The following is a 72,089-nucleotide window of genomic DNA, read 5'->3' as shown; positions in this document are numbered from 1 at the left end:
AAATAAGCTTATTTAGTAAATGAGCCCGAGCCCGAGCTTCACTTATCTAGCTCACGAGCCTAAAAAGTCTATTATTTATATGATTTTTATTTAATATATTAATTAATAGATAATAAACGTGCCAAGCCCGAGCCGAGCTCGAGCTTGAGAAAATACAAACGAGCTGAGCTCGAGCCCGAGCTCTCATAAGTTAATCGAGCTCGAGTCTGGTAAAGCTCGGGCTCGGCTCGGCTCGTTTGCACCCCTAGCCCTATCTAGCCCTTTTGACGTATTTCAATTTTTAGGTCTTACCTGTCTAAAATAAATCTAATCTAAGCAAATGAGATGTAATACGATAAGATATAACCCCAAGTAAATGCGCTGTTGAGACCGTTTTTAATAGATTTAACCACCATGTGGGTTGTTTCGAACCTCTGTCGAATCTAGATAATTTGGTAGGGCCCCGAGTTCAGACTGACCAAGTCTGGTTATTGCAAAAGATCAATTATTGGTTCGGTGTTGGTCGGTACAGAACCAGTTTTCGGTTATAGTCTGATTCGGTTGTGTACCTCAAAATGACCCATTTGGAATGGGGTAGTGCTAGGTGGGAGCATTGTAATAATAAGGAATGATAATGACATGAGGGTGTAGTAGTGGATTTGCACTTGTAAATGATGGAAGCCTAACCATGTGCATATAAGAGGCCTACATACCTTACTGTGGTCCATCCTATTCCATTCCATTCCTCATGGGTTGTGGGCCTTTCTTTATGACCGAAATTTACGGTAACTAGACATTACGACTTACATGACATCATGCTTCTCATTATCCACATATTTCCTTCAATTACTCCCTCTTTTAATATACCAACTCATCAAGAATCAAATACTTAAGGCTGGTGGGTGTGGCATGGCGCCACCCCGCCACCTCATGCTCCATAGCGTCCCGGGGGCGCCATCGGCCACACCGACATTCAAAGGGGGACGCAATAGTTTGTTCACCAACGTGATAGCGGAGGTTAAAGGTGTGTGCAGGTGGGGGCCACATCTTTTCAACCAATATTTTTTAAAAAATTTTGTTTAATAGGAAGCTTTATACCATACAATGTAAGTTAAAGGGAGGGGCTTTAAAGCCCCCATATGACGTGGCGTTGACGTGGATCTGACGTGGCATGATAAAGCCCACCACACCCTCCAACATTAGGATAACAGAACCTATGTCACTAACTGAGTCGTGGCTGTTGTGTCTCATTAAGTCATGAATCGTCTCTGCTCCTCATGGTCTCGAGCAGTGTTGTAAAAATCGCGACTAGTCGACGGTTAATCGCTAGTCGGCTTGTAACTGAGTAATTTTTCATTAATCAGTAGCTGGCTCTAGTCGGACCTAATTGGCCCTAGTCGGGCGGCCAAAAATCGACGATTCCGACCAAAAAACATGTAAATTCCGGTCATTTTCCAACCAAAACATGTGAATTCCAGCAATTAATCTTATATACTGAAAAAAAATGAGTTGAGGAAGGATTAAAACATGTCTATTTAAAATATGTACCTATAAAAATGTGTATATGTATACATAAAGCCGAAAAATACATATAAAATCCCAATCCGATTAATCCCGATTAATTGTTAGTCGGCATCTCACAGGCCGACTAGCGCCTAGTGCTATATATAACCTTGGTCTCGAGCACTAAAATGTCGCGTGGTCTCTGTCCCTTAAATCAAATTACGTTGCTTATAGTTTAGTTTTCTTCTTAGCTCAAAATCTGAAAATCAAATTAACTTCAGCGGCCGAACTCTAATATGTTTTTCTAAGAGGAATTCAAATTATTAACCCAAAAATAAATTAACCCTCCCTATATTCTATTTGTGAGATTTATTGAGTACGGTAGTTTTGTTGTAAAACTAATTCAAATTCACGATATAGATTTCAAATGCAGGAACCGATTCGATTGAAGAACCTTAACTCATGGAAAAAACAAACAGCAACTTAGTGAACACTTCTGGTCTTTTTGTTTCCATAAAAAAACGCAGCTAATGATATCCTCGTGACTTTAATCAATTTTTAACACCAATTTTTAACTTACACAAGATTCAACATTTGAGTAAAGTAAGGTTTCAAGTGAATTTATATACTATACACAAAATAACCTTTCCAAAGTTTTATATATAAAGTGATGGTTTAAATACATATAGTCACCTAAAAGTAGGAAATTACAGAAAGGGTGTCAAATGGAATTCTATTGAATTCGTTCTAGCGGTATTGAAACCCTCTGGTTGAACTCTACGATCTTAAATTTTAGGTTTTCGCTTTTGGATTCTTAATTTCTAGATTTTAAAATTTTTGGTTAGATTATTGTGTCTTTTCATTTGGTTTCTTTTTTTTTTTGTGATTCATCTTTTTTTTTTCTCGACATTGTGTTATTTTTGCGATCCATTGTGTTATATTTTACGATTTATTGTATTTTTGTATCATTTCTAGATTTTTGAGACTTTATAAAATAACTACCTTGTGTAAAAATATACTTGTAAAATGAGACTGAAGGGTATGGGGCATGATTGCCCATTCACCTCAACAAAATCTCCCCTCTTTCATACCATGAGTGCTATTAGGGGGCGCTATTGAATGCTAGCCATCCCAATAGCGAGCAACAATGGATGAATTGTCCCCCACTTTAATTTTAAACCTTTAAAGAATTAAATAGAGGGGAGGGAGGCTTCATTGCTTATGTGGCACTAGTGTGCTTACGTGGAGCTAAGGTCTCTTGACATGACGTAAGAGAGCCCTTAGACTATGGGGTGTGAAGGAGCCCCATCCTCAAATGATGGTCCTCCACGTCACCACATGTCACACTCCAACCGATGGCGGAATCATCGGGGCGTGGCACTGAGCGAAACAGATTGTTCAGAAGTTTCCATAACAACTATTTATATAATCCAGTTAAAGATACGTCCCATACCGTATCCCGAATAAACAAATATATTATTACAGATACATCCAAACAAGAAATACTGTTCCGACAACTCAGATTTAATCGAAAAGAAATAAATATTGTTCAATGCTCCTAAAGACCCAGCCTGACAAGATCTACAGACAACTATGCTCTAGTTGATCTTTCCTGACAGACAACTATTTGTTGGGGGCCTCTAGAGCTTTATTCTAGCCTCGCTTTCCTAGCAAGCAATTGATCACATACGTTAAAATAAAGTCAATACATATAATGTAAAGGTGAGCATACAAGTTTGATAATAGCATATAGAGTTCGAATAGTTTACGCATAACCAGCACGTACACAGAGGAAAACGAAGCATGTTAATTATCGACATGGACCTATCGATACCAATGACTGCGGGTTGACCGTCCGAGACGGTTCGCAATACATGATTACCACCGTAATCCATGCAAGTAATTATCCTTAACAACCCCCGTGTGAACGGGTGCTGAGTCCAAACTATAGTACTACGTCGTTAAGGCAGGCAGACAGCATTCCACGTGTAAACACAATCAACAAGCATTCATTTAGTCACGTAATACATGCATATTGGTTAGCGTTCAAATAATTGAGTAGTGTGATCAATTTGTGATTTTGATAAGTAACGTATGTAACACCCAAAAGTGCTAAAAGCAAAAAGGGATCGAGTATACTCACAACGGTTGATTGATGGATTGAAGGGAGCGCTTGAGAGTAGGGTTAGCCTGAACAGTTCGATAGCATAACGATGAATAACGCGAATAATGAAACAAGTGTAAGTGGGTCGGACAGCCTGGTCGATCGAACGGCAGGTTCGATCGAGTGGGTTGTTCGTTCGGACAGCCTGCTCGATCGGACGGTAGGCTCGATCGGCTGGACTGTTCGAGTGGATTGTTTCTTCCTTTGAGTAGGATGTGTTTGTGTATGATGGTTTGAACTTTTGAAGTTTGCTTTGTAGCATTTGAGAACACTGAAGTGTACTTACCTTTCAGGTCGATCGATCGAACGGTCTGTTCGATCGGTCGGCTTAACCGATCGGTTAGGAACTTCAGCGGTAGTCCTCAGCAGGGTGTCACTCGATCGAGCAGCCTATTCGTTCTGATAGCATGTTCGATCGGGTGGCACTCCAATGCGTCGAACGAGTTGAAAATCGATTAAGTGCTGAAGCATAGTATCTCATGATCCGAAGAGTAATGTTTACCAATCGAATAACATGTTTGATCGGGCATCACTTCGTTCAATACCATACCTCATGAAGTTGTGAGATGTGGGACCCTGTGCTAGCCGATCGGCTGGCCCGGTCGACCGGCTGGCATGTCCGTTCGGCTGGGTTGTTCGTTCGAACAGCCTAGCCGTTCGGCCAGCATTCTGACCTGGTCGACCTTTCGTCTAACACTTTGTTGTTTTGATTATTTGACGTTATATTGAGGTAGTTTGACAACGAGTTGAACTATGACACTTTCGTTCTTACTTGTTTCTCCTGCTCGGACAGGAATCACCCAAGTCCGGCCGGTGAATGGTTCGGAACGTCAGTTTAATGTTTAACCCGAGGTCGGTGAACCTCGTAGATAGAACCCGAATCTTGATTCACACAACCATTGGAATGATTAGTGAGTTAGCTCAAGCCCCGTTTCTACCGGTTTGAAGGCATTGAGTGTAAAAGAGTTGAAAGAAAGTTGGATCCTCCTTTCAATCCTTTACATCATGTAAATGTTTAGATCTCTGATAGATCTTGACTTGTTTATGTGGAAATCGGTTAGATCCGAGCTATTCATGGTGGATTGAGGTCAAGACATGATGTTCTTGAAGAACACCATGATGACATCATCCTAGAATGCTTAGATCTTGATGATTTCACGGTTAGAAATCAAGATTTGAAAGATATAAAGGTGTAGGAGCATGTTTTAATCAAGAACGTACAAGATTTAGAGTGAATACTTACCGGAGTTGAGAGAAATCTGAGAAAAGGTGAAGAACAGGAGCTGGTCGGTCAGAGCTTTCCAAAAGTGGTAAAGATGACAATGACAACCCTATTTATAGGCTCCAAAAGAGGAAAGTGTTAACCGATTGGACAGACATCCTGATCGGCTGGCCTGCTCGATCGAACAGCTGGTTCGATCGGCTGGCCTGTTCGATCAGTGTCTCCTGTTCGATCGGTGACCCCCTTTTGAGTGTTTTGCGATAGTTTTTGATATTCCGATTTCGATTGAAGACGATACGAGTACGATAGAGTTTCCTATTCAAATTACTTTCAGTCCCAACTACTATATCTAACATACAATCATCTATTATTCATCTTGTCCTAATTTTACCATTCGTCGTAGTTCGATTTCGATCGTATTTGATTTGAGTTTCGAGTTTCGATTGATTACCACACAAAACGTAAAGTGAACACGCACAGGTAACACATAAGGCACACACACACGTAATACAACAACCAAGGTTCGCATAATTCGAGATTCGAGTTCGATGATAGTTAGATCGGTTTGATTACTGATTAGTTAACTTTATCGCATTGTTACTTCCTACTATTCACAGTCGTAAATCGGTTCGCGTCGATTAAACATTCGATTGCTTCGATCCTTTCTGATTACAACACTTACTCCACATAATACAAATAAAACATAAAATAGACTATTTATAGTCAAAGAAAGTCAAGGTTGACTTGGACTTTGACTTTGACATTCAAAAACACGGGGTGTTACAGCCTCCCCTTGTTTAGGGAATTTCGTCCCGAAATTAGGCTCGAAGCTGCACAGCACCTTGAATTACCAATTTGATGCTTCAGATCTTCATTTAAATAACTGCGGGTACTTGGCCTTCATGTCGCTTTCGAGTTCCCAAGTGAACTCCGTGCCTCGTTTGCCTTCCCATCGGACTTTCACGATAGGGATGCGCGAGCGTCTGTGTAACACCCTAACACGCTTTAACTGAAAAGACGCAGCGGAAATACGTACCACAAAATTCTTTCATTACAAACGTTTTGACTTACTTGAAGGTTCATTCTAAAATAACACTTTTACAATATATGCATAACTTATGTCTATCAATTTACATACACAAGCATTCCCGCACAATCCATCTAGTAACTCGGTCTTTGATCGCTACTCCTTGTGATGAAAATCTGTGATCCGTACTACCTGCACCCACCACATACCATTGAAACATTAGCATACATTATATACAAACAAGATTCTTAATCGTGTAGTCTCGATATGTTCTATCCACATATTCTTTCCATCCCGTTGTCTTTCTAGATTTAGTCCTTCCATCCGGGTGTCTAATCCTTAGCGAAACCTCGATGGAGTACCTGCACTACATTTCATTCTCGAGGCACACTGTTAATAACGTCAATACTTAGGTGCGTTGAAACCACGTATGCATTACATACATAACCACGTACATACATACCTACACACATTCATACATACATTACTTCATACAAACATATCTGCTCACATACTTACATTCATACATACATTACTTCATACAAACATATCTGCTCACATACTTACGTTCATACATACATTACGGCGTACGAACATACCTACTTACATGCTTACATACATACATACTTTACGGCGTACAAACATACCTACTTACATGCTTACATACATACATACATACATACATACATACATACATACATACATACATACATACATACATACATACATACATACATACATACATACATACATACATACATACATACATACATACATACATACATACATACATACATACATACATACATACATACATACATACATACATACATACATACATACATACATACGTACGTACGTACGTACGTACGTACGTACGTACGTACGTACGTACGTACGTACGTACGTACGTACATACATACATACATACATACATACATACATACACATACATACATACATACATACATACATACATACATACATACATACATACATTACTACATACAAACATACCTACTCATATACTTACATACATACATACCTTACGGCGTACAAACATACCTACTTACATGCTTACATACATACATACATACATTACTACATACAAACATACCTACTCGCATACTTACATACATACATACCTTACGGCGTACAAACATTCCTACTTGCATGCTTACATACATACATACATACATACATACATACATACATACATACATACATACATACATACATACATACATACATACATACATACATACATACATACATACATACATACATACATACATACATACATACATACATACATACATACATACATACATACATACATACATACATACATACATACATACATACATACATACATACATACATACATACATACATACATACATACATACATACATACATACATACATACATACATACATACATACATACATACATACATACATACATACATACATACATACATACATACATACATACATACATACATACATACATACATACATACATACATACATACATACATACATACATACATACATACATACATACATACATACATACATACATACATACATACATACATACATACATACATACATACATACATACATACATACATACATACATACATACATACATACATACATACATACATACATACATACATACATACATACATACATACATACATACATACATACATACATACATACATACATACATACATACATACATACATACATACATACATACATACATACATACATACATACATACATACATACATTAATACATACAAATATACCTACTCACACACTTAATTCATACCCCGCGTACTCGCTCACACATCCCGAACTTAATCTCATGTCATAAACACTTTTAAAATATCCTTCGGATATGTTTCGGATCTTAAGAATGAGTTCCGAACTCACCCGTAACTTACCAAGCCTTTCAGTAGGGTTGAGGAACCTTATAAGGACTTAACGAGGCTTGGGATGTATCCACAGGGTCCGAATTCGAAGGAAAACAAAGAAATCCACAAACTTTACAATTACATCAGACCTCCACCGTAAGCTACGGTGGCTACCGTAGCTTACGGTGGCCCCAAAAGCTTTACGGTAGTTCTAGACTGCCTTACGGCAGAAAAGGAAACCCAGCTCCCACCGTAGCTTACGGTGGCACCGTAAGCTACGGTGATGCCCAGTTCAGCTTACCAATTTAATTCTAAAACTCGCATAACTTGTTCGTTTTGCATCCGTTTCACTTGAAACTTGTTCCTAAACATCCGTAAAACAATTCCTTACATATTAGCCTAAGAACCCTTGCCCGGATCCTTAATCTTTACGTATTTTATTACCAATTCCTCACTTATACTTATTTATTCGACGCGTTTGGTCCCACAAACTATCTTCGACTATCTAGATTAATACTTATCTTAATACCTTCAATCATTCCATACCATACATGACTTCCCTTCATTTATAACAAGAAGGTTCTTATGTATACTAAGAAGTGAGTTGGATGTCACTTACCTTGTGCGTCCAAGTTCAAGCATAGGTTCCATGCTTCCTTTTGACTCGTTAGCCTCCATACTTGAGCCCGTAGACATGCTATCCATCCTTACATAACCATACATTGATACCCTTGTTAGTAAAGAAGGCCACACATAGCATCAATCACGATAAATCTATGCTCAATAATTGACTTTCATTAGTGGATTTCTTGCAACTCATAGCATAGATTAACAATGAGATCCTTTTTACTCGCATAATATAAACATGCCATTACATATCTCGCTATGAATATACCGTGCATCACTTTGACTTCCTAAACCGTACATTTATGATAAGAGATCCACCTTACAACATTCCTACTATTGTTGACTTTCCATAAAGTCAACCATCAAGCATTTCAATTTTCCAACTTAGACACACATTCATTCACAAATTAACATGTTAGACCATAGTCATTATGCCATCTACGCTTCATACTCATTTTGTAGGACCTATTTGGTCGCATAATCAAATAGTTACATATACACATATACATACCATTCCGTTCATAACAACATCTTCATAGTTAACGTCAATATCATTTAAGTTTACTCTTTTCTAGGATTCTCATTCGTTCCATAACTATTCTTAAGTCGAAACTAATATAATCAAACAATCCATATATATTCATCACATCATTCAAGCGTATAGTACGGATTTCACATATTATTGTCGTTTAGGCATTTCATTAAACACCTTGTGTGCGTACTAACATCTAAGCTTAATGTACAACTAATTCATGCATATCCTTCTAACCTCATACATAATTCACCAAAATCCCTCCTCCTAATCATCATGAATCATTTCTACATAATCATTAAACATACTAGTATCACATTTCTTTCAATTCCTCTAACAAGAATCTATCATGCATGCCAAAATACATCAATATTAAGCAAGAATTGGACATGGGTGATCATTCAAGTTGTCATCATCACCATAACCAAATGGGTTTCACATATAAACATCAAATTAACCCAAACCATGCCTAATTCATGTTCCAAATGAGGATTCTAACACATACTCATACTCAATTTCATACAATTTCGAAATTTACAACATAACCCACTTCGGGCATGATCATAAATCTAACTTTCAAGACATACCTCGCGATCCCCTTGTGAAGGTGATCAATAATCCGTGCTCGGTTAAGAGTTTAAGCTTCATTTAACCTTTCAATTTGATGATTTCTTGATTAGGGTTCTTGAGCTCTCATGGAGTTTCCTGGCTCATTCCAGAACACACGTACGTGTGTGTGTTTGTGTGTATGTTTCATATGTATAACCTCAACTTTCATTTTACCTCCCTTTAGTCCCTCATGTTTGATAATTAAACATAATTGGCACCATTTTCATATTTCCTTAGCTTTTTACCTTTCCCTTAACTAGGTTAATTAGCCTCGTTACTTATTTCATAATATATCCTAAAGGTACATACAACAATATAAACATTCGGGTTTTGGGGCGTTACAAATCTACCCCCCTTAAATGAGGTTTCGTCCCCGAAACCTTTCTCATTTCCATCATACACTTATTATCCTTTTTCCCTACATTAACAACACGACCACTAGCCCACCTCAGCGACAGTCTTCTATTTTTCAAAACTCGTCCCGGAGTTCTTAGTAGTGTTGCTTTCACTAATACCGCTAGCTTCTAACGTACTTCTTAGTTAATGGTTTATTCATCATTCCTATACTCATATATCATGTGCATTATATATCTTTTTGTTCATCTCAACATTCTTATTATTTTCGTCAACTATACAACCTTATTTCGTAATTTATACACACACATATATGTCTAACTTTGACTGGTTCCTCATCATGATAGGTAACTATCTGTCCTTGATTCATAAATCATTCACATAACTGACTTATTCCCAATAAGCTCTTACTATCCATATCATACTTTCACATAACATTCTCATTTCCTTGACCCGTTTGCAACAGGTCAATATTCGTACTTATTCGAACTTGTAATAACACTTTCATTCATATGATCCGTTTATAACGGGTCTAATACCTTCATCTCATCTCTTAAAATTACATTCTATACGTATATCATATAACATTAATTCTTGTTTTGTTATCGCAACAAAACTATTAATTCATAGTCACCTATACATGCTTTAACTACAAGGTTGACATCATTCTATGTTTCTATAGTTACTTATACCACACGTACCTTTACGTTACCTTCAAATTATCTCATTCATCATACGTTACAACTATTCTTAATTCCTGCATTACTTAACCTACTTAAGTAAACATGTCGTGCAATTTCATCATACGAAAATGTGATAAATACTCAAAATTTCCCACTCAGACTTTTGAAATTTACTTTTTATTGACATACTTTCTTCTTATGTCAATTGTTAAAATTTAAACTTTCCATACCATACCATACATACCCTATCAGTCATTTCGTAGGTCTTTCTCAACCTACCAATTCATACCTATCCAACATGAATTACACATTTTACTAACCTCAATTTCGTTGCATAATTCAATGGTCCGCAAACCAGATCTATCCGCTTCTTCACGAGTACTAGCCACACCGGCTAGATTTTCCTTCATCCGTGTAGTGTGCTTCCGCTCGTGCACATCCTTCCACCAATTCAATTGGTTTCTAAGAATTCTAACATCACCACCTATAAAATTTGTGGTTAGCATATCTCATTCAAATACTGAGTCTACTAGGTGATTAGTCACCTATAATTCTTTTACATATTTCCCGCGTACATGCTATAACATATCTTACATTCCATTTCTTACACGCAATTCTTTCCTTTTTAGTTACTTATTTTGTCAACCTTTGCAATTTGACCCTTTCAAGGTTAAACTGAATTTTTCTTACTTATCATAGATGCATTGAGGTACACATTCGTGCTTCCTTCCATTCGTGCTTACTTATAAAGACATCCATTACATCATTTTGGTATTCTTAGCAAACTTGCCATTCTTGTTCATACTTAAACAATTGTCTGGGTCATAGCCCGTCATTTATTCTGACTCCTAAGAGTCGATTTCTATCACATCTAACACATAACGGGTTTAATACTTCTTTCTTTCATTTTAAAACTTAGGTTTGTGTGTAACCATTACAATCATTCTTTTGTTCATTTACTTTGCATTTACTCATAGAACTCGTTTGACATGACTACGGTCAATTATTGACACAATTTTGATGTGGGTAAATTTTATCTTTTATATGTTTTAAATCCGTCTTGGAATTTCAAGCATATCATTCCTGCATTTCATTCCTTGAATCCGTCTTGCGGATTCAAACATTCCATTCATATCTTTCATTCCTTACACGTGTTGAATCCGTCCCGCGGATTCAAACAGGTCATTCACACTTCATTCCTTTCATGCTTCGAATCCGTCTCGCGGATTCTACGCATCATTCATACTTTCATTTCTGAAAGTCTTACATTTCTCTTCACCCCCACGTTCACCTACAACCTAATTCTAACGGACATACCTGTAACAATTATCACGGTCTCACGAACGTCATACGTTTCTTGTGTACTGGCCAGGTACACAATCCACATACTAATTTCGTGTCTTCGCGAAATCGCCACCTTATGTCCGCATAATTAAGTTTCGGCACGTGTAACATTTCCAAAATTTCCTTACCATATCATTATTATATTTCATTTAAAATTTTCTTTCTTTTGCTTAATTCTTCCATTTCATGCACCCATAAGCTAATTCTACGTACCTCGGTCAATATGTCATATTACATACCTTGGTGCCGGCGCTAGACCGCATTTACAATTCATCCTTTCCAAGCAATCATGCTGACCTTACACATAACATACTGTTAGTTATCTTCAAATACATACTTAAGCACATACTTACCTTGGCTTCTGCCCTTAGATCTTGATCGAGTCTTAGATTGTGCGGGTCCTTGGTCACGAGAGCACACCGGTTTGAGTTCAAGTATTTACCTCCTTCTACTTGATTCTCTCAAACCCAGGCTCTGATACCAACTTGTAACACGCTTTAACTGAAAAGACGCAGCGGAAATACGTACCACAAAATTCTTTCATTACAAACGTTTTGACTTACTTGAAGGTTCATTCTAAAATAACACTTTTACAATATATGCATAACTTATGTCTATCAATTTACATACACAAGCATTCCCGCACAATCCATCTAGTAACTCGGTCTTTGATCGCTACTCCTTGTGATGAAAATCTGTGATCCGTACTACCTGCACCCACCACATACCATTGAAACATTAGCATACATTATATACAAACAAGATTCTTAATCGTGTAGTCTCGATATGTTCTATCCACATATTCTTTCCATCCCGTTGTCTTTCTAGATTTAGTCCTTCCATCCGGGTGTCTAATCCTTAGCGAAACCTCGATGGAGTACCTGCACTACATTTCATTCTCGAGGCACACTGTTAATAACGTCAATACTTAGGTGCGTTGAAACCACGTATGCATTACATACATAACCACGTACATACATACCTACACACATTCATACATACATTACTTCATACAAACATATCTGCTCACATACTTACATTCATACATACATTACTTCATACAAACATATCTGCTCACATACTTACATTCATACATACATTACGGCGTACGAACATACCTACTTACATGCTTACATACATACATACTTTGCGGCGTACAAACATACCTACTTACATGCTTACATACATACATACATACATACATACATACATACATACATACATACATACATACATACATACATACATACATACATACATACATACATACATACATACATACATACATACATACATACATACATACATACATACATACATACATACATACATACATACATACATACATACATACATACATACATACATACATACATACATACATACATACATACATACATACATACATACATACATACATACATACATACATACATACATACGTACATACCTACGTACGTACGTACGTACGTACGTACATACATACATACATACATACATACATACATACATACATACATACATACATACATACATACATACATACATACATACATACATACATACATACATACATACATACATACATACATACATACATACATACATACATACATACATACATTACTACATACAAACATACCTACTCATATACTTACATACATACATACCTTACGGCGTACAAACATACCTACTTACAATGCTTACATACATACATACATACATTACTACATACAAACATACCTACTCGCATACTTACATACATACATACCTTACGGCGTACAAACATTCCTACTTGCATGCTTACATACATAATACATACATACATACATACATACATACATACATACATACATACATACATACATACATACATACATACATACATTACATACATACATACATACATACATACATACATACATACATACATACATACATACATACATACATACATACATACATACATACATACATACATACATACATACATACATACATACATACATACATACATACATACATACATACATACATACATACATACATACATACATACATACATACATACATACATACATACATACATACATACATACATACATACATACATACATACATACATACATACATACATACATACATACATACATACATACATACATACATACATACATACATACATACATACATACATACATACATACATACATACATACATACATACATACATACATACATACATACATACATACATACATACATACATACATACATACATACATACATACATACATACATACATACATACATACATACATACAAATATACCTACTCACACACTTAATTCATACCCCGCGTACTCGCTCACACATCCCGAACTTAATCTCATGTCATAAACACTTTTAAAATATCCTTCGGATATGTTTCGGATCTTAAGAATGAGTTCCGAACTCACCCGTAACTTACCAAGCCTTTCAGTAGGGTTGAGGAACCTTATAAGGACTTAACGAGGCTTGGGATGCCACAGGGTCCGAATTCGAAGGAAAACAAAGAAATCCACAAACTTTACAATTACATCGGACCTCCACCGTAAGCTACGGTGGCTACCGTAGCTTACGGTGGCCCCAAAAGCTTTACGGTAGTTCTAGACTGCCTTACGGCAGAAAAGGAAACCCAGCTCCCACCGTAGCTTACGGTGGCACCGTAAGCTACGGTGATGCCCAGTTTAGCTTACCAATTTAATTCTAAAACTCGCATAACTTGTTCGTTTTGCATCCGTTTCACTTGAAACTTGTTCCTAAACATCCGTAAAACAATTCCTTACATATTAGCCTAAGAACCCTTGCCCGGATCCTTAATCTTTACGTATTTTATTACCAATTCCTCACTTATACTTATTTATTCGACGCGTTTGGTCCCACAAACTATCTTCGACTATCTAGATTAATACTTATCTTAATACCTTCAATCATTCCATACCATACATGACTTCCCTTCATTTATAACAAGAAGGTTCTTATGTATACTAAGAAGTGAGTTGGATGTCACTTACCTTGTGCGTCCAAGTTCAAGCATAGGTTCCATGCTTCCTTTTGACTCGTTAGCCTCCATACTTGAGCCCGTAGACATGCTATCCATCCTTACATAACCATACATTGATACCCTTGTTAGTAAAGAAGGCCACACATAGCATCAATCACGATAAATCTATGCTCAATAATTGACTTTCATTAGTGGATTTCTTGCAACTCATAGCATAGATTAACAATGAGATCCTTTTTACTCGCATAATATAAACATGCCATTACATATCTCGCTATGAATATACCGTGCATCACTTTGACTTCCTAAACCGTACATTTATGATAAGAGATCCACCTTACAACATTCCTACTATTGTTGACTTTCCATAAAGTCAACCATAAAGCATTTCAATTTTCCAACTTAGACACACATTCATTCACAAATTAACATGTTAGACCATAGTCATTATGCCATCTACGCTTCATACTCATTTTGTAGGACCTATTTGGTCGCATAATCAAATAGTTACATATACACATATACATACCATTCCGTTCATAACAACATCTTCATAGTTAACGTCAATATCATTTAAGTTTACTCTTTTCTAGGATTCTCATTCGTTCCATAACTATTCTTAAGTCGAAACTAATATAATCAAACAATCCATATATATTCATCACATCATTCAAGCGTATAGTACGGATTTCACATATTATTGTCGTTTAGGCATTTCATCAAACACCTTGTGTGCGTACTAACATCTAAGCTTAATGTACAACTAATTCATGCATATCCTTCTAACCTCATACATAATTCACCAAAATCCCTCCTCCTAATCATCATGAATCATTTCTACATAATCATTAAACATACTAGTATCACATTTCTTTCAATTCCTCTAACAAGAATCTATCATGCATGCCAAAATACATCAATATTAAGCAAGAATTGGACATGGGTGATCATTCAAGTTGTCATCATCACCATAACCAAATGGGTTTCACATATAAACATCAAATTAACCCAAACCATGCCTAATTCATGTTCCAAATGAGGATTCTAACACATACTCATACTCAATTTCATACAATTTCGAAATTTACAACATAACCCACTTCGGGCATGATCATAAATCTAACTTTCAAGACATACCTCGCGATCCCCTTGTGAAGGTGATCAATAATCCGTGCTCGGTTAAGAGTTTAAGCTTCATTTAACCTTTCAATTTGATGATTTCTTGATTAGGGTTCTTGAGCTCTCATGGAGCTTCCTGGCTCATTCCAGAACACACGTACGTGTGTGTGTTTGTGTGTATGTTTCATATGTATAACCTCAACTTTCATTTTACCTCCCTTTAGTCCCTCATGTTTGGTAATTAAACATAATTGGCACCATTTTCATATTTCCTTAGCTTTTTACCTTTCCCTTAACTAGGTTAATTAGCCTAGTTACTTATTTCATAATATATCCTAAAGGTACATACAACAATATAAACATTCGGGTTTTGGGGCGTTACAGTCTGAGTTGCTTGGTTTGGCGATCCATGATTTCGACAGGCTTTCCACGAAGTGTAGCCTCCCATTGACCTGAAGATCTTCGAGTGGTACAATCAAATCATGATCAGCTAGGCATTTTCGGAGGTTCGACACATGGAAAGTCGGGTGGACATTACTAAGTTCCTCCGGTAGTTCGAGTTTGTAGGCAACTTTTCCGATCCTCTCCAGAATCTTAAAAGGACCAACGTATCGAGGCGCTAGTTTCCCTTTCTTGCTGAATCTGACTACACCCTTCCAAGGTGATACCTTTCTTGCGTCTTCTATCGGCGTAACTCTTCTATCTATCCTTGGCCTTTGCTAAGTTGTCGCGAATCTGGAGGATTTTGTTAGTCGTTTCTTGTAGTAACTCGGGACCGGTTAATTGCGAATGACCGATCTCGTGCCACACAATAGGCGATCGACATCTTCTTCCATATAAAGCCTCGAATGGTGCCATTTGTATGCTGGCATGATAGCTGCTGTTGTACGAGAATTCAACTAGCGACAGGTATTTGTTCCAACTACCACCTAAATCTATAACACACGCGCGGAGCATGTCTTCAAGAGTACAGATCGTTCTCTCAGTCTGTCCGTCGATTTGAGGGTGGAATGCGGTACTTAGGTTAAGCGACGTACCGAGCGCTGCTTGAAACGTTTCCCACAATCTCGAGGTAAACCGAGCATCACAGTCTGAGATGATGTCGCGAGGCGTACCATGATTACAAATGATCTCGTCGGTGTAGATTTGGGTTAGTCGTTCTACCTTAGAGTCTTCTCGTATTGGCAGAAAGTGGGCTGATTTGGTCAGACGATCTACTATAACCCAAATGTTGTCGTGACCTGATGGCGTGGGTGGAAGTTTAGTTATGAAATCCATAGCTATACTCTCCCACTTCCATATAGGAATCGGCGGTTGTTCGAGTAAGCCAGAGGGTCTTTGATGTTCAGCCTTAACTCTTGCACAAGTCAGGCAACCTCCAACGTAGAGAGCGATATCCCGTTTCATACCCGGCCACCAGTACTTATAATGAAGGTCCTGGTACATTTTGTCAGCACCGGGATGAATAGAGTATCGGGACTTGTGATCTTCGTTCATTATAATCTTTCGCAAATCGGTCCGCTTAGGGATCCAGATTCGGTCCAGATAATAGAAAATCTCATCTACTTTGCTTACAAGCTGAGCACCATCATGATAGATTCTCTCCTTCTTCAAAGTATTCGTTAAAGCAAGCATGTTGGGCTTCGCGGATGAGAGCTTCGAGGTTGTGCTGGGCTTGAGTATTGCCAATACTAAGCAAATAACTCCATCTGCTGAGTGCGTCGGGAACAACATTTGCCTTGCCTGGGTGATAACGAATCTCACAGTCGTAATCGTTAAGAAGTTCCACCCACCGGCGTTGACGCATGTTAAGTTCTTTCTGATTAAAGATGTGTTGTAAACTCCTGTGATCGGTGAAGATCGTACACTTAGTACCATGCAGGTAGTGTCGCCAAATCTTCAATGCAAAAACAACTGCGCCTAGCTCGAGATTGTAGGTTGTATAGTTCTTCTCGTGGATTTTGAGCTGTCGAGATGCGTAAGCTATAACCTTGTCTCGTTGCATGAGAACACAGCCAAGACCAAGGTTAGAAGCATCACAGTAGACAATGAAATCGTCGTTTCCATCCGCCAACGTGAGAACGTGAGCATTGCAGAGCTTGCGCTTAAGGGTTTGAAAAGCAGACTCTTGTTCAGTTCCCCAAACAAAAGACCTGTCCTTGTGGGTAAGAGCGGTAAGCGGCACAGCGATCTTAGAGAATCCTTCGATGAATCGTCGATAATAACCTGCGAGTCCGAGAAAAGAACGAACCTCCGACGGGTTCTTAGGCGTAATCCAACTTTTAACTGCTTCAATCTTCACGGGATCGACGTGTATACCCTGACTATTCACGATGTGACCCAGAAACTGAACCTCCTCCAACCAGAATTCACACTTGGAGAACTTGGCATAGAGTTGATTCCCCTGAAGTAACTCGAGAACCAAACGTAGATGTTGCGCGTGTTCGGCTTTCGACTTGGAATAGATCAAGACGTCGTCGATGAACACGATGACGAAACGGTCAAGATAAGGCTTACACACGCGATTCATCAGATCCATAAAAGCCGCGGGTGCGTTGGTTAAACCAAAAGGCATAACAACAAACTCATAATGGCCATATCGGGTTCGAAAAGCGGTTTTGGGGATGTCTTCCTCTTGAATCCGCAATTGATGATAACCTGAACGCAAATCGATCTTCGAGAAACACTTGGCACCTTGCAGCTGATCAAATAAATCGTCGATTCGAGGCAGAGGGTAACGGTTCTTGATGGTTAGCTTATTCAATTCCCGATAATCGATGCACATCCTGAACGTCCCATCCTTCTTTTTGACGAAAAGGACTGGTACGCCCCAAGGAGAGGTGCTCGGGCGAATAAAGCCTTTTTCAAGTAACTCCTGGAGTTGGTTTGAGAGTTCCCTCATTTCGGATGGCGCGAGTCGGTAAGGGGCTTTGGCAACAGGGTTAGCTCCAGGAATGAGGTCGATACGAAAGTCGATATCACGACTGAGAGGTAGTCCAGGAAGGTCATCAGGGAACACCTGAGGAAATTCACGAACCACTGGAACGTCTCTAATTTCGGCTTTCTTTTTCTTTTCCTTCTCCGCTACTACAATGTTGGCCAAGAAAGCGCTGTACTCCTTGCAGAGATACTTGCTAGCTTGGACGCATGACATAAGTTTAAGACCTTTCAAAGCTGTTTCACCGTACACACACAATAAATCACCATTTGCAAGCGAGAATCGAATCATCTTTTCAAAGCACACAACTTCATCATGGTTTTCGCGAAGAAAGTCCATGCCTACTATGATGTCAAAACTGCCGAGTTGCATCAGAATAAGGTCGATTGGGAAAATGTGATTGTTGATCTCGAGAGTACAATCACGGGGAACAGAGTTAACAGCGACGGTTCTTCCGGTAGCGACTTCGACTTCGAATGACGAGGGAAGATAAGAACGCTTACGACTAAGGAGCTTCTTGAATTCAAACGACACAAAGCAGTTATCGGCTCCAGTATCAAACAAACATGATGCATAAATACCATTCACAAGGAACGTACCATTAACCACGTTGTTGTCAGCCTGGGCTTGACGAGCATTGATGTTAAAGGTTCTGGCACGGGCTGCTTGCTGTTGCTGCTGAGGCTGCTGTTGTTGGTGCTGCTGTTGGGGTTCTTGTTTCACAACCCGGTTCGGGCACATGTTTGCAAAGTGGTTAGGGTCACCACATGCAAAGCAGACTCGAGCATTGACCGCGGGCGCTTGAGCTGCTGGTTGGCCTTGAGGGGCTGGAAGTAGAGCTTGATGAGCGGCGGCTTGAACTGGGGCTTGACGGCATGAACGAAATCGGCAACACAATCGGGTAGAGCTCGAATGTACTTCTTGATGGCCATGTCTGACGTCTTGACCTGATCGGGACAGATGATGCTGAGCTGTTTAAAGCGTGCATGTAACACCTCAAATTTTTGTGTCCAATGATGTGTTAACACGTGTCATTTGTGTACACGTGGCATCTATAATAAATAAAGGACTAATTTTGACAAACCTTGAAAGTATATAAATTCGAGGGTTATAAATGTCAACAAGGGTAAATATACTGTATAGTATCCCTAAATAATGCTTAAACCTTCAAACGAATAAATTATAGATCGTACAAAAAATAAAACGCGGAAGAAAGTGAGAGATTACAAACTACAGGGGTTAACTGTGTCAACATGTTTAATAATACCTCTGAGTGACCCTTTAACGTTCCCAAGACTTTGTAACGGTATTATACCCTCACTAAAATAATATATATGAATTTCGCGAAGTTTCGATATGAAACAAGAAAGTTACGATCGAATTCGTAGAAGAAGGGTTAAAAGCGTCAACAGTGAAAGTTAAGGCTTTCCAATATAACTAATAAATAAACCGGGGACTTAATAATGCGGGTAATTAACACGAGGCCCCTATCGGTAAATAACCGAGGGCCAAACCGCAAAGTTACCCCTTCAAACCCGAAAGGTCAGGTAAATCATTACGAAAGATTTCGTTATTAATGGCCAGATTCTGTAATTATTACAAAAAGATTTAAAAATCCTGAAATCTTAACCTTAGGCGACCCGCGTGAAGGTTAGGGATTAGTTGAGGCGGGCCGCGAGCCTCCTCACTAACTCGCCTGATTTCTTAACCTTTAGGCGACCCGCATTATAATGTATGGGAACTCCCATGCGGGCCGCGTAAAGTGCCCAGATGCAGAATTGTAGTAACTACTTGGCTTTTGGAGCTTTTGAATGATCAACAACCAACAAATGGGCATGGGCACCCTATGCTCGACCCATAACACTTAGGGGACATCTACCCATCACCCCTGACCTGTTGTAGATGTTGTAATGATCATACATCCTTGACATTGGCTATAAATACCAAGGTTATGAGCATATGTTTACCACACCTCAAACAACACCTATCTGATCATTCTAAGTGCTCCCAAGCATTCTCTTCTGCTCCATATTCAAGTTCTAACTTCTGTAAGTTACCTTGATCATCCATTGTTCAGTTTATGCTTAGTTTTTAGCTAAAAACCAAACCGTCGTAACTACGGTTTGACTTTACAATAAATCAGTAATGGTTCAGTCTTATGACGAATCAAAAGTGGTTACGAGTTGGTAATTATGTGGGTAATAAACCTCTGAAATGGTTCCCCCTGATCACCACTCTAACTATGTCAAATGTCGAGTCAAACGTGCGGTTAAAAAGTCAACAGAAAGCTATTTTAGCGATTTATGCATAATCTGTAATGTATATGTTATGGAACCTGTTTTGACAATCATAAAACATGATAATAAGTATAAAAACCTGTTTGCGCTCGTTTGAATCGATCATTTACTATATTGAACCGGTTCGGAGCCGAAAGTCGCAAAAGTTTGACTTTTGCTTTGACTTCAGTTCTGACCCGTTTTAGTGAGGTATAAATATACCTTAAGACTCTCTTAGGACCAGGTCACATGTTGGTATACGCCTCTGTGGTCGGTTCATGAGTTATCCAAGTCTTTTACGTATTTCCGTCATTCGCCTAAAAGTTGACCGTAACGGCCTTTTAAAATTAAAACGAGTAATTCGGACACGTGAACAGACCAAAACCTTGCTTGTTAAATTATAAGCATGTCCTTAAAGTTTCACGTCAATCCGAGGCCTAGAATGAGAGTTATGCTAAAAGGCGCACTTTTAAGAAAGTTTTGTAATTAACGGCGCAATTAGCATAACACCCATCTAACCCAAGTTTTCGTCACCAAAACTTTTACCCACTGTGGTAAAATAATATTTTGGGAATTTTAAAGATTTTTAATAATTTTTACCTTGCTCATAACCTGCGGTTATGGCTGCGGTTCGGTAAATACCGAATATGCCCTTTTTGGCCAAAACGGGAGTTCTACAAGGTCTTTTGACCCGATTCCAGTTACTACTGGTTTTAAATAATAAATAAAGTATTTTAAACTTTATAAACTGTTCGGGAAACTCAGATTTCCTGTAGAACTCGAAAATCCCTTTTAGAGTCTTTAAAATGACCGACAAAGCCCCTACGGGGCATAATATTAACTTAAACTCGTTACGGGCATTACGGAAGGTATCCTACTGATACCAAAATACTTTTAAGGCATATTGACTTAGGAAATAAGCGTAGGACACTTATGGTTAACCGTTTCGCCTATTTGCGCACACGGTACGGCTCATGGAACTAGTTTTCGTGCAATAGCCGATATGGGTCAAATTATATTATTTGAACCCCAAAAATCCAGAGTATGAACAATAAACCCATATAAAACAAGTCTCTGAACTTGTTGGGTCCAAATCATACTCCATTCTCGGTTTTCGCCTTTTCGTGCGAATTAACCATATCCATATATATCGGAATCAACCGGTTTAAGCTACGGCTAATATAAGGACCGTTAGGATTCTAAGAGGTTAATTAAAACCTTCGTTCCAGATTAGGAGCCCCAGTAAAAGCTATCGGTGACTTGATCTAAATTAAGGAATATACTTGCAAAGGTAAATACTTTAACTTATTTCCCCTATATGGGCTTGGGTTACGGTATATTAATACCGCTTGATTGAGCATTATATAATTCCATCGCTTAGGTGGTTAATTGATTAAATATGATCGGCTCATTTAAACAGTTTTGTTGCTTATAAGCCTTTGGGGGGTTTAATGACCGTTGTCCCGGATATCCTTGGCATCATTTTACGAAATGGCCACGACCATCGACATCCCGGTGTAGGCGTACACCCGGTATAAAGTGTCGACATTAAAACTAAAAGACGTAGCCGTTGGTTTTTATACTACGGTTTTACGCAAACGTGGTGTGTCTATAAATCTTTAACCCGACACGACCCGGGCTACTGAACGCATAAAAGAACATGTAAAACGTTCACAAGATCATTATGAATTTTCCCAAGTTATAAAAGAGTTTGTGCCTTGTGCATTCAAATCAATTTTAATAAACATTTTCAAATGTGTCAGTTGAATGTATTTACCAGTGTAAACTGACGTATTTTCCCCAAAAAGATTAAGTGCAGGTACCTAAACGTAATTGGCTGGTATTAGCTCCCTAGCGTCGGGATAAGCCTCGCAAGCTTGATTGCAGTATCTAATGGAACAATACTTTACCTTTATTTACGATCCACTGTGGATATTCAACTTCTGTAATACGTTGATATTATCACCAGAGGTTGAAATATATATATTTATCTTATGCTTCCGCTGTGCATTATATAATTGTGTGGTTGACTATATTGTTGCCAACATCGTCACGGTAATCCCCCACCAGGCCCACCGGTGAGACACGTGGAAATCGGGGTGTGACAGGTTGGTATCAGAGCCAACATTGAGTGAATTAAACACTACCCTATTGTGTTTAATCTCAGTGACACAATTGCACATACTTGAGTCTAGACAAGAACTTAGGACAAATTCGGATTATTACTCCTTTTTGTCTTTATTTTCGATTTGATTTTTAATAAGTTTTGGAGCAGGAAAATGCCACCTGTTATATTCCGAGGAAGAGGAAGGGGACGTAGAGGCCGAGGAGAAATCGTGACACATCACGATCAAGAAGCTGGACCATCTGGTACAAGACATCCTTCGATGACACGAAGCGAAGAGCCACAACGACGAAGAGATCTTTACGAACCAGCGAGGCATTCCACTTCGCACAGCTCGACGCCATCCTACCGGCACTCCTTTGGACCAGATTCAGAAAATAATCCCAACAACCCACAACCTTCCTTCATACCTCTACAACGTTCGGTTTCGCACCGGAATTATGACGACCCTACTCCATACTACGTATCTCAGTTTAATCCGGCTGACTACATACAGGAACCTTCAGGTTTTGTTCCACTAGGACCACAAGACCACTTTTCTGAAGATCCCATGGAGGAAGATGAGGATCCAACTGAACCAGCTCGTGGTACGCCCACGCATCCGATAGAAGTATCTGATGGATCTTCATATCATGGTCCGCAGTATCAAGGCCCAGACAGCTTTATGGCCTTGTTTGACCGACATGAGTGGTACAACACACCATCTCATCAGACATCGCAACCGAGACATCCACAGGATCCCTCTGAGGATTCACGCTTTGAGGCAGTTACGCCACCACCTCCGCCACCGGCACAACCAGTTATACCTGATCCGCCGAGGCGTAGGAGGACAAATGCTCGTATGTCTACACGAGGAGGAGGGGGTATCCACTTCAGCACTCCTCGACATTCTAGTAGTAGCCACTACCCGCCGCTACAAGAAGAAGGACCTTCAAGTCCTATACAGGAGGCGAACTCCGCACCTACTGCACGAAATTCGCCACCATTTGGGTATGACCAACCCATACCAGCTTACACAGGTCCAACGGCTTACAACCCGTTTGAACCGTCACAAGCACAATACAACTACGGCTATGAGCGCGACCCATATGTGGTGTCGGCTAGATATAATGCGCGCTACCCTGACGGAGCACATGGAAACATGGGACCACCAGATTACTCAGCTCATGGGTATCCAATACCTCCCAGACCTCCCGTTTCGCATCAAGCGCCACAACCACGATTTTCTCCTCCTGAACAGGAAGAAATACTCCATCGACTAGATCGTGTGGAGAGAGAGTTCGAGGAAGAGAAGAAAAGCCACCGAGGATTTCTCAAGGGCTTGGCGAACCTACTAAAGGGCAAAAAGAAGAAACGTGACCACTAGCCCTTAATAGTTGTACTACTGTAATTTCTACTTTAAAATAAGTCCCTGTGTGGACAACTTATCATATTACAGTCCCTACGTGGACTTATCTTTCGTCCTTGCATGGACACCTATCTTGTATTAGTCCCTACGTGGACTTGCCACTTATTTTAAAACCTCTCTGGAGGTATGTACTATTTGAAAGACCCGTTTAGGGCAATATGTAACCGTATTTGAGATTTTGGAATGTATGTTATGAGTTTTGTTTTAATATATATAAAAATAAATCAAAACCATTCCTTTTATATTGATCTGCCTAAATAAAGAATCTTAAAAGGTGAAACCTAGCTTGGGGTCTGTTAAGATCTAGTCGAGATGGTACGACCTAACTGAAAAGATTCTGATTCCCTGTTAACCTCTGTACGCATGTTAACATTCATGGCAGATGTGATTCGTTATAATCACGCACGTCATTCTTATACAATAATCCTTTGAGGATTTCAAAACCCAACTAAATGATATATAGATCGTGGGTTAAATCACCAATGAAGGTGATCAATATTATAAAGACATCCATTTAGTGATGCAATGCCTACGGGCCAGTACTATAAAGACATCCATTTAGTGATGCAATGCCTACGGGCCAGTACTATAAAGACATCCATTTAGTGATGCAATGCCAACGGGCCAGTATTATTAAAACATCCATTAGTGATGCAGTGCCTACGGGCCAGAAATATTAAAACATCCATTAGTGATGCAGTGCCCACGGGCCAGAATTACTAAAACATCCATTAGTGATGTAGTGCCTACGGGCCAATATTATTAAAACATCCATTAGTGATGTAGTGCCTACGGGCCAATATTATTAAAACATCCATTAGTGATGTAGTGCCTACGGGCCAACCATATTAAGACATCCACTAGAGGTGTAGTGCCTATGGGCCATAATAATTGTCTTATAAAGACAAAAGGCAGTGGTAGTCTATGACTCTCTGTCAGAAAGAGATAAAAGAACTACGGTTCAACTCTCTATGCCTTTGATTCTATGAAATCTCGGCTAATATTATAAAACATCATCATGATTAGGCTTTATGCCGCCAATATTATCTATATAGCTGAAATAGGATATATTCAGATCCTAATATGTAATGAGTTAATAAGTTAACCAAATATGGTCGCTGTACCATGGTTGACAAATTGTCATAAAAGACAATCATATAATAATCTCCTAAATTAAAATTTTGTTATCTTCTGTAACAGATTCAAGTTACAATGGCGGATCCCAACGGAGAGAACAGCCACACAAACGAAGATGACTATGACAATGCGTCAGTACATTTGACAGGCGCACAACTGAAGGCTCTGATCAACAATGCTGTCCAGGCAGCTATTGATCGTCAACATACAGAGTCTCAAGGCAGAACTGTGTCAAAACCACCCTCTAAACCAAAGACACACTCCAAACCACCCTCTGAACCCAAGAAGGAAGACGACAAGCACTCGTCTACTGAGCACAGCGTTCATCGCGATCGAGAATATACTGATGCGTCCAGTGCTAAGGGTTGCACCTACAAATACTTTGTATCATGTAAGCCCCGTGAATTTACAGGGGAGAAAGGTGCGGTTGACTGTATCACCTGGCTAGACGAGATGGACACGATAGTGGACATCAGCGGGTGCGCTGAGAGGGACGTGGTTAAGTTTGTGTCCCAGTCATTCAAGGGCGAGGCCCTGGCATGGTGGAGAGCTCTGGTACAGGCTTCAGGTAAGTCTGCCTTATACAAGATGTCATGGGGGGAGTTTATTACCCTCATAAAAGAAAATTACTGCCCTCAGCACGAGGTTGAGAAGATTGAGGCAGATTTTGTCTCACTAGTGATGACAAACCTGGATTGTCAAGCATATCTGACAAGTTTTAACACTATGTCACGCCTGGTGCCATATCTTGTGACACCAGAACCTAGAAGGATTGCCCGTTTCATTGGGGGCTTAGAGCCGGCGATCAAGGCCAGCGTAAAGGCCTCTAGGCCAACGACCTTCAGGTCAGTTACTGACCTCTCCTTGTCTCTTACACTTGATGCTGTCCGTCTGAGGGCACAAAGGAGCAAGGAGGCTGAAAAGCGAAAGCGTGAGGATGATACCTCACGAAAGTCCGGGAAAAAGCACCGTGGAAACGGTGAGGGCAAGAGAGGGTCGGAGGCAAAGAAGGAGGGGCAAGCTGATGGAAGACCTCACTGCAAGGTCTGCAAGAAACCTCACTCCGGGAAGTGTAGGTTTGCGTCTGGTTCACAGTCGCAACAAAAGACTCCACCCTGTGGGCTATGCAAGTCCAAGGATCATAAGACAGTGGAGTGCAAAAAGATAAAGGACACAACCTGCTATAATTGTAACGAGAAGGGGCACATAAAGAGTAATTGCCCGAAGTATGCCAAGAAGGCGGAAGAGACGAAGAAGTCGAATGCGAGAGTTTTTCGCTTGGATGCAAAGGAAGCGGTTAAGGACGACACTGTGCTTACAGGTACTTTTCTCGTAAATAATATATTTGCAAGAGTACTATTCGATTCTGGCGCTGACAAGTCCTTTGTAGACCAGAAATTTTGCCAACTACTAAATATGCCAATCAAAACCCTTGACGTGAAATACGAGGTAGAGTTAGCAGACGGCACGATAGAAACCGTCTCTACTGTTCTAGAAGGATGTGAAATGTCCATTAGGAACCATTCTTTTCCTTTATCTCTACTTCCTTTCAAACTTGCGGGTTTTGACATCGTGCTAGGCATGGACTGGTTATCCCATAACCAGGCCCAAATCATTTGTGGCAAGAGACAAATAGTTTTAAAAACTCCGAGCGGTGAATCTCTTACCATTCGAGGGAATACGCATTACGGATTGCCCGAAGACGTATCTATGCTGAAAGCTTCAAGGTGTTTGAACAGAGGCTGTGTAATTTACATGGCTCAGGTGATAATTGAAGAACCAAAGCCGAAGATCGAGGATCTTCCTGTCATTTCTGAATACCCCGAGGTTTTTCCTGAAGAACTACCTGGTTTGCCACCAGATAGACAAGTGGAGTTCAGAATTGACATCATTCCTGGAGCAGCTCCGATAGCCAGAGCACCTTACAGATTAGCTCCGACGGAAATGAAAGAACTGAGGACCCAGTTGGACGAACTGCTGGCAAAAGGTTTTATCAAACCTAGTTCATCTCCCTGGGGAGCTCCTGTCCTATTTGTAAAGAAGAAGGACGGATCGATGCGGTTGTGCATCGACTACCGAGAGCTGAATAAAGTTACCATAAAGAATAGATATCCTTTACCAAGGATCGATGATCTATTCGATCAACTACAAGGAGCAAGCTACTTCTCCAAGATCGACTTGAGGTCGGGTTATCATCAACTAAGGGTCAGAGATGAAGATGTACACAAGACTGCATTTAGGACTCGCTATGGTCATTACGAGTTCCTAGTGATGCCTTTTGGGCTCACAAATGCACCGGCTGCGTTCATGGATCTCATGAATCGCGTTTGCAAGCCATACTTGGACAAATTCGTCATAGTCTTCATCGACGATATCCTTATCTATTCCAAGAACCAAGCTGACCACGAGAAGCACCTCCGTTGCATTCTCGAATTACTACAGCGTGAGAAACTCTACGCCAAATTCTCGAAATGTGAATTCTGGCTACGAGAAGTTCAATTCTTAGGGCACGTTGTGAGTGAGCGTGGTATCCAAGTGGATCCCGCTAAGGTAGAGGCGGTCATGAACTGGCAAGAGCCAAAGACGCCTACCGAAATCCGTAGCTTCCTGGGGTTAGCAGGATACTACCGGAGATTTATCGAAAATTTTTCGAGGATTGCTGCGCCCTTGACTTCTTTGACCAAGAAGAAAGAAAAGTACATTTGGGGCCCAAAGCAGCAAGAGTCCTTCGAAATCCTGAAGCAGAAACTAAGCAACGCACCTGTGCTGACATTACCAGAAGGTACAGATGAATTCGTGGTTTACTGCGATGCGTCACACACAGGCATGGGGTGTGTGCTTATGCAAAAGGGCAAGGTGATTGCCTATGCTTCAAGGCAATTAAAGGTGCATGAAAAGAATTACACCACCCATGATTTGGAGTTGGGTGCCGTTGTATTTGCATTGAAGTTGTGGAGGCATTACCTTTATGGTATTAAATTTGTGATTTATTCTGATCACAAAAGCCTCCAGCATCTGTTCAACCAGAAAGAGTTGAACATGAGACAACGCCGTTGGATGGAAACCCTGAATGATTATGACTGTGAAATCAGGTACCATCCCGGCAAGGCGAATGTAGTCGCCGATGCATTGAGCAGGAAAGAAAGGGTAAAACCCATTCGAATCAATGCCAAGAGCATTGAAGTTAAAAATAATTTGATGGAAAGGATATTAGCTGCGCAGCGTGAGGCTGTGTTGGAAGCTAATTATCCTAATGAAAAGCTGGGAGTAACTGAAGAGCAGTTGACTCTTAGCAAGGATGGAATTCTTAGACTGAACGGACGTATATGGGTTCCGATATATGGAGGACTACGAGATGTTGTTCTCCAGGAAGCCCATAGTTCCAAATACTCAGTCCATCCGGGTGCTGATAAAATGTACCAAGACTTAAAGGCAAATTATTGGTGGATAGGCTTGAAAAAGTCTGTAGCCGCCCATGTAGCAAAGTGCTTGACTTGTGCTCAAGTCAAAGCCGAGCACCAAAAGCCGTCTGGCTTGCTACAACAGCCTGAACTTCCCGAGTGGAAGTGGGAATGCGTAACTATGGACTTCATAACCAAGTTACCCAAAACCAGGAAAGGAAACGATACAATATGGGTCATAGTCGATAGGCTGACTAAATCAGCTCATTTTCTACCCATTAAGGAGACATATAGCTCCGACATGTTAGCCCAACTTTATGTTGATAAGATTGTAGCCTTACACGGCATACCTGTGTCTATTATCTCCGACAGGGATACTAGATACACATCTCACTTCTGGAAAAGTTTCCAGCAATCTTTGGGCACGCGTTTAAATTTTAGTACGGCTTACCATCCACAGACGGACGGTCAAAGTGAGCGTACTATCCAAACGCTAGAAGACATGCTTCGTGCATGTGCGATCGATTTAGGTGGTAACTGGGATAAAAATCTACCCCTGATCGAATTCTCCTACAATAATAGCTACCACACCAGCATAAAGGCTGCGCCTTTTGAGGCATTATATGGTAGGAAATGTAGATCGCCTGTTTGTTGGGCGGAAGTAGGAGAGGTCCAATTGTCGGGACCAGAGATTGTTTTCCAGACAACGGACAAGATTGTCCAGATCCGGGAACGTCTCAAGGCTGCCCGCGATAGGCAGAAAAGCTACGCTGATCCAAAGCGTAAGGATTTTCACTTCGAAGTGGGTGAAAAGGTATTACTTAAGGTGTCACCCTGGAAGGGGGTGATGCGTTTCGGCAAGAAGGGCAAGCTGAGTCCGAGATACATAGGACCTTTTGAGGTCATTGAACGGGTCGGATCAGTTGCCTATAAGTTGAACTTGCCTGAAGAGCTCAATGGAATTCACAATGTGTTCCACATCTGCAATCTCAAAAAGTGCTTCGCCGACGAATCGTTGGTGATTCCACACACAGATGTGCATATAGATGAGAGCTTAAAGTTCATAGAAAAACCTTTGTCGATTGAAGATCGACAGGTAAAGAAGCTTCGCAGAAAGCACGTACCGATTGTAAAAGTCAAATGGGATGCTCGTAGAGGTCCTGAATATACGTGGGAAGTCGAAGCTACAATGAAAGAAAAATACCCCTATTTATTTGAGTAAATCTCGGGTCGAGATTTATTTTAAGGGGGTGAGGATGTAACACCTCAAATTTTTGTGTCCAATGATGTGTTAACACGTGTCATTTGTGTACACGTGGCATCTATAATAAATAAAGGACTAATTTTGACAAACCTTGAAAGTATATAAATTCGAGGGTTATAAATGTCAACAAGGGTAAATATACTGTATAGTATCCCTAAATAATGCTTAAACCTTCAAACGAATAAATTATAGATCGTACAAAAAATAAAACGCGGAAGAAAGTGAGAGATTACAAACTACAGGGTTAACTGTGTCAACATGTTTAATAATACCTCTGAGTGACCCTTTAACGTTCCCAAGACTTTGTAACGGTATTATACCCTCACTAAAATAATATATATGAATTTCGCGAAGTTTCGATATGAAACAAGAAAGTTACGATCGAATTCGTAGAAGAAGGGTTAAAAGCGTCAACAGTGAAAGTTAAGGCTTTCCAATATAACTAATAAATAAACCGGGGACTTAATAATGCGGGTAATTAACACGAGGCCCCTATCGGTAAATAACCGAGGGCCAAACCGCAAAGTTACCCCTTCAAACCCGAAAGGTCAGGTAAATCATTACGAAAGATTTCGTTATTAATGGCCAGATTCTGTAATTATTACAAAAAGATTTAAAAATCCTGAAATCTTAACCTTAGGCGACCCGCGTGAAGGTTAGGGATTAGTTGAGGCGGGCCGCGAGCCTCCTCACTAACTCGCCTGATTTCTTAACCTTTAGGCGACCCGCATTATAATGTATGGGAACTCCCATGCGGGCCGCGTAAAGTGCCCAGATGCAGAATTGTAGTAACTACTTGGCTTTTGGAGCTTTTGAATGATCAACAACCAACAAATGGGCATGGGCACCCTATGCTCGACCCATAACACTTAGGGGACATCTACCCATCACCCCTGACCTGTTGTAGATGTTGTAATGATCATACATCCTTGACATTGGCTATAAATACCAAGGTTATGAGCATATGTTTACCACACCTCAAACAACACCTATCTGATCATTCTAAGTGCTCCCAAGCATTCTCTTCTGCTCCATATTCAAGTTCTAACTTCTGTAAGTTACCTTGATCATCCATTGTTCAGTTTATGCTTAGTTTTTAGCTAAAAACCAAACCGTCGTAACTACGGTTTGACTTTACAATAAATCAGTAATGGTTCAGTCTTATGACGAATCAAAAGTGGTTACGAGTTGGTAATTATGTGGGTAATAAACCTCTGAAATGGTTCCCCCTGATCACCACTCTAACTATGTCAAATGTCGAGTCAAACGTGCGGTTAAAAAGTCAACAGAAAGCTATTTTAGCGATTTATGCATAATCTGTAATGTATATGTTATGGAACCTGTTTTGACAATCATAAAACATGATAATAAGTATAAAAACCTGTTTGCGCTCGTTTGAATCGATCATTTACTATATTGAACCGGTTCGGAGCCGAAAGTCGCAAAAGTTTGACTTTTGCTTTGACTTCAGTTCTGACCCGTTTTAGTGAGGTATAAATATACCTTAAGACTCTCTTAGGACCAGGTCACATGTTGGTATACGCCTCTGTGGTCGGTTCATGAGTTATCCAAGTCTTTTACGTATTTCCGTCATTCGCCTAAAAGTTGACCGTAACGGCCTTTTAAAATTAAAACGAGTAATTCGGACACGTGAACGGACCAAAACCTTGCTTGTTAAATTATAAGCATGTCCTTAAAGTTTCACGTCAATCCGAGGCCTAGAATGAGAGTTATGCTAAAAGGCGCACTTTTAAGAAAGTTTTGTAATTAACGGCGCAATTAGCATAACACCCATCTAACCCAAGTTTTCGTCACCAAAACTTTTACCCACTGTGGTAAAATAATATTTTGGGAATTTTAAAGATTTTTAATAATTTTTACCTTGCTCATAACCTGCGGTTATGGCTGCGGTTCGGTAAATACCGAATATGCCCTTTTTGGCCAAAACGGGAGTTCTACAAGGTCTTTTGACCCGATTCCAGTTACTAATGGTTTTAAATAATAAATAAAGTATTTTAAACTTTATAAACTGTTCGGGAAACTCAGATTTCCTGTAGAACTCGAAAATCCCTTTTAGAGTCTTTAAAATGACCGACAAAGCCCCTACGGGGCATAATATTAACTTAAACTCGTTACGGGCATTACGGAAGGTATCCTACTGATACCAAAATACTTTTAAGGCATATTGACTTAGGAAATAAGCGTAGGACACTTATGGTTAACCGTTTCGCCTATTTGCGCACACGGTACGGCTCATGGAACTAGTTTTCGTGCAATAGCCGATATGGGTCAAATTATATTATTTGAACCCCAAAAATCCAGAGTATGAACAATAAACCCATATAAAACAAGTCTCTGAACTTGTTGGGTCCAAATCATACTCCATTCTCGGTTTTCGCCTTTTCGTGCGAATTAACCATATCCATATATATCGGAATCAACCGGTTTAAGCTACGGCTAATATAAGGACCGTTAGGATTCTAAGAGGTTAATTAAAACCTTCGTTCCAGATTAGGAGCCCCAGTAAAAGCTATCGGTGACTTGATCTAAATTAAGGAATATACTTGCAAAGGTAAATACTTTAACTTATTTCCCCTATATGGGCTTGGGTTACGGTATATTAATACCGCTTGATTGAGCATTATATAATTCCATCGCTTAGGTGGTTAATTGATTAAATATGATCGGCTCATTTAAACAGTTTTGTTGCTTATAAGCCTTTGGGGGGTTTAATGACCGTTGTCCCGGATATCCTTGGCATCATTTTACGAAATGGCCACGACCATCGATATCCCGGTGTAGGCGTACACCCGGTATAAAGTGTCGACATTAAAACTAAAAGACGTAGCCGTTGGTTTTTATACTACGGTTTTACGCAAACGTGGTGTGTCTATAAATCTTTAACCCGACACGACCCGGGCTACTGAACGCATAAAAGAACATGTAAAACGTTCACAAGATCATTATGAATTTTCCCAAGTTATAAAAGAGTTTGTGCCTTGTGCATTCAAATCAATTTTAATAAACATTTTCAAATGTGTCAGTTGAATGTATTTACCAGTGTAAACTGACGTATTTTCCCCAAAAAGATTAAGTGCAGGTACCTAAACGTAATTGGCTGGTATTAGCTCCCTAGCGTCGGGATAAGCCTCGCAAGCTTGATTGCAGTATCTAATGGAACAATACTTTACCTTTATTTACGATCCACTGTGGATATTCAACTTCTGTAATACGTTGATATTATCACCAGAGGTTGAAATATATATATTTATCTTATGCTTCCGCTGTGCATTATATAATTGTGTGGTTGACTATATTGTTGCCAACATCGTCACGGTAATCCCCCACCGGGCCCACCGGTGAGACACGTGGAAATCGGGGTGTGACAGTGCAGTTAAAGCAGCGTTGTCTCCATCCTTCTGCTTGATGTTCCAAAACTCGTCCTCCAGCTTTTGGCGTTCATGGGGAGGGCAAAATTCGTCCATCATAATTGCCTTTAACTCCTCCCAAGTCAGCTCATAAGCTGCATCATTTCCGCTCTTGTTTCGTTCGGCCGTCCACCAGGACAACTGCTTTGGCGCAGAGTGACTTCAACTGAATCGAACCATTGAAACATGCCGGTAGGGCCATCTTCTCCGGTGAATTATTTGGGTCCGCATGCTTTAAACTGTTTGAAACTGAAACCAGCCTTGCTGGCGTCCTTTGGAGCTTCAGTTCGCGACTCTTCGGACGATTTGCTGACGTTTTCATACACCTCGCTCACAGCTTTTGCCACTTGCTTGGCGATGATAGCAGCGAGACGCTTGTCTCTCTTTTCTTGGCGGGTAAGTGGGGTTCGGTGTCCAGATGACGACATGGTCTGCATCAGACATTGTCGTATGTCTCAGACACAACAAATCGAATCTCACCTCACACGTCTTACTATTTACTAAAGCTTAGAATCACGTCGAAACACGCATCACATAAACATGTAGGCACATAATCACAGAATCACGTAATCACAGAAGCACATAAGCATGTAAAGCACAGAGACACGTAAGCACAGAAGCACATACTCATTTAAACACAGAAGCAGTTAAGCACGCAGTTCTCCTATAAGCACACAGAGTATTCTGACTGCCTCAAGATCCTATCATTCAAAGCTCGCGTGTCGTTCGTATATAGCACATCGAGTAGTTTCGTATAATTGTATAGCATGCCGAGCATAGTATAACGTATATCGCTTCATAGTATTGTCTAGAATTGCTGCGACTTGTTACCGTTTTGAGATAGAAAAGCAATGCGGGTCGCGTGTATCGGTTGAAGTGATAGCAAAAATCGAACGATTCATCAAAATAAAACACATAGACAGATAATCACACATAAAACACACATAAAAATCAACGAATCATCAGAGTCGGCGGTTGCGGGCTCAGAATCGAAACACATAAAATCGAGAGATAGATTGTCTGCGGCTACTAGACATCGACTACCCAAAGCGATTCGACTATTCGCAGTAGACTTGTCGTCACCTTCAGACTCTTGGGATCGCGTTTCTGCCTCGATTCTTGGGCATTCCGCGTGTATTCCCTAGGTCATACTTGTGAGTTCAGGTCGTTGGAGTCCGTCGAGGCTTTGGTGAGACAAGTAAAAGTTGGAATAAGTTGCCAAGGTTTGGGTTTCACCCCTGGCTAAGCAATTTCTTCCCTGTTTTAGCAAAATTGAGGAGATTATTCATCAAAATACGGGTTTCACTCCTGATTTGATATAATTCTCCCCATTTGTTATCGAAAATAATGATGAAATCATTGATAAATGGATAAAATCAACATTGACCAAACGACCTAGTCGAGAGTTTGCGTGTAACACCTCGAAATTTTGTGTCCAATAATGTGTTGACACGTGTCATTAGATTACACGTGGTATTAAATACTAAATAAAATACTAAAGTTGACAAACCTTGAAAGTATGTAAATTCGAGGGTTAAAAATGTCAACGAGGGGTAAATATACTGTATAGTAACCCTGAATGATGCTCGTACCTTTAAACGAATAAATCATGGATGGTACGGAGCGAAACGCGGAAGAAAGTGAGAGATTACAAGCTACAGGGGTTAATTATGTCAACATGTTTAATTTATACCTCTGAGTGACCCTTTGATGAACCCGAGACTTTGTAACCGTAGAATACGCTCACTAGGATATACGATATAAATTTCGCGAAGTTCTGTTTTAAAACGAGAAAGTTATGATCAAATTCGTATGTGTAACGTCCATAATTTTTCCTTTAAATTTATTAAATGACAACATACTTTTCTAACAAAATTTGGGCATGACCCGTTTGTAAACGGGCGGTACCCTGTTTTTCATAATCAAATTTCATTTAAACTATACGCAAACATTCAAAAGACATGACATACACAACAAAAGATGACCTATTTTTAGTTTCGAAACCATTAAGTTTATGTACGCACTTACGACAACTTTTCAAAAGACAACCATGACCAAACTAGTTTTAAGTACAAAGCATAGACATAAGTAACTAGGTAATTTGACATTGACTTTATACAAAATGCGGAGCGCTTGACGGGCTTGAGGTGTGTTCGATCCGGGCAAAGCTTGATAGCTAGACATGAGATTTACCTACATGACCACAACATCAAAACTCATTAGAACAAAGTTTCCTTCTTTAACCCAAGAAATTAACTTACGGACTTGAAATAAACGTGACATTCACGACTTGTATTAAACTACATTCTTTCATACTTGTACGGTAGTGAGTTCCAACGGAACTTCATGCCAATCTTTCTAGTCTTACAATTTCATCATTCGACCCATTCAAGAGAAGGGTCCATTCATATATCTTAACCATGCTTGATTCAATTTAGCACAATTATGGATAAACACATATCTAAAATAAAACTAAAATTGTACAAGTAGCGTACCTCGGTGTTGATCCCCTTGTTGCTTCACTTGACTCGAACTTTCTTCCTTAACGCCTACATATAACCATTCATTCTTTTAATTCATGTTTCATGCTCATTTACACATATCAATCGATAAAACATCATACAATTTACTCATACTTCATAAACATGTTCAATTCATACAAGGTTTATGGCTTATATGACTAGCATTTTCATTGAGGCATTTTGTCAAACACTTGATGTGCATGTTATCAACAAAGCACAAAGTACAAGTATTTATTGCATAACCCTACTTATTCACCTTCTAATCTAACAAGAATCAATCAAGTTCATGACTTTCTTTCATCCTACACCATCTTAACTAATCTAATTTCTCTATCACATTCAGATTATGTATCAATTCACTTCCATAAACATATCATTATAAATCATCATGTTCATCTTCTTCCTACAACAAGTGGGTATGAACCCTAATCATCCAAACAATCAAAATTATACATATTCCTCAGTCTATTACGAATTCCTAACTCATAATTACACAAGATTTCCACATGATTTCATGATTGGGTTATAACCCACTTTCTACAAATCATCAAATCAGAATTTTCGACTTACCTTGTGTTGAACAAGCTTAGATAGTTCAAGATTGGAGCTCATGCATCAATTTAGGCCCTTAATTCCTTCCTAATCTTGTGATTTTTGAAAGTTAGGGTTTGTTCTTGGCTTCTCCCTCTGATCGATCCCACAAACACACCAGTACGTGTGTTTTGTGTTTCCCCCTTTTTCCTTTATTTGTTTAATTAAAACTTTTATTCTTTTTAACAAGTTTAGTCCCTTCACTTTCTTAGTTTGTTTATTTATCATTCAACTTTTCTTCCTATCAAGTTACTAGTATAACTACTTAACTAGGTTAAATATAACTTGTCTAGACATTTCAAATAACATAAATAAATTGCATATTTTGGGGTGTTACAAGTCTACCCCCCCTTAAAAGAGGTTTCGTCCCCGAAACCTTAATGCGTACCAAATAGTGTCGGGTAGAGCTTCCTCATTTCGTCCTCTAACTCCCATGTAAGATCCGATCCCTTCCGATGCTGCCATTGCACCAAGACTTGCTTCATAGTTTTGTTCCGAAGGTGCGTTACCTTGGAATCCTTGATAGCTATCGGCCTCTCGATATAATTCAATTTTTCATCCAGCTCAATTTCGTCAAGGGGCACATATGCCGTCTCATCCGCTAAACACTTTCTCAATTGTGACACATGGAATGTGTCATGTATTCCATCCAAAGTTGGCGGTAATTCCAACCGATATGCTACCTCCCCAACCCGGGCTACAATCTTGAAAGGTCCTATGTAGCGGGGACCTAGCTTTCCTCGCTTACGGAAGCGGATTATACCTTTCCATGGGGAAACCTTTAATAACACATAATCACCTATTTGAAATTCGATGGGTCGCCTCCTTTGATCTGCATAGGCCTTTTGTCGATCTTGAGCCGCTTTTAAACGGGCTCGCACAAGATCGATCTTCTCGTTAGTTTTAGCCACCACCTCGTTGGGTGCAATTTCTCTCTGTCCCACCTCTCCCCAACAAATTGGAGTTCTACACTTTCTTCCATACAACAATTCATACGGTGCCATTCGAATGCCGTTGTGGTAGCTATTGTTGTATGAAAATTCCACCAACGGCAAATGGTCATCCCAGCTTCCCCCGAAGTCTATCACACATGCCCGCAACATGTCGATAAGTGTTTGAATAGTCCGCTCGGACTGACCATCCGTTTGGGGGTGGTAAGCGGTACTGAAATGTAATTTTGTACCCATACTTTCATGAAAACCTTGCCAATATCGAGATGTGAATCGGGTATCTCGATCCGACACAATAGATACAGGAACTCCGTGTCGTGATATTATCTCGTTAACATAGATCTCCGCCATCTTTTCGGAAGAGAAAGCTTCCCGAATGGGAAGAAATGCGCGCTCTTGGTGAGGCGATCTACGATCACCCATATAGCATCGTGACCTTTCCTTGTCTTAGGAAGCTTGGTCACTAGGTCCATCGTCAATTCTTCCCATTTCCATACCGGAATCTCTAACGGTTGCAACTTCCCATATGGTTTCTGATGTTCTGCCTTTACCTGCAGACATGTCAAACATTTGGCAACATACTTAACAATATCACGCTTCATGCCGGGCCACCAATAACTTTTCTTCAAGTCCAAATACATTTTTGTAGCTCCAGGATGAACCGAAAATCGGGATTTGTGAGCTTCTTCGAGTAATACACCCTTTGCTTCGCTAAACCGAGGTATCCAAATACGACCATACATGGTTTTAATTCCATCGGATCTTTCTTCGAATTTATCCACAAACCCCTTTGTTCTTTCCTTTTTAGAATCCATTCCGCTTAGTGACTTGATTTGGGCTTCTTTAACCATTTCGAGAAATCGAGGTGTAATTACCATCTTCATGGACTTTACTTGAATTGGAGGCGGGTAATCCTTTCGGCTCAGGGCATCGGCTACTACGTTAGCTTTACCCGGATGATAAAGGATCTCACAATCATAATCTTTAAGAAGTTCTAACCACCTTCGTTGCCTCATATTTAATTCCCTTTGCTCGAAAAAGTATTTAAGGCTTTTGTGGTCAGAATAAATAACGCTTTTCGTACCGTAAAGATAGTGCCTCCATATCTTCAAAGCGAATACTACTGCAGCTAACTCCAAATCATGGGTTGGGTAATTACTTTCGTGTGTCTTCAATTGCCTAGAAGCATAGGCAATGACTCTACCCCTTTGCATCAAAACACATCCCAACCCTTGGTGTGACGCATCCGTAAACACCACCAAGTCTTCCGTTCCATCTGGTAAGGTTAGTACCGGGGAACTCGACAGCTTTTCTTTCAAGGTTTGAAACGCCCTTTCTTGATCTGCACCCCATGAAAACTTCTCATCCTTCTTGGTTAACTTGGTCAACGGCAAGGCCAATTTAGAAAAGTCTTGGATAAACCTCCTATAATAGCCTGCTAAACCCAAAAAGCTTCTTACTTCACTTGGGTTCTTGGGAGGTACCCACTTCATAACGGCTTCCACCTTTGACGGGTCTACTAAGATACCATCCGCATTAATCACATGACCGAGAAATTGTACCTCTCTAAGCCAAAAAGCACACTTGGAGAATTTCGCGTACAATTTCTCCTTGCGAAGTACTTCATGAACCTCACGTAAATGGCATGCATGTTCGGCTTTACTCCGGGAATAAACCAGGACGTCATCAATAAAATCTATAACGAATTTGTCTAACATGGGCCGACAAACTCGATTCATAAGATCCATGTACGCGGCAGGCGCGTTCGTTAATCCAAAGGACATTACTAAGAACTCATAATGCCCGTATCGCGTTCTAAAAGCCGTTTTCACCACATCCTCATCTCGCACTCTTAACTGATGGTACCCGGACCGCAAATCTATTTTTGAAAACCAACTTGCCCCTTGTAACTGATCGAAGAGATCATCGATTCGGGGCAATGGGTATCGGTTTTTCACTGTCAGCTTATTCAACTCTCGGTAATCGATGCATATGCGCATCGAACCATCTTTCTTTTTGACAAAAAGTACAGGCGCTCCCCATGGCGACACACTCGGGCGTATAAACCTTTGTCGAGCAATTCTTGTATTTGTACCATTAACTCCCGCATTTCAGTTGGGGCCAACCTATAAGGGGCCTTGGCTACGGGTTTGGCATCAGGGTACAATTCAATCTTGAAATCCACTTCGCGTTCTGGTGGAAGCCCCGGTAAATCTTCCGGAAAAACATCAAGAAACTCGTTCACGACTTCAAACTCTTCTATCTTAGGGGTATTCTGCTTAGTATCCACCACGTAAGTTAGAAATGCCTTGCTTCCATTTCGTACGTACTTGTATGCTTGGGCTATAGAACAAAGCTTCGAGTTGATATTCCTTTCCCCTTGTATGCTTACTCGTTTTCCTTCCGATGTTAACACATGAATTACCTTCTTCTCACATTGAATTTCGGCCTGATGTTTAGCTAGCCAATTCATGCCAACTATAACCTTAAATTCCCCCAATATCATGGGAATAAGGTCAATGGCAAACTTCTCGTCTTCAATGATTATTTCACAATCTCTACAAACTTCGTGCAACAAATAACTCTTACTATCGGCTATTTCTACTTCTAATGGTACATGCAGTCTTTCGATTTTAAAGGAGGGGTGTGACACTAATTCACTTGATACAAACGATCTACTGGCACCGGTATCAAATAACACGTACGTAGGCATCGAGTTCAATGAGAATATACCTGATACAATATTCGGGTGGTCCTTCGCTTCCTCGGTTGTGATCTGAAACATCCTCCCCTTAGCTCTTGGGGCTTCCTCCTTTCTTGCTTCCTTATCGGTTTTCTGTTGAAGCTTGGGACACTCAGCCTTAATATGACCCGGTTGGAAACAGTTGTAACACGTTCTTGAAGGATTAGGACACCTATAGTATGGGTGTCCCTCTTGACCACAATTGTAACAGCCCTTCTTCCCTTTCAAACACTCCCCCGTGTGTAACTTTCCACACGTTTTGCATTTCGGAACACTACCCTTCGCCTTATCCTTCTTGCTTTGATCTTGAAATTTTGGTTTCTTTGAAGGGCTCGAGCTGGAAACATTTTCAGATACTCTCTTTTCGCCTCTTTCTGCTTGTCTTCTTATTTCAATCTCCCTATCTCGGGCCAAGTCAATGAGCTCATTCAAAGTTTCACATTTAGCGGGAATTATGAACTCCCGATATTCAGCCTTCAACATACCGTAATAACGGTTTATCTTCATTCTTTCCGTTCCTGCTATATCTTTACAGAACTTCAGCTTGTCAAGGAACACGTTGGTGATTTCATCAATGGTTTCATCTTTCTGACGAAGATGTAAGAAATCTTCTTGGATCTTGTCAATGGCAGATTGCGGACTGTGGTACTTTAGAAAAGGTTCCTTGAACTCTTGCCATGTCAAGACTTGAACTTTTTCTTCCCCAATCTCTTTACTATAAACATCCCACCAATCTTTAGCTCGGAGTTGTAGCAAACCGGTGGCGAACATCACTTGATCCTCCTTCTCACAATGACTCCTTATGAACACCGCTTCAGTACTTGCAATCCACCTTTGGCATGCTATAGGATCAATTTCTCATTTGAACGGTAACGGGTTGCACGCCATAAATTCTTTGTATGTGCATTTGCGAGTTCCTTTCTTTCCTTGCACTTCGCTAATCATTCCCTTCAACTCTTCCATCTTACCCGCCATCATTGTTTCTACCACTTCCAGCACATGACCTTCTACTTCTTGGGCTAAATGAGGAATACTTGCTTGCATTGCCCTTCCAATCTCTTCCGAGATCATAATTTTCAGTCGTTCTTGTTGCGTGGCTTCATCCTCATTCGTATCCGTCATCTACACATAAACATCATTCTTTATTTCAAGCATTCAATCATCCTTTCCATCATATAATCATTCTAATAGTACATAGCTTCCTTTGAAAGTTAACATTCATGCATTCTATCATTCTTTAGAGTCTTATTATAGCGTTTGCAATACTTCACGTATGATAGAAAACATTAAGCAGAACATCACAATTGAAAAAGGCTGAAAACAGTCTCCACCGTAAATTACGGTGTCACCGTAATTTACGGTGGCATTATTTCTTTTACGGTGTAAGGCTACTGCCTTACGGCAGAAGAATTTCGTCCCAGTGTCTACCGTAAGTTACGGTGTCACTGTAACTTACGGTGACGCCCAGCATACTTTGATGAATTTCTTATTTTGCAGCCATCTGTTCAACCCATTTTAACCCGTACCAGTCCGTTTCGTCCCAAACTTTTACACATCATCCCGTGATGATTTTCCTAACATTCCCTAACCAACTCATTCATAATACAAAATCAACTTTAAAGGTACTTACTTGCTTCGCGCCACGGGTCGAACACACTCTTCACATGAGCTTCCGGTTTGAGTTCAAGCATTTGATGCTTGAATCCCTCAAACCTACGCTCTGATACCAACTTGTAACGTCCATAATTTTTCCTTTAAATTTATTAAATGACAACATACTTTTCTAACAAAATTTGGGCATGACCCGTTTGTAAACGGGCGGTACCCTGTTTTTCATAATCAAATTTCATTCAAACTATACGCAAACATTCAAAAGACATGACATACACAACAAAAGATGACCTATTTTTAGTTTCGAAACCATTAAGTTTATGTACGCACTTACGACAACTTTTCAAAAGACAACCATGACCAAACTAGTTTTAAGTACAAAGCATAGACATAAGTAACTAGGTAATTTGACATTGACTTTATACAAAATGCGGAGCGCTTGACGGGCTTGAGGTGTGTTCGATCCGGGCAAAGCTTGATAGCTAGACATGAGATTTACCTACATGACCACAACATCAAAACTCATTAGAACAAAGTTTCCTTCTTTAACCCAAGAAATTAACTTACGGACTTGAAATAAACGTGACATTCACGACTTGTATTAAACTACATTCTTTCATACTTGTACGGTAGTGAGTTCCAACGGAACTTCATGCCAATCTTTCTAGTCTTACAATTTCATCAATCGACCCATTCAAGAGAAGGGTCCATTCATATATCTTAACCATGCTTGATTCAATTTAGCACAATTATGGATAAACACATATCTAAAATAAAACTAAAATTGTACAAGTAGCGTACCTCGGTCTTGATCCCCTTGTTGCTTCACTTGACTCGAACTTTCTTCCTTAACGCCTACATATAACCATTCATTCTTTTAATTCATGTTTCATGCTCATTTACACATATCAATCGATAAAACATCATACAATTTACTCATACTTCATAAACATGTTCAATTCACACAAGGTTTATGGCTTATATGACTAGCATTTTCATTGAGGCATTTTGTCAAACACTTGATGTGCATGTTATCAACAAAGCACAAAGTACAAGTATTTATTGCATAACCCTACTTATTCACCTTCTAATCTAACAAGAATCAATCAAGTTCATGACTTTCTTTCATCCTACACCATCTTAACTAATCTAATTTCTCTATCACGTTCAGATTATGTATCAATTCACTTCCATAAACATATCATTATAAATCATCATGTTCATCTTCTTCCTACAACAAGTGGGTATGAACCCTAATCATCCAAACAATCAAAATTATACATATTCCTCAGTCTATTACGAATTCCTAACTCATAATTACACAAGATTTCCACATGATTTCATGATTGGGTTATAACCCACTTTCTACAAATCATCAAATCAGAATTTTCGACTTACCTTGTGTTGAACAAGCTTAGATAGTTAAAGATTGGAGCTCATGCATCAATTTAGGCCCTTAATTCCTTCCTAATCTTGTGATTTTCTGAAAGTTAGGGTTTGTTCTTGGCTTCTCCCTCTGATCGATCCCACAAACACACCAGTACGTGTGTTTTGTGTTTTCCCCTTTTTCCTTTATTTGTTTAATTAAAACTTTTATTCTTTTTAACAAGTTTAGTCCCTTCACTTTCTTAGTTTGTTTATTTATCATTCAACTTTTCTTCCTATCAAGTTACTAGTATAACTACTTAACTAGGTTAAATATAACTTGTCTAGACATTTCAAATAACATAAATAAATTGCATATTTTGGGGTGTTACAGTATGCGAGGGGTTAAAAGCGTCAACAATAAAAGTTAAGGCTTTTCAGATAGTAATTAAACTAACCGGGGACTTAACAATGCGGGTAAAAGTCACGAGGCCCTTAATTGTAAATAATCGAGGGCCAAATCGCAAAGTTACCCCTTCGAAACCGAAAGGTCAGGTAATCATTACAAAAGATTTGAAAATCTTGGAAATCAGGTCTAATGCGGGCCGCTTAAGGTTATGGGTGATTTAATGCGGGCCGCGCGCCCCCTGCGGATTTGATCTCTGACTTTAGGATTCATGCGGCCCGCGTCCGAGTTGCTGAATCCTAATGCGGGCCGCGTGAAGGTCCCAGATGCAGAATTCTTGGACAGATTCATTGTTTGAGCATGTGAACGATATTATATGCATTAATTGAAGCATGGGCGCCCTCTACATGTCCCCTAGCACTATAGGACACCTGCTGATCATCCATGAGCAATCCTAGAGTGAGTTGTAATGATCTTAAGCATGGAAATTCACTATAAAAGCCAATGCATTGTGCACAATTGAATTACACCTCAAACCTGCATTCTAGTTCACTTCTGGAGCTCTAAAGCATTCTCTCATCATTCCTAGTCGTGCACCAAGCTTCTGTAAGTGTGCCTACCCTTTTGTGGCTTAGTTTATGCATAGTTTAGCTTAAAAGTCAATCTGTCGTAATTAACGATCGACTTTGTGATAAATCACAAATGGTCCAGTGGTTTATCGAATCAAAGATAGTTATATGTTGGTAATCATGTGGGCTTTAAACCCCTAAAAGGGCACCCACTGATTCCCACTCTAACTAGTCCAAATATCGAGTCAAACGTGCTTAGAAAAAGTCAACAGAAATGCTATTTTGCGATTTCATGCATAATCTGTAATGTAGATGATATGTAACCTGTTTAAACACTCATAAAACATGATAATAAGTATATTAACTAGTCTAAGCTTGTTTGATCCGACCATTTACTGTTTTGACCCGGTTCGGAGCCGAAAGTCGCAAAGCTTTGACTTTTGCTTTGACTTCAGTTCTGACCCGTTAAAGTATGATTTAGATATGCCTTAGGACTCTCTTAGGACCAGGTTACATGATGGTATAACCCTCTGTGACCGGTTCGTTGTTTGTCCGAGTCTTTTACACCTTTCTGTTAAATGCTTAAAAGTTGACCGAAACGCCCTTTTTAATTTAAAACGAGAATTTTGGACATGTGAAAGAACCATAACCTTAGTTACTGATTTCTAAGCATGTCCCTAAAATTTCACGTCAATCCGAGGTCCAGAATAGGAGTTATGCTAAATAGCGCAAATTACGGAAACTTTAGTAATTAAATAGCGCAATTAGCATAACGCCTATCTAAACCCAGATTTCGACACCAAACCTTTTACACACTGATGTAAAACAATATTTTGGGATTTTTAAAGATTTTTAATTATTTTTAACCTGCTCATAACCTGCGGTTATGGCAACGGTTCGGTAAATACCGAATATACCCTTTTCAGCCATAACTTGAGTTCTACAAGGTCTTTTGACCCGATTCCAGTTGCTACTGATTTTAAATGATAAATAAAGTATTTTGGACTTTATAAACTGTTCGGGAAACTCAGATTCCTGTAGAACTCAGAAACCTCTTTTATGATCTTTAAAAAGACCGAAATAACCCTACGGGGCATAAAATGGATTTAAATTCGTTACGGGCATTATGGAAGGTATCCTACTGATACCACAGCCTCTTTAAAGTATATTGACTTAGGAAACCAGTGTAGGACTCTTACGGTTACCCGTTACGCCTTTTTGCGCGCACGGTTCGGTTTATGTAACTAGTTTACATAAACTAGCCGAAACGGGTCAAACCTTATTGTTTTGACCCCAAAATCCAGAGTGTGATTATTATACCCATATAAAACAAGTCTTCGAACATGCAAGCTCCTTCCAGTACAAGAAGTGAGGAACCACAGAGATGAAGAAGAAACCTCTTTGAACCTGCGAGACATTCTACCTTGCATAGCTCAACACCCTCATACCGTCATTCTTTTGGTCCAAACTCAGAAAATGACCCCAATAACCCTCAACCATCGTTCATACCTCTCCAGCGATCTGCTTCGCACCGTTCTTATGGCGATCCTTCACCTTTCTTCGTAGGACAGTTTAACCCGGCGGATTATGTCCAAGAGCCAATAGAGTATTGATGTGTGTAAAATGCAACATATAAATTACATCAATGAGGCATAAAACTAACCCTTTTTAAGTACTAATGTTGGAAAAAGAGTGTTTTTGTCTTCCTTTTGTATTTTCAGGATTAAATGAGCTCAAATTCACAAAAGAAGCAAAAAGACAGCTAAATCTAACATAAATACAAGAAACGGAACACAAGTGGACTGCTCGACCCCTCAACGGCATCCTCCCAAGCAAAATAGAGAAGGCAGAAGACTGAACACGCCCCGTGCTCAGCCAGCACGGGGCCGTGCCCAAGAAGCATCAGAAAAGACAAACCTATAGAAGCTTCTATTGCCCACCACGGGGCCGTGTCCAGTGAACACGGGGGCGTGGCGAAAGTACAGCAGGCGCATTAATTGTAATGGCGAAAGTACACGGGGGCGTGTCCAGCGGACACGGGGCCGTGCCCAACCTTCTGTTCAGCCTATAAATAGGAGTGGTTGGCTTCCATTCAACTCATCCCTTGGCACACCACCTCTCTCACACTTCATCCACCACCCACCACCATCACAACACCATCATCCACCACCATCATCCATTGTCCATCATAGAGTGTGTGAGTCGTCTCGGGATCCAAGATTGATCGTAAGAGTTCTTGACAATCAAGGCCATGTTTTCCTAAGTCTCTTACATCACTTGGTGAAGACAAGTGTTTAGTATAATACTTTTTATTTTTAATCTTTTGCACTTTTTATTTGGTTTTGTCTTAATGACTTTAATAACTAGTTGCTTATGTTGAAGGTGATCTTTCCTTATCGTTTGTCCGTGGTGTCTTGGCATTATTTTACTGTCTATATAAAATAAAAGATTTTCACCATTCATATCTCCACGGTCTATATGGAGGTATGTTGGCTACCTGGTCGGGGGTTAAGGGAACGGTTTGGTAAGGGTCTTGCCCTTGTTCAGCGTTTAGAGGTCCTGCAAGGGACCTGGGTCAAATTTAGTAGGATCTCCTTCAATGCCCATAGGTATTGGATGGCGGGGATCCAAACTCTTTGACCCCCTCATAAGTTAACTACTATTAATACTATAACCCGGCTATTTAGGACTGTATCCCTGCTGACTCAGACTACTTAGTCGAGGGTAACATCACCGCCAAAAGCGGGGCCTACCATAATTTGCATTAATAACTTAATTCATTATCTTCCAATAATCCAACCCTTTAGGATTGTATCCTTGCTGACTCAAACTACTGGGTTGAGGGTAACGTCGCCTTCAAAAGAGGGGCCTACTACAATAACTAAGATAATCTCTTAAACAAGTGCAAAAGTGCGAAAATAATCAAAGGTTATACTAATACACGAGTCGGATCCAAGTGATTCATCTTGTCTATCTGTTTTTATTTTATTTTTCAGCATTTAGTTAGTTTTTATTTTCTTAGTTTAAAAACCTTTTCTAACTTTTTGATTTGATTAGACGTTGAGGATAAACCGGTACTAAAAGCTCTTGTGTCCTTGGACGACCTCGGTATCTTACCAACACTATACTACGTCCACGATGGGTGCACTTGCCCATATGTGTGTTTAGTGTTAGTAAATATCGTGTTTTATAAATTTAAAACTTGGCTAAAAGTGTAAAAAGGGCTTAAAATATACATCAAAAATATACTACACTTCGCACGCATCAGGTATAACCCTTTAGGACCAGAGGATCACTTTTCTGAAGATAATGCTGTGGATATGGACGAGGATACAGATCCCGTCGAGCCTGCAAGGGGTACTTCTAACCATCCAATCGAGATCTCCGATGGGTCATCCTTTCATGGAACACCCTATCAAGGTCCCGACAGTTACCAGGCGAGGTTTGACCAATGTAATTGGTACTTCACACCATCGCATCATTTCTCGCCTCACGACCAACAGCAACAACAGGATCCTTCCGAGGATTCGCGGTTTGTGGCAGTTACGCCACCGCCACCGGTTCAACCAGTAATTCCAGATCTGCCAAGGCGTAGAAGATCAGGCGCACGGATGTCCACCCGAGGAGGGGAATTCCATTTCAGCACCCCTCGTCACTCGAGTGCGAGTCACTTTCCGTCAGTGCCTGAATAAGAACCACAATTAGGGGAACCTTCTGGTCACCCTGCAGAGGTGAATTCTGCACCAGTTGCACCACCTCCGCCACCATTCGGATATGACAATCCGATACCAGCGTACGACGCTTCCACCGCGTACAATCCGTTTGTGCAGCCGATTCACACGCATTACAACTATAACTATGATGCCGATCCATATGTGGTAGCGGCTAATTACAATGCTCTCCATGGAACCTCTTGGAGACCAGATTACTCAGCTCATGGGTATCCAATACCTCCTAGACCTCCGGTTCAGCAACCGTCGCAGCAGCCACGTTTTTCTCCACCGGAGCAAGAAGAGACACTCCACCGCCTAAACCGTGTGGAACGAGACTTCGAACAAGAACGTAAGAGTAATCGTGGATTTCTCAAGGGCCTAGCAAACCTACTAAAAGGGAGGAAGAAATGAGACCATTAGTCTCCTTAAGTATCGTTGTATTTACTATTACAATTTAGTCCCTGCGTGGACATTTATAGTATTTCAGTCCCTACGTGGACTTATCTTTTAGTCCCTGCGCGGACATCTATCTTGTATTTGGTCCCTGCGTGGACTTGTTTTTCTACAAACCTCTGCGTAGGTATTTATTTATTTAAAAAGTCCCGTTTAGGGCAGCGTGTAATCATATTTGAAATTTATGGAATGTTATGTTATGAATTTCAATTTTGTTATTATATATGAAATAAATCAAAAATCATTCCTTTTAAATTTAAATCTGCCAAAATAAAGAATCTTAAGAGTGAAACCTAGCCAGGTGTCTTTATAAGACCCGGCCAAGATGGTAAGACCTGATTTAAAAGATTCGGATTCCCAGTTAACCTCTGTAAACATGTTAACGTTCATGGCAGATGTGATTCGTTAAAATCGCACGCGTCATTCTTATATAAGAATCCTTCTAAGGATTTCAAAGCCCAAATTAATGATTTATAAATCATGGGTTAAATCGTCAATAAAGATGATCAATTATTAAACATCAATTAGTGATGTAGTGACTACGGGCCAAACTTATTAAACATCCATTAGTGATGTAATGCCTACGGGCCAAACTTATAAACATCCATTAGTGATGTAGTGCCTGCGGGCCAGACTTATAAACATCCATTAGTGGTGTAGTGCCTACGGGCCATAATTATTGTCATATAAGACAAAAGGCAGTGGTAGTCTATGACTCCCTGTCAGAAAAGGTAAAAGGACTATGGTTCAAACCTTCATGCCTTGATTCTCTGTAATTCCAGCTAATATTATAAAAACGTCTTCGTGACTAGGCTTTTATGCCACTAACAATATTATTTGTAATTAGGATAAGTATGTTCAAATCCTAAATAAAAGTGAGTAACAAATTAACCAGATATGGTCTCTGTTTACCAGGTTAATGAATTGCCATAAAAGACAATTCCATAATAAACTCCTAAATAAAACTTTTTCGTTATCTTCTGTAGCAGATTCAAGTTACAATGGCCGATCCAAATGAGGAGAATAGTCATTCGAAAGAAGATGAATACGATAACGCCCAGGTTCATCTGACGGGCGCTGAATTAAAAGCTCTTGTCGACGGTGCTATTAAGGCAGCCCTGGATCGACAATACGAAGAGTATACTGAATCCCGGAGCAGAACCATATCTAAACCACACTCAAAGCCGAAAACCCACTCAAAATCTCACAGCAAACCACCGTCTAAGCCTAAAAAGGACGATGATAATCACTCATCCAATGAAAACAGTGTCCGTCCAGAAAAAGTGTATACTGATGCATCTCGCGCCAGGGGCTGCACCTACAAGTATTTCGTATCATGCAAACCCCGAGACTTCACTGGGGAGAAAGGCGCGGTAGATTGTATGACGTGGCTAGACGAGATGGACACCGTGGTGGACATCAGTGGTTGCGTAGAGAAAGATGTGGTAAAGTTTGTTTCACAATCATTCAAGGGCGAGGCCCTGGCTTGGTGGAGGTCTTTGGTTCAGGCCTCGGGAAAGGCTGTTCTATACAGCATGACATGGGAGGAATTCATTTCTCTCATCAAGGAAAATTACTGCCCTCAACATGAGGTTGAAAAGATCGAGACCGACTTCCTATCGTTGGTTATGACGAACCTTGACTGTCAAGCTTACCTCACGAGCTTCAACACAATGTCCCGGTTGGTTCCGTATCTGGTAACCCCGGAGCCAAAGAGAATAGCTCATTTTATCGGTGGGTTAGCCCCCGAGATAAAGGCAAGCGTAAAGGCCTCTCAGCCAGCGACCTTTAGATCTGTAGCCGACATATCTTTGTCCCTTACTCTGGATGCGGTCCGACAAAGATCGCTAAGGAACAAAGAGGCTGAGAAGAGAAAGCGTGAAGATGAGAGTTCACGAAGGCCGGGCAAGAAGCACCGTGGAAACGGTGACAACAAGAGAGGGTCTGAGTCAAGGAAGGATGGGCAACAGTCTGGTGAGAAGCCCAAGTGCAAGAATTGCAAGAGACATCACTTTGGAAAGTGTAGACTCGAATCGAACTCGCAGACTCAGTCGAAGTCATATGCTTGCGGGTTATGCAAGTCCAAAGACCACAAGACCGTGGATTGCAAAAAGATAAAGGATGCAACTTGCTTCAGTTGCAACGAGAAGGGGCACATTAAAACCAACTGCCCTAAAAATGCCAAGAAGCCTGAAGAGGCCAAGAAGACCAATGCGAGAGTCTTCAGGATGGAGGCGAAAGAAGCAGTGCTAGACGATAACGTAATCATAGGTACTTTCCTCGTAAATGATATCTTTGCAAGAGTACTTTTTGATTCAGGCGCTGATAAGTCTTTCGTAGATCATAAATTTTGCAAATTTCTGAATATGCCTGTCAAAACCTTGAGTGTAAACTATGAGGTAGAGTTAGCAGATGGCACCATAGAAACTGTCTCTACTATGTTAGATGGATGTGTGATATCCATTAAGAACCACTCTTTTCCTCTATCTCTACTTCCTTTTAAATTGGCCGGTTTTGACATAGTGCTGGGTATGGACTGGTTATCTCACAACCAGGCCCAAATCGTCTGCAACAGAAAGCAAGTGGTGATAAAAACTCCGTCTGGTGAATCGCTTACCATTCGGGGAGATACCCAATATGGATTGCCTGAGCAAGTGACTATGCTCAAGGCTTCTAAATGTCTAAAGAAGGGTTGTGCCATCTACATGGCACAGGTGATTTTTGATGAGCCTAAACCGAAGATAGGAGACATTCCCGTCATTTCGGAATATCCAGAAGTTTTCCCTGAAGATCTACCTGGTTTGCCACCAGATAGGCAAGTGGAATTCAGGATTGAAGGAGTTGAGGATCCAACTGGATGAACTGCTAGCTAAAGGTTTCATCAAACCTAGTTCGTCTCCCTGGGGAGCACCTGTCCTGTTTGTCAAGAAGAAGGACGGATCGATGCGTCTGTGCATCGATTATCGCGAGCTTAATAAGGTCACGATAAAGAATAGATATCCCTTGCCGAGGATCGACGATTTGTTCGATCAATTACAAGGGGCAAGTTATTTCTCGAAGATTGACTTGAGGTCAGGCTACCATCAGCTGAAAGTCAGAGATGAAGACGTACATAAAATCGCATTTAGGACTCGTTATGGTCACTATGAGTTCCTAGTGATGCCTTTTGGGCTCACTAATGCGCCGGCTGCGTTCATGGATCTCATGAATCGCGTCTGCAAGCCGTACTTAGACAAATTCGTCATCGTTTTCATCGACGATATTCTTATCTACTCGAAGAACCGAGCTGACCATGAGAAACACCTTCGCTGTATTCTCAAACTCCTGCATCATTAGAAACTCTATGCCAAATTCTCTAAGTGCGATTTCTGGCTTCGAGAAGTCCAATTCCTAGGACATGTTGTCAGCGAGAGTGGTATCCAAGTGGATCCCGCTAAAGTAGAAGTTGTCATGAATTGGCAAGATCCAAAGACGCCTATAGAGATTCGTAGTTTCCTGGGGTTAGCAGGATATTACAGGCGTTTCATCGAAAATTTTTCAAGAATTGCTGCGCCCTTAACTTCCTTGACCAAGAAGAAAGTAAAGTTCATTTGGGGCCCTAAGCAGCAAGAGTCCTTTTGTGACACCTGTGTCACCACGACCATCAAAAAAATACCAAACCAATGAAATATTGTATTTCTTAGTTGGGATTTGTATAAACATGTGTATCTTTTGCACATATCAATTCTTGTTCGATTTCGGGCTTTAAATCGCTTTCTGGAAGGTTATACGCGATCTGATGCGTAAATATAACCAGTTTAATGCAACAAACACTCCGGAACAGTGAAATAGGCTTAACATACCTTAAATAACCCATACATAACTTAGAAATAAGTTTTGAATGGTTTGGTATGCCGAAATCAAGTTTATTCGCTTACAGGGACTAAATTCGACAAACTACGAAAGTATGTCAATTTGTACTGTAACAGACCTTCCGGAACTTTATCATAAGTTAAATATGCCCTAAATATCCTTTACATAGCTTAGAAATAGGCTTTGAGGTGTTTGGTGCGCAAAAATAAACTTTATGCTCATTCAGGGACTAAAAGCGTCAAAAAGTGCATAAGTTTGCATTTTCGCGCATATTTTACGTTCTGAATACTTCCGGACATCCAAAAATTTATGTAAGCATTAAAATATTTTATTTTAGTGTTTGGTATGATAAATTCCATTCGTCGCTTAATTCGGATCGTTTTTGCGTTCGTTACGACTCCCGTCGTAATTAAGCGAATAACGCAACCGTACGACCAAACGAACTGACATCCGTGATGTCTTTGAGCATATTTTAAGTTCCCTATACTTAATATCATTTTAGAGCCTTGAAATGAGGTTAAAGGGGTTTAAAAGTGCCAAAAAAATCAAGTTTTACAAGTGTAGGGACCATTTTTGAAATTTCTGGCAGATTCAATGAACCTAGTCCATTTTGAAGTGTTAATGGTTTTCACCCATGGTTTTGCAAAACCATGGGATGGTATTCAATGAACATAGTCCACATTAGGGGCTCCCATGGTTTTTGAAAACCATGTGCCCACATGTAAGGTCTAGATCAAATCACGTTTTTCGACGAACGATCTTAACGGTTCAAGGAAATCTATAAATACCCCTCACCCATTTAATTCTTCCTCACATTTGAATCTGATTCTACACTCTCTAAGTGGAAGTATATGCTTCCTACCTGAGAGTGAATCGGGTTCGAATCTTGCGGGGACCTTCTGTAAGTATTCTTTCGCGTTTTTCATTCGTTTTAGCGTTAAAGTCAAACTGCGTTTGACTTTCTACATTAACCAGTTTATGGTCAATGCGAAGTTCGTTTGAACTTCATAACGTGAGCGTAATCACGATGGTTATAGTCCCTAGTAACTATACGTACTGATTACCACGTTATCTAGGCTCAGTGACGAGTCGTAGTTTCGGCCAAAATGCGTTTTCTCGCGTATTTTGTAACCAAACTACTCTAGGGTATTAAAACCGTTTGTTTTAATACCAAACCTGTTTTCTAACTTTACTAAACATGTTCTAGCATGTTTAGCTCGTCGCTTTTAGATTTGTGCTTATTTAGGGTCGTAAAGGTAAGCGATCTAATCAATCGCTTATGCTTACGAACCCGACCCATTGGTCGATCTTTAGGATCCGACCAAACACATTAGGTGACCATAGTTATATAGGGAATAACCTTCCGAGGTTATACCTTATGGTCACGACGTTTAGTTAGTTATATGATAGGTAGTTTATATGCCTTAGGTAAATTACCAAAATGCCCTTTTTACGCATAAATTCATTTTAAGTCTATGTAACGAAATTTTTGACATCTAAACTGATTTAACAACAATATTAAACATGTTAAGGCATATCTTGCTTGTCATAGGACTAGTTAGGCATTCCAAACGCGTTTTACGCAAACGACGCGTTAAAGTGGCGTAAGCTACCTAAACGGGTCGTAATGGGTCAAAAGCACTTAGGATAGGTTTCGTTTTAGTAAGTAGGCTTTGTCAAACCATATTACATAAGTTCCCATACTTATTTGGTTTACGAACCCTTGTACTACCCGATCCTCCGATAGGTCCGTTTATTAATGTAGATACCTATATAGGTGCCGTTTGATTCCGTGATCTTCTAGCTTTACTTGGTGGTTATCCTAAGACTTCTAAGCACCCTCAGGTGAGTACATAGACCCCTCTTTTACTGTTTTTCAAACATTTTGGGGTGAAACACATGTGCCTACTTGTTACTTTCATGATTTCATGCTTTTATATCATATACTTGCTATGTTCATTAGTACACTATTAGTACATGATTTCATTATGTTTATGCTATGTATGCCCATTGTGTGCATACTTAGTACATCGTTTTACATAACATTTCATGCTATGTATGTTCATCATACTTAGTACATCGATTTACATAACATTTCATGCTATGTATGTTCATCATACTTAGTACATCGTTTTACAAGACATCTTATACTTGGTATCATGCTATGTATGTCCATCCATCGCATACTTAGTACATTGTTTGTGCATTCTTACCTATGGTTTGGTTGTTACATATTTCACTTGCCATACATGACATTTTGTTTACACAATACTTGATTGACATTTGACAACGGTTTAGACATGGGCAATTTACATTGGTGGTTTATGTGGGTAAGTGATTTGAGTAACGAGACGTGTGTAATGTGATACAAGCATGGTGGATACGCCGCTGGTACTTCCTATATATAAGTGCTTGTATTATATTACATGGCGTGGCGTTATTTAAATCATTCATTTGGATTTATACATTTTTACACAAATAACATATTTTTCACAAGACATTGTTTTACAAAACAGTTTGTTTTATACAAACTCATTTTTACCTGGTTATTCATTTAACCTTACATCATTCTTTTAACTATACATATCTATCATCGATTTTCAAACGTTTTATAAAAGCAAACACTTAAACTGGATTCATGACAAGTTTTTGGTTAAACATTTTCTTAAACCTAAGTCATGGATCCTATTTTTCATAAAACCTATGTACTCGCCGGCATTTTTATGCTGACGTATTTTCACATGTGTTTCAGGTACAATAGTTGATGATATTTGATGATGATATTGATACATGCTCACATAGGATTGGACGAAACCTTAGTGACATTAAAAGATGCAAGACTAGTTAATTTTTGTTATGTTTCTTTATTGTTAAGACATTGTAACTCATTTAATTCAATAAAACGAAATTTGTTTAATCCATGGTTGTGAAACAATGATTCTGTTACAACACTCCCCGACGTTTCCGCCATGTTTTGTTGTTTTACGTGGTCAGGGTGTGACACCTTTGATATTCTGAAGCAAAAGTTGAGCAACGCGCCTGTACTGACATTGCCTGAAGGTACCGAAGAGTTCGTAGTTTACTGCGACGCATCACACACTGGCATGGGATGCGTACTTATGCAGAAAGGCAAGGTTATTGCCTATGCTTCGAGACAGTTAAAGGTGCATGAGAAGAATTACACCACCCATGACCTGGAGCTAGGTGCTGTTGTGTTCGCACTAAAACTGTGGAGGCATTATCTGTATGGTATCAAGTTTGTGATCTATTCTGACCATCAGAGCCTTCAACATCTGTTTAATCAGAAGGAATTAAACATGAGGCAACGCCGTTGGATGGAGACTTTAAATGATTATGATTGTGAAATCAGATATCATCCAGGCAAGGCGAATGTAGTCGCTGATGCCTTAAGTCAAAAGGAAAGGGTGAAACCCATCCGAATCAATGCCAAGAGCATTGAAGTGAAGAATAATTTGATTGAAAGGTTGTTAGCGGCACAGAGAGAAGCTGTGTTGGAAGCTAACTATCCTAAAGAGAAGCTAGGGGTAACTGAGGAGCAGTTAACTCTTAGCAAGGACGGAATTTTGCGATTAAATGGACGAATATGGGTTCCAATTTATGGAGGACTACGAGATGTTATCCTCCAGGAAGCCCATAGTTCCAAATATTCTGTTCACCCGGGAGCTGATAAGATGTATCAGGATCTAAAGGCAAATTATTGGTGGATAGGTTTGAAAAAGTCTGTAGCCGCTTATGTAGCCAAATGCTTGACTTGTGCGCAAGTCAAAGCTGAGCATCAAAAGCCGTCAGGCTTGCTACAACAGCCTGAACTTCCCGAATGGAAGTGAGAATGCGTAACTATGGATTTTATTACCAAGTTACCCAAGACAAGGAAAGGAAATGACACAATATGGGTTATAGTCGATAGACTGACTAAGTCAGCACATTTCTTACCCATCAAGGAGACTTATAGCTCCGACATGTTAGCCTAGTTATACATTGATAAGATTGTAGCCCTACATGGCATACCTGTGTCTATTATCTCCGACAGAGATACTAGATACACGTCTCATTTCTGGAAAAGCTTCCAGCAATCTTTGGGCACACGTTTGAATTTTAGTACAACTTACCATCCTCAGACAGACGGTCAGAGTGAGCGTACTATTCAGACGTTGGAAGACATGCTACGCGCATGTGCTATCGATTTAGGTGGTAGTTGGGATAAGAACCTACCATTAATCGAATTCTCCTACAACAATAGCTACCACACCAGCATTAAGGCTGCGCCCTTCGAGGCATTATACGGTAGAAAGTGTAGATCGCCTGTTTGTTGGGCGGAAGTTGGAGATGTCCAATTATCAGGACCAGAGATAGTCTTCGAAACAACGGACAAGATTGTCCAGATTCGAGACCGTCTCAAGGCTGCCCGAGATAGGCAGAAGAGTTACGCAGATCCAAAGCGTAAAGATTTTCACTTCGAAGTAGGTGAAAAAGTGTTACTTAAAGTATCACCCTGGAAGGGGTTGATGCGTTTCGGTAAGAAAGGCAAACTAAGCCCGAGATACATAGGACCTTTCGAGGTTATCGAACGTGTCGGGTCAGTTGCCTACAAGTTAAACTTACCAGAGGAGCTCAATGGAATTCACAATGTGTTCCACATCTGCAATCTAAAGAATTGCTTCGCTGATAAATCACTGGTAATACCACATACAGATGTGCATATAAATTTGTGGAAAAACCTTTGTCGATTGAAGATCGACAGATAAAGAAGCTTCGAAGGAAACATCTACCGATTGTTAAGGTCAAATGGGATGCCCGCAGAGGTCCCGAATTCACGTGGGAGGTTGAATCCACGATGAAAGAAAAATACCCTTATTTATTTCAGTAAATCTCGGGTCGAGATTTATTTTAAGGGGGGTGAGGATGTAACAACTCGAAATTTTGTGTCCAATAATGTGTTGACACGTGTCATTAGATTACACGTGGTATTAAATCCTAAATAAAGGACTAAAGTTGACAAACCTTGAAAGTATGTAAATTCGAGGGTTAAAAATGTCAACGAGGGGTAAATATACTGTATAGTAACCCTGAATGATGCTCGTACCTTTAAACGAATAAATCATGGATGGTACGGAGCGAAACGCGGAAGAAAGTGAGAGATTACAAGCTACAGGGGTTAATTGGGTCAACATGTTTAATTTATACCTCTGAGTGACCCTTTGACGAACCCGAGACTTTGTAACCGTAGAATACGCTCACTAGGATATACGATATAAATTTCGCGAAGTTCCGTTTTAAAACAAGAAAGTTATGATCAAATTCGTATGCGAGGGGTTAAAAGCGTCAACAATAAAAGTTAAGGCTTTTCGGATAGTAATTAAACTAACCGGGGACTTAACAATGCGGGTAAAAGTCACGAGGCCCTTAATTGTAAATAATCGAGGGCCAAATCGCAAAGTTACCCCTTCGAAACCGAAAGGTCAGGTTAATCATTACAAAAGATTTGAAAATCTTGGAAATCAGGTCTAATGCGGGCCACGTTAAGGTTATGGGTGATTTAATGCGGGCCGCGCGCCACCTGCGGATTTGATTTCTGACTTTAGGATTCATGCGGCCCGCGTCCGAGTTGTTGAATCCTAATGCGGGCCGCGTGAAGGTCCCAGATGCAGAATTCTTGGACAGATTCATTGTTTGAGCTTGTGAACGATCTTATGTGCATTAATTGAAGCATGGGCGCCCTCTACATGTCCCCTAGCACTATAGGACACCTGTTGATCATCCATGAGCAATCCTAGAGTGAGTTGTAATGATCTTAAGCATGGAAATTCACTATAAAAGCCAATGCATTGTGCACAATTGAATCACAGCTCAAACCTGCATTCTAGTTCACTTCTGGAGCTCTAAAGCATTCTCCCATCATTCCTAGTCGTGCACCAAGCTTCTGTAAGTATGCCTACCCTTTTGTGGCTTAGTTTATGCATAGTTTAGCTTAAAAGTCAATCCGTCGTAATTAACGATTGACTTTGCGATAAATCACAAATGGTCCAGTGGTTTGTCGAATCAAAGATAGTTATATGTTGGTAATCATGTGGGCTTTAAACCCCTAAAAGGGCACCCACTGATTCCCACTCTAACTAGTCCAAATATCGAGTCAAACGTGCTTAGAAAAAGTCAACAGAAATGCTATTTTGCGATTTCATGCATAATCTGTAATGTAGATGATATGTAACCTGTTTAAACACTCATAAAACATGATAATAAGTATATTAACTAGTCTAAGCTTGTTTGATCCGACCATTTACTGTTTTGACCCGGTTCGGAGCCGAAAGTCGCAAAGCATTGACTTTTGCTTTGACTTCAGTTCTGACCCGTTAAAGTATGATTTAGATATGCCTTAGGACTCTCTTAGGACCAGGTTACATGATGGTATAACCCTCTGTGACCGGTTCGTTGTTTGTCCGAGTCTTTTACACCTTTCCGTTAAATGCTTAAAAGTTGACCGAAACGCCCTTTTTAATTTAAAACGAGAATTTCGGCATCCTCCCAAGCAAAATAGAGAAGGCAGAAGACTGAACACGCCCCGTGCTCAGCCAGCACGGGTCCGTGCCCAAGAAGCAGCATAAAAGACAAACCTATAGAAGCTTCTATTGCCCACCACGGGGCCGTGTCCAGTGAACACGGGGGCGTGGCGAAAGTACAGCAGGCGCATTAATTGTAATTGCGAATTACAATTAATGAAGAGAGAGATTGTCAGACGAGCACGGGGGCGTGTCCAGCCTTCTGTTCAGCCTATAAATAGGAGTGCTTGGCTTCCATTCAACTCATCCCTTGGCACACCACCTCTCTCACACTTCATCCACCACCCACCACCATCACAACACCATCATCCACCACCATCATCCATTGTCCATCATAGAGTGTGTGAGTCGTCTCGGGATCCAAGATAGATCGTAAGAGTTCTTGACAATCAAGGCCATGTTTGCCTAAGTCTCTTACATCACTTGGTGAAGACAAGTGTTTAGTATAATACTTTTTATTTTTAATCTTTTGCACTTTTTATTTGGTTTTGTATTAATGACTTTAATAACTAGTTGCTTATGTTAAAGGTGATCTTTCCTTATCGTTTGTCCGTGGTGTCTTGGCGTTATTTTACTGTCTATATAAAATAAAAGATTTTCACCATTCATATCTCCACGGTCTATATGGAGGTATGTTGGCTACCTGGTCGGGGGTTAAGGGAACGGTTTGGTAAGGGTCTTGCCCTTGTTCAGCGTTTAGAGGTCCTGCAAGGGACCTGGGTCAAATTTAGGAGGATCTCCTTCAATGCCCATAGGTATTGGATGGCGGGGATCCAAACTCTTTGACCCCCTCATAAGTTAACTACTATTAATACTATAACCCGGCTATTTAGGACTGTATCCCTGCTGACTCAGACTACTTAGTCGAGGGTAACATCACCGCCAAAAGCGGGGCCTACCATAATTTGCATTAATAACTTAATTCATTATCTTCCAATAATCCAACCCTTTAGGATTGTATCCTTGCTGACTCAAACTACTGGGTTGAGGGTAACGTCGCCTTCAAAAGAGGGGCCTACTACAATAACTAAGATAATCTCTTAAACAAGTGCAAAAGTGCGAAAATAATCAAAGGTTATACTAATACACGAGTCGGATCCAAGTGATTCATCTTGTCTATCTGTTTTTATTTTTATTTTATTTTTCAGTATTTAGTTAGTTTTTATTTTCTTAGTTTAAAAACCTTTTCTAACTTTTTGATTTGATTAGACGTTGAGGATAAACCGGTACTAAAATCTCTTGTGTCCTTGGACGACCTCGGTATCTTACCAACGCTATCCTACGTCCACGATGGGTGCACTTGCCCATATGTGTGTTTAGTGTTAGTAAATATCGTGTTTTATAAATTTAAAACTTGGCTAAAAGTGTAAAAAGGGCTTAAAATATACATCAAAAATATACTACACTTCGCACGCATTAGGTATAACCCTTTAGGACCAGAGGATCACTTTTCTGAAGATAATGTTGTGGATATGGACGAGGATACAGATCCCGTCGAGCCTGCAAGGGGTACTCCTAACCATCCAATCGAGATCTCCGATGGGTCATCCTTTCATGGAACACCCTATCAAGGTCCCGACAGTTACCAGGCGAGGTTTGACCAATGTAATTGATGATTTCACGGTTAGAAATCAAGATTTGAAAGATATAAAGGTGTAGGAGCATGTTTTAATCAAGAACGTACAAGATTTAGAGTGAATACTTACCGGAGTTGAGAGAAATCTGAGAAAAGGTGAAGAACAGGAGCTGGTCGGTCAGAGCTTTCCAAAAGTGGTAAAGATGACAATGACAGCCCTATTTATAGGCTCCAAAAGAGGAAAGTGTTAACCGATCGGACAGACATCCTGATCGGCTGGCCTGCTCGATCGAACAGCTGGTTTGATCGGCTGGCCTGTTCGATCAGTGTCTCCTGTTCGATCGGTGACCCCCTTTTGAGTGTTTTGCAACAGTTTTTTATCCCGATTTCGATTGAAGACGATACGAGTACGATAGAGTTTCCTATTCAAATTACTTTCAGTCCCAACTACTATATCTAACATACAATCATCTATAATTCATCTTGTCCTAATTTTACCATTCGTCGTAGTTCGATTTCGATCGTATTTGATTTGAGTTTCGAGTTTCGATTGATTACCACACAAAACGTAAAGTAAACACGCACAGGTAACACATAAGGCACACACACGTAATACAACAACCAAGGTTCGCATAATTCGAGATTCGAGTTCGATAATAGTTAGATCGGTTTGATTAGTGATTAGTTAACTTTATCGCATTGTTACTTCTTACTATTCACAGTCGTAAATCGCTTCGCGTCGATTAAACATTCGATTGCTTCGATCCTTTCTGATTACAACACTTACTCCACATAATACAAATAAAACATAAAATAGACTATTTACAGTCAAAGAAAGTCAAGGTTGACTTGGACTTTGACTTTGACTTTGACTTTGACTTTGACTTTGACTTTGACTTTGACATTCAAAAACACGGGGTGATCACTCATCACTCACAACATCCAATCAAGTTCCGCCATGTCATCAACCATTATTCTATCACTTATAACTTTTTTTAGTGGAAATGCATATCACTCACAACACCCAACAATAAACCCTCACACCCCCTCACAAAAATCATTCTTCATGCCGTGATAATTTCCACGCGTAATGAAATTCACGAGTGATATAAAACAGAGGGGGTGGTGTTTAGCATTCTTTCACGGGTGAAATATTCCATCACGGGGAGTTAGGCTTCCACCCCACCTGCCCTAAGGATGAACCAAGGATGTGGAGGATGGTCCTCCCTCCTTTATTTTATTGTTTGTTTTTTTAATAAAAAATCAACATTTTTTTAAACATTACATAACTTGTAAAAAACATTACATAACTTAAAAAAAAAACTTAACTTAAAAAAATACTAGATTGCTAAAAATTAAAAAACCTAAGAATTCCATTTTTGGAGATATTTTCTTTCATTTTTGTAACACTCTGATTATAATACCCGTTTTTAACAGCAAGTAAGCCTTACAATTTATACCAAAAGTAGACTTCACAAAAACTTTCAAGATTTGAGACCCATTTAATACGACATTTACACGTTTAACCTACTAAACGATGTTCAAAATAAAACTACTAGTGTCTACATAGTTACAAAACAAGGACCAAGTACGGAAGCGTAGTATTGTGTGTTCGGTTCGACTCGATTACTTGATCATCATCCTTTTCTTGAGCACCTGAAAACTAACATTTTAAACAAGCATTAGCATTATCATTCTTGGAAATTTACGTATTCGAATCAGGTCCGAACACTTGTTCAAGAAAATGATTAAAACAAATTTTATCAAACAGGGCTCCACCGTAACTTACGGTGACACCGTAAGTTACGGTGGCTTCTGGACATTTTGGAGCCTACCGTAAAACAGTAGGATTCCACCGTAACAGATTTGCAGACCACCGTAAATTACGGTACTACCGTAATTTACGGTAAGCCCTGCACAAAACTCCCTTGTTTCAAATGCAGTTTTTGCTGATTCTTTTATGCGTCGAAACATCTTAATTTTGCATAATTTGTTAAGCGACATGGCTAATTACTCCATACTTGTATTTTACCTATGACAATACTCGATTATTCTTATATGGGCATGTCTACGGATTAACTTACAACTAGTTTACAAGGCATTTAGTTAGTTGTTTGTACTATCGTCATGCTTCAAATATCCAAACTTTAACTCCTATATCAAGAGCAAAGTTTCTTAACTTGCTTATGGTAATATCTACACGGCTTGCATGTCATGTAAAACGTACATTATGTAATAGTGTCTTGCCTCTTGCTTTTTACTAAAACTTGTTTGACCCGTTTGGGTACTAAATTTACACGCCATTAAGGATATACAAGATTTCATGTCTTTCACTTGTTTTGACCCGTTTACTTGTTTAAGAAACACAATCACTTTCAGGACACATTGTCCTATCATGTTTATCATGCTTTTCACTATATCATAAGAATGATAGTTAACCTTAATGTAACGAGGTAATAGTTTCGTACCTTTAGAGCGCACCCTTTCCCCGTGGATTCCTTTCGGCTTGTCCGCTTGACGATCCGGACTCTTTGCCTAAAAATTCCAGTTTACAACATGTTTAGAACTCTTTTTATGACCACAATCACATCATTATGGACCATTATCAAATCTGCGTTTTTATCCAAATTCCACATTTAAATCCTCACTTAGGCATTTCAACAAACACCTAGTGGGTCAGATTTTTCTACATTCATAAACAAGTTCATGACTTGCGATTCAACATCAAATTTCACTATAATAGTAATTTTTGCATGCATCTTGACATCATCTTTTTCAGAACTTATTTCCTAATTTCAGATTATGCAAAAACAAGAGTTATGATTTCAGCATTTAACAAGCTTCTTGAAGTTCTTTAATCACCTACAATGGTGATTGTGAAATCCTACAAGTCCTATACAAGGTCATGTCATGAAATCATCTAGGGCTTGTTTCTAATCCTCATAACCCTTCTAATTTCACCCATGCATCAGTAATCAAGCTGAATTTTTCATGTTTCACATTTAACCTAGAATTTGTGATGCAACAAAATTACTAAATTTTACATACCTTTTGATCCTTACAACGAGGTGTTCACTAATATGTGTTTAGAACTTGATTTGGAACAAGTTTGAGGCTTCAATTTGCAGATTTAGTGTAGAGCTAGGGTTTTGAGAACCCCCCCTGTCGCCCCTCTCTTCCTTGATCGACCAGACACATCAATTTTGATGTGTTTGGTTGGTTTTTGTTACAACTAGTAATTAACTTTTGATTTTTGTCAAGTTTAGCCCTTTAACTATGATTTTCTCTAAGTCTTAATTATTTTAACCATAATATGTATTAATTCAAGACTGGAATTTAACTAGGTTAAATTCCTAGTTGGTAAATTCTTGTTTATCAATTCTTTGAATTTTATAATATAAGGGTTTATATTTTAGGGGTGTTACAAGTCCACCCCCCTTAAAAAGGGTTTCGTCCCCGAAACCGAATTACGTACCAAATAATGTAGGGTGTAGACGTCGCATCTCCTCTTCGGATTCCCAAGTAGTGTCTGACCCTTTTCTGTGCTCCCATTTGACCTTGACTTGGTTTATCACTTTGTTCCATTTTCAATCTGTCCCCTGATAAGGCTTGTTTTTTTTTTTTTTTTTTTTTTTTTTTTTTTTTTTTTTTTTTTTGCAGCTGTTATCTTTTTGGCTTTGTCCCTTCCAGTGGGACGTACCTCCTCTCGAACTACATTCTCCTCCTCGTCAAATTCAGGCTCTTCGTTTATATTTATCTGATATCGTGCGTCCGAGCCCCGTAACTTCCAGTCTCTGAGGTTTTGGTCCGTTTAGCGGTTGCAACCTCGTTTGGAACCGGCGCCCACTTCTTATTGTTCTTCATAATTTCCCATGCCCGGGAAAACTTGCCTATGCTCAACTTCGTATCCACACATCGCTTCTTTTAAAACGCTTTCGTCACTCCACCCACTTGGACGATTAGTATATAAATTGTTATAATACCCAGAAAAACGTTTGACGACAGAATGCATCTTTCGCCACTTGGAAGAGACGGAATCGATCTCGATACGGACCTTGTTCCATGATCGCAAGGAATTTTGCTAGTATTTCTTTCCAAAAATCATCGTCGGTTTGGTTGTTTCCTATATTTAAAAAATGTAATAAAGTTTAGGCGAATTGGAAATAAATAATCCCACCTGACTCAATTTGGCCGATAATAATCTCAACTCAGTTATTGGCCGATGATAATCCGAACTGTTTATTTTTTTTTTGTAAAATAGTTCGCAGTTAAAATAGCTTAACGGAGTTAAGTTTTTTACCGAATTACAAACCGATGTTTTAGGGCTTTTGATCAGAACGAGGATACGAGTCGATTGATGTAAAACTTACCTTGAAATTGTGCTCGAAATGGGTTGATTTTTGTTAATTGGAAGTTTAAACACCCGAATTGAAGCACCGTTTCGTGGGTTGGGGCAATATTTCGAGGTAAGTTTTACATCAATCGACTCGTATCCTCGTTCTTATCAAAACTAAAACATCGGTTTGTAATTCGGAAAAAAAAACTTAACTCCGTTAAACTATTTTAACGGCAGACTATTTTACAAAAAAAAATGACCAGTTCGGATTATTATCGGCCAATAACTGACTTGAAATTATTATCGGCTAAATTGAGTTAGGTGTGATTAGTTATTTCCAATATGCCTAAAATTTATATATTAATTTTTAACAGCTTACTATAAAAAAGTTTAAAACAAAAATTTATATATTTTTACATACCAACAATTGGGCATTTTGACGTACTAACCCACGCCTTAGCTAATACCTCCTCCTTGATTTTTTACCAATGTTGCGCCTTCGGTTTCGAAGTTTGATCTACGGCTAGACGCGCAATTTGCTTCCTTTTTTTTTCGACCTCATCTTCTACGGTTGAGACGATCCTACCGGTGGCGGTGAAGGTTGTGGTTGCGATTGAAATTGCGAGTTAAACGGGTTTTGGATTTACATTTGTTGCATCGATTGTATTTGAGTGAAAACATTGGGGTTTTGTTGGAAACCGGAAGAAGAAAATTGCGATGCCGGCCAACTCGGATCGATCGTTGGAGAGTAGCCGGGTAACGAGAAAATGTTTGGGTTCGGGTTCGGGTTCGGGTTGTTTTGATTGTATGGGTTCATGCCTAAAATTTTATAAAATTTGAAGAAATGTATAAAAAAGTGAGAGAGATTGGGTTGATTTGGGTTGAAAATAGGGATAAATGGTTATTACTTATAAAGAAAATAATAATAATATAATTTTTTTTTATAAAACTAGCCGTTACCAACGGCTTTATCATTCAAATGAGCCCCGTCTTGCCTGTCAAGGGCTCGACGTTTGCGACGGGGACGACCCGGAGAGGGGGCGTTGTGCTGGCCCGTCTCCGCACCATGTCAACCCGGGGACGAGCCCCATATCAAGTAGTTTTAGAGACTCTATTCTATACCCAGCAGCTAACTATAACTTAATTTTCTTAGAAACTTAATAAGAATATACGTAATTATGTTTTCCAACTTTTTCCGAACATCCGGATATCATAAAGTTTGGAAGAAAACAATACCTCCGGATATAACTGACAACGTGGGTCCAAGTTTCGAAGCTGCCTGCCTACGTAGATTTCGTTCATATTTTTTAATAAATGTATTTGTCTATTTAATTATATAAAATAGTTATTTATAAAGGATTAATAATTAATAAATAATACGTTTATTATATAAACGATTTGCATAAGGTTCTTAAACAAAGGCATAGTGGCAGGCTTAGACCACTAGTTCAAGGAGATTAACTCTTTTTGATCTCTAGTAATCAACCGGGCTCATAACCCTTCTAGCTGAGATAAAGTTAGATGATCATACATCATTTTCCTTTAAATGTGATACATAAAACGATTATATAATTAACGCCTACCCCATTATCTCATTAAATCTATACTTGACTAAAATTATGTGGTGTGAGGGAGTGGACAATTGGACCACACGCGTGGCAGGATGGCTTAGAGACCTCCATGGCAAAGAGGATTGGCATGGAAGGTGGGCGTATGGCGTGGAGGCCAACCATTGGGTGAGGGAGTGTGGGCTATTTTAAATGAGTGTGGAGTTTGGATGTGGAAAATAGAACCACATCGAATATTTGCATACTGACCCGAACCTGACCCGTTCAATCTGAATTTTTTAATACTTTATTTTTTTAGCAAATTAATATATTAAAATTAACACTACTACAAAAAAACACAAATTTATATAATAAAATTACATAAAAATTTATGTCAACTTCCATTTTTAACTTATATTTATAGCATAAAGTACACACCTAATTTAATTTATAATATAAAACATATTTTAAAAAATATAATATAATAGAAATGGGTTAAACGGGTTAACCCGCCAACCCGACTGGGTTGACCCGAACCTGACCCGTTTAGCTAAACGGGTTCGCGGGTTCAACCTGAAACTGACCCGAACCTGTTTAGACTAAACCCAAACCCACGAATTTCATGTTAGGTTCGTGTCGTATTTTCGGGCCATATCAGAAATTCACACCCCTACATGTGTATATGATGTGGTACTGCGGTGTTGGGCGTGAAATTGAAACCAAACGGACAGTCTTAAGTGCAAATATTCATATGATTCTCATAGTTCAACGTAAAATTCATTAAAAGAAAACAAAATTTGTACACATGTATATTATACAATTCTCTCATTTATTTATTTAAAGTTACTATTGTGATTTTGGACGAGTGTTTACGAGCTTCTGCCCTAGGTGAGGGTTTTCCCCAGTTCAAATACGAGTGTATCACGATGTGGTAAATTTCGTCAGTAACCCATTTGAACGATTCGTTTGCCGTTCAAACAAAAAATATCAAATCTTTCCAAACCAAAACAAAGTTTTCACCTTTTAAAAAAATGCCATTCAAACAACTAATCTTAATCACAAACAATCACATACCAAGTTTTAAAGTAATCAATCAAACCAAACACTAGTTATCACAGATCCAATATCTAGATATCAATTTCTTCATCTTCATCATCAAAATCGACAATCCAACGTCAGATTCTTACATCCTTACACTTATATATTACACCAACGAAGTTAAAAACTTAAATATAACGCATCAGATTTCACTACAATTCAGAACAAGAAGATCCAACTAACCCTAGATATATTAATTAATATTAATATTAATGAAAAGTCGAACCTGGAGTAAAAATGGAAAGATCAGGCCATCCACTCTCTCCACCGTTCCAACAACTCGATTCTCCTCTTTCATTCGAACCAGTCTGATCAGTGTTATCATTCAACTTCAACAAATTGCTTCGAAAATCATCCGCAATCGGATTTCGAATCAACACATCCTCATCAGATTTACTCACTAGGTTAAAATTCAATCCTTCCATTAGTAAATTACCAAACGGTCCCATCGGATAACCACCAGACGTATCCACCTGATTATTATTATTATTGTTATTACCATTACCACCTACTCGGTACACAACCGATTGTTCCGGTTCCGATTTCAGTTGAACCGGAACGGGTGGTGACGTCGTCACCGGCGCCGGTGACGTGCGTTTGCCTACACTGCTATTTCGTTTTGTGATTTTGCGAGTGCCGCCACCGATGGGGATGTTGCGTAGAGTTCCGCCTTTGGTCCAGTAACGGCGGCAGTTTTTGCAGAAATGGCGAGGCTGTGAGAGGTTGTAGTTGTTGTAGTAGCAGAATTTGGTGTTGGTGGAGTCGCATCTAGGGCATTTGAGGTGCTCGTGGTCTGGGAACTTGTTAGGGTTCATGTCTAGTGGAGATGAAAAGGTTGATGTGTCTCGATGCATTAGTGTTTGGGTTGAATTGATGAAGAAAAGGGAGGAGGATATTTGCAGGCAGAGAGAAGGGAGGGAGGGAGGGAGGGAGTCCGCGTGAAAATGACGAGCACCACTCGCAAATGACTTCCCAGTCCCTTTCCAATTGGAATTTTGCTGGGATTTCTTGAGATGTGACATGATTGTAGGTAGTAGTAATTTCTTCCCAATATTAATAAAGTTATTTTTTTTAACGTAATAAAGTTATTTTATTTTCAGTTTCTTTAAATAATAATAAATATTGTTTACTTGTTATGACTTTTTAATACGTATTAAATTTAACTATTTTGAATACAGCAAATATAAGTTATCCATTGATTATTAATAGAGTGAATTGCAAGTTTTGTCCTTTATCTTTAGGCCATTTTCAAATTTTGTCCTTTATGTTTAAATTTGACGAGTTTTGTTCTTTATGTTTAAAAATCAAGCACGTTTTACCCTTTGGGCCTTAAAAATCAAGCACGTTTTGTCCTTTATGTTTAAAAATCAAGCACGTTTTGTCCTTTATGTTTAAAAAATCAAGCACGTTTTGTCCTTAAAAATCAAGCACGTTTTACCCCAAAGGGTAAAACGTGCTTGATTTTCAAACATAAAGGACAAAACTCGTCAAATTTAAACACAAAGGACAAAACTTGTAAAATGGCCTAAAGATAAAGGACAAAACTTGCAATTCACTCTTATTAATATTAAAATATTAAAAATTACCCAATATTATATTTTTCAATATATTTAGATATAAAGTGTTGTACATTATGCTTTGATTGAGTGTTTTTTTTAATTAATTTTTTACTTATAATCAAAATCTATTTAATTCTTTACTTTAAACTTAAAACTATTTGATTTTTTTTCTTTTAACCCTGTATAAGGTGTTGTATATTATGTTTTGGATGTTTTTTTTTTAATTTGATTTCTTACTTTTAACCAAAATTTATTTAATTCTTTACTTTTAACTCAAAACTATTTTTTTTTCCTTTTAAACCCAAAACTTTTCATTTTTTGTAATTTCACGTCACAACTTTTTTACTTTCAATTTTGGTCCTCTATACCTTTTTTATTTTACAAAATTTTGGTTTAATTTTTTCGCAATAACACATCGCAACTTTAGTGTTAGTGGTCGCTGACAGTAGTGTGGCATTGGTGTCCGTCCCCCGCCACAAGGCGGGGATGCTTAATACTAGTTATATATAAATATTATTATAAGCTAGATTTAATAACAAAAACACTATAGACATGCAAGAATAAACTTAAAAAATACAGTAAAATTGTAGATATTATTATTTCTTATTCAACACCACTAGTTTATTCCAACTAAAGTCTAGGGCATTATAGCCTAGTGACATCTTAGAGGTAGGATAAGACTTAGAGATTATGAGATCCTAGGTTCGATTTTCATAAAGGAGTGATCCAAATTTGTTGTTAAAAAAAAATTATGCTAATTAGAGAGGAAATAAGTTCGAAGACGATCCGAGCTTAAACGAGTTTGATTCTAAGCTCAAACCTAAAAATAAACGTGTTTGGAAAATAAGTCTAAGTTTCACTTATTGAACTCGATTCAGCTCGTGTGCCTAAATGAGTCTAATATTTATATAACTTTTGTCTAATATATATGATAAAATAACCAAATTTAGATAAACAAAAATAACTATAATTAATATAAATTAATTAATAAAATGAGCCGAATGTTAAACCGATAATATCAAATATATTATTGGTTTGATTATTATGCATATATTGTAAATAGTATGTATTATTTTGTATTTAATAGTTGGTTAGGTTTTCCTAATATTTCTCCACTCCATGTACTATATTAACAGCTTTGACATTTCAATAATGATCATCGAGAATTACTCCTTCTCATATGGTATCACGCCAACAACCCTCCTTTTGAATTTTTTTGAAAATTCTTTAGCCACAGATCTGATTCACCAGCCATGGGTGACAAATCTGAACCTAAACTTCAAGCCCTACACCCTGTTTACACCGTCACTAACATCCAAAACAAAGTCCGCATTCTTGACGGAGTGAAGGTATCTTACTCGTCTTGGGTAAAACTCTTCCAACTCCATGCCAGAGGGTACGATGTCCTTGATCACATCGATGGTTCGCCAGCCCCTGAGAAGACTCATGCCGACTATCCCACTTGGATGAAGATTGATGCGGTGGTCCTTCAATGGATCTACGGTACTCTGTCCGATGATCTCCTTGTTCGCGTCCTTGACAATGAATCCACTGCCTACGCGGCCTGGGAACGTGTTAAAGGTCTTTTCCTTAACAATAAGGGGTCACGGGCAGCCGCTTTAGAGCACGAGTTCACGAACTTGACTCTCAAAGCAATGCCCTCGCTTGAAGCTTATTGTCAACGTATCAAAGAATTAGCCGACCAGCTTGCTGATGTCGACTCCCCGGTCAGTGAACAACGACGGGTCCTCCAATTGGTTCGAGGTCTTCCACCGGAGTATGACAGTGTGGCGTCGTATCTCAATCAAACTCTCCCGTCTTGGGAGAATGCTTGTAGCATGGTTCAGTTGGAAATGCAACGTCAACACGCTCGTGAAACTCAGGCTCCAACCCCACTAGTCGCCGCTGCTGTCACAGATCCACCTACTCCTGCTCAGTTTCCACGTGATGCTAATTCTCGTGGATCCCAGCCTTCTCATCGTCGGCCCAACAACAAACGAGACCAGTCCCGTAACACCAGGCCATCTCCGAACCGTGGAACTGGATCTGGATCTGGGCCTTACGGATCTGGAAATGGACCTTACGGATCCTACACTCACCCACCGGCCCATCCGCCACCAAATCAAGCCCATCACCAGCCTCCTTATCCCTACTGGCCCGCACCTCAGTACTGGGCTCCGCCACCCTGCCCCTACCCGACCCAGGGATGGGCCCAACCCTGGCCATCCAGACCACCACAATCACGTAGCAATGGGCCACCCCGAAACGGACAGACTTCGGCCCATGCAAACTTGGCTGATGTAGATCCGATGGAACCTACACAACTGGCAGATGCTTTTCAGGCGCTTTCAATGGAGCAAGGCGATGACCCGTGGTATTTTGACTCTGGTGCTTCCTCTCACATAACCAATGACCAAGGTAAACTCGATAACTTTTCCAATCGTTCTCCAATATCGCAAATTTTTGTAGGTAATGGTAACAAAATTTCAGTGCTTGGATCGG

General features: G+C 39.6%; 2 protein-coding genes and 2 long non-coding RNA genes across 4 annotated transcripts; all 4 read right to left on the bottom strand.

The window, feature by feature from the left end:
- Positions 1–38,628: 38,628 nt before the first annotated feature.
- On the bottom strand, positions 38,629–41,695 carry LOC110883290. The gene is made up of 3 exons (XM_022131086.1): positions 40,249–41,695; positions 39,266–39,700; positions 38,629–38,732 (listed from the first exon to the last, which is right to left on the bottom strand). The coding sequence occupies exons 1-3, from the start codon at positions 41,693–41,695 to the stop codon at positions 38,629–38,631; spliced, it is 1,986 nt and encodes a 661-aa protein (XP_021986778.1).
- Positions 41,696–42,790: 1,095 nt separating this feature from the next.
- LOC110883480 lies at positions 42,791–44,069 on the bottom strand. The gene is made up of 3 exons (XR_002560490.2): positions 43,934–44,069; positions 43,337–43,390; positions 42,791–43,034 (listed from the first exon to the last, which is right to left on the bottom strand). It is a non-coding gene; the product is annotated as an uncharacterized LOC110883480 (long non-coding RNA).
- Positions 44,070–62,553: 18,484 nt separating this feature from the next.
- On the bottom strand, positions 62,554–64,180 carry LOC110883479. Its single transcript, XR_002560489.2, has 3 exons — positions 64,096–64,180; positions 63,516–63,582; positions 62,554–62,710 (listed from the first exon to the last, which is right to left on the bottom strand). It is a non-coding gene; the product is annotated as an uncharacterized LOC110883479 (long non-coding RNA).
- Positions 64,181–68,042: 3,862 nt separating this feature from the next.
- Positions 68,043–69,005, bottom strand: LOC110886541 (dof zinc finger protein DOF3.4). The gene has a single exon (XM_022134354.2). It carries the CDS (start codon positions 68,880–68,882, stop codon positions 68,238–68,240), a length of 645 nt encoding a protein of 214 aa, XP_021990046.2. The 5' UTR covers positions 68,883–69,005; the 3' UTR covers positions 68,043–68,237.
- Positions 69,006–72,089: the final 3,084 nt, after the last annotated feature.

Source organism: Helianthus annuus, chromosome 10, assembly GCF_002127325.2.
Source record: "Helianthus annuus cultivar XRQ/B chromosome 10, HanXRQr2.0-SUNRISE, whole genome shotgun sequence".
NCBI classification, from domain to species: domain Eukaryota; kingdom Viridiplantae; phylum Streptophyta; class Magnoliopsida; order Asterales; family Asteraceae; genus Helianthus; species Helianthus annuus.
This window is presented reverse-complemented; position numbering and strand designations above follow the sequence as displayed.

Coding starts and splice junctions, on each gene's coding strand:
- LOC110883290 (XM_022131086.1), bottom strand. CDS start 41,695: ATGTTCGCCACCGGTTTGCTACAACTCCGAGCTAAAGATTGGTGGGAT. Junction 39,701..40,248: donor ACAAGAATTGCTCGACAAAG/GTTTATACGCCC, acceptor ATGGTATCTTAG/TAGACCCGTCAAAGGTGGAA. Junction 38,733..39,265: donor ATGGAGGCACTATCTTTACG/GTACGAAAAGCG, acceptor ACATGTCTGCAG/GTAAAGGCAGAACATCAGAA.
- LOC110886541 (XM_022134354.2), bottom strand. CDS start 68,882: ATGCATCGAGACACATCAACCTTTTCATCTCCACTAGACATGAACCCT.